The 72,089-nt window shown below is 45.2% G+C and overlaps 1 protein-coding gene and 1 pseudogene across 4 annotated transcripts in view; both read right to left on the bottom strand.

Annotated features, from left to right (window-relative positions):
* Positions 1-15,562: 15,562 nt before the first annotated feature.
* LOC147096303 (receptor-type tyrosine-protein phosphatase delta-like) lies at positions 15,563-48,533 on the bottom strand. Of its 3 annotated transcripts, XM_085975136.1 has the most exons (7): positions 48,255-48,533; positions 28,646-28,858; positions 23,790-23,950; positions 22,602-22,613; positions 20,977-21,089; positions 16,282-16,323; positions 15,563-15,758 (listed from the first exon to the last, which is right to left on the bottom strand). In XM_085975136.1, exons 1-7 carry the CDS (start codon positions 48,267-48,269, stop codon positions 15,610-15,612), a joined length of 705 nt encoding a protein of 234 aa, XP_085831262.1. In that variant the 5' UTR covers positions 48,270-48,533; the 3' UTR covers positions 15,563-15,609. The 3 variants fall into 3 exon arrangements, with proteins under 3 accessions (XP_085831262.1, XP_085831263.1, XP_085831264.1); XM_085975137.1 differs by lacking the exon at positions 22,602-22,613 and having other exon boundaries at positions 15,578-15,758; positions 48,255-48,383; XM_085975138.1 differs by lacking the exon at positions 16,282-16,323 and having other exon boundaries at positions 15,581-15,758; positions 48,255-48,383.
* Positions 48,534-71,306: 22,773 nt separating this feature from the next.
* Positions 71,307-72,089, bottom strand: part of LOC147096302 (zinc-binding protein A33-like) — a 24,123-nt pseudogene continuing 23,340 nt past the window's right edge. Inside the window, exon 6 of the transcript XR_015074586.1 lies at positions 71,307-71,893. The product of XR_015074586.1 is annotated as a zinc-binding protein A33-like (transcript). The remainder of the gene's footprint in view (positions 71,894-72,089) is intronic.

Raw genomic sequence — 72,089 nt, 5'->3', positions numbered from 1 at the left:
GGTGTGAAGACAGGACGGGTGATCTCAGTGTGAAGACAGGACGGGTGATCTCAGTGTGAAGACGGGGACGGGTGATCTCAGTGTGAAGACAGGACGGGTGATCACAGTGTGAAGACAGGACGGGTGATCTCAGTGTGAAGACAGGACGGGTGATCTCAGTGTGAAGACAGGACGGGTGATCACAGTGTGAAGACAGGACGGGTGATCTCAGTGTGAAGACAGGACGGGTGATCTCAGTGTGAAGACAGGACGGGTGATCTCAGTGTGAAGACAGGGACGGGTGATCTCAGTGTGAAGACAGGACGGGTGATCTCAGTGTGAAGACAGGACGGGTGATCTCAGTGTGAAGACAGGACGGGTGATCTCAGTGTGAAGACAGGACGGGTGATCTCAGTGTGAAGACAGGACGGGTGATCTCAGTGTGAAGACAGGACGGGTGATCTCAGTGTGAAGACAGGACGGGTGATCTCAGTGTGAAGACAGGACGGGTGATCTCAGTGTGAAGACAGGACGGGTGATCTCAGTGTGAAGACAGGACGGGTGATCTCAGTGTGAAGACAGGACGGGTGATCTCAGTGTGAAGACAGGACGGGTGATCTCAGTGTGAAGACAGGACGGGTGATCTCAGTGTGAAGACAGGACGGGTGATCTCAGTGTGAAGACAGGACGGGTGATCTCAGTGTGAAGACAGGACGGGTGATCTCAGTGTGAAGACAGGACGGGTGATCTCAGTGTGAAGACAGGACGGGTGATCTCAGTGTGAAGACAGGACGGGTGATCTCAGTGTGAAGACAGGACGGGTGATCTCAGTGTGAAGACAGGACGGGTGATCTCAGTGTGAAGACAGGACGGGTGATCTCAGTGTGAAGACAGGACGGGTGATCTCAGTGTGAAGACAGGACGGGTGATCTCAGTGTGAAGACAGGACGGGTGATCTCAGTGTGAAGACAGGACGGGTGATCTCAGTGTGAAGACAGGACGGGTGATCTCAGTGTGAAGACAGGACGGGTGATCTCAGTGTGAAGACAGGACGGGTGATCTCAGTGTGAAGACAGGACGGGTGATCTCAGTGTGAAGACAGGACGGGTGATCTCAGTGTGAAGACAGGACGGGTGATCTCAGTGTGAAGACAGGACGGGTGATCTCAGTGTGAAGACAGGACGGGTGATCTCAGTGTGAAGACAGGACGGGTGATCTCAGTGTGAAGACAGGACGGGTGATCTCAGTGTGAAGACAGGACGGGTGATCTCAGTGTGAAGACAGGACGGGTGATCTCAGTGTGAAGACAGGACGGGTGATCTCAGTGTGAAGACAGGACGGGTGATCTCAGTGTGAAGACAGGACGGGTGATCTCAGTGTGAAGACAGGACGGGTGATCTCAGTGTGAAGACAGGACGGGTGATCTCAGTGTGAAGACAGGACGGGTGATCTCAGTGTGAAGACAGGACGGGTGATCTCAGTGTGAAGACAGGACGGGTGATCTCAGTGTGAAGACAGGACGGGTGATCTCAGTGTGAAGACAGGACGGGTGATCTCAGTGTGAAGACAGGACGGGTGATCTCAGTGTGAAGACAGGACGGGTGATCTCAGTGTGAAGACAGGACGGGTGATCTCAGTGTGAAGACAGGACGGGTGATCTCAGTGTGAAGACAGGACGGGTGATCTCAGTGTGAAGACAGGACGGGTGATCTCAGTGTGAAGACAGGACGGGTGATCTCAGTGTGAAGACGGGACGGGTGATCTCAGTGTGAAGACAGGACGGGTGATCTCAGTGTGAAGACAGGACGGGTGATCTCAGTGTGAAGACAGGACGGGTGATCTCAGTGTGAAGACAGGACGGGTGATCTCAGTGTGAAGACGGGACGGGTGATCTCAGTGTGAAGACAGGACGGGTGATCTCAGTGTGAAGACAGGACGGGTGATCTCAGTGTGAAGACAGGACGGGTGATCTCAGTGTGAAGACGGGACGGGTGATCTCAGTGTGAAGACAGGACGGGTGATCTCAGTGTGAAGACAGGACGGGTGATCTCAGTGTGAAGACAGGACGGGTGATCTCAGTGTGAAGACAGGACGGGTGATCTCAGTGTGAAGACAGGACGGGTGATCTCAGTGTGAAGACAGGACGGGTGATCTCAGTGTGAAGACAGGACGGGTGATCTCAGTGTGAAGACAGGACGGGTGATCTCAGTGTGAAGACAGGACGGGTGATCTCAGTGTGAAGACAGGACGGGTGATCTCAGTGTGAAGACAGGACGGGTGATCTCAGTGTGAAGACAGGACGGGTGATCTCAGTGTGAAGACAGGACGGGTGATCTCAGTGTGAAGACAGGACGGGTGATCTCAGTGTGAAGACAGGACGGGTGATCTCAGTGTGAAGACAGGACGGGTGATCTCAGTGTGAAGACAGGACGGGTGATCTCAGTGTGAAGACAGGACGGGTGATCTCAGTGTGAAGACAGGACGGGTGATCTCAGTGTGAAGACAGGACGGGTGATCACAGTGTGAAGACAGGACGGGTGATCTCAGTGTGAAGACGGGACGGGTGATCTCAGTGTGAAGACAGGACGGGTGATCTCAGTGTGAAGACAGGACGGGTGTTCTCAGTGTGAAGACAGGACGGGTGATCTCAGTGTGAAGACGGGACGGGTGATCTCAGTGTGAAGACGGGACGGGTGATCTCAGTGTGAAGACAGGACGGGTGATCTCAGTGTGAAGACGGGACGGGTGATCTCAGTGTGAAGACAGGACGGGTGATCTCAGTGTGAAGACGGGACGGGTGATCTCAGTGTGAAGACAGGACGGGTGATCTCAGTGTGAAGACAGGACGGGTGATCTCAGTGTGAAGACGGGACGGGTGATCTCAGTGTGAAGACAGGACGGGTGATCTCAGTGTGAAGACAGGACGGATGATCACAGTGTGAAGACAGGACGGGTGATCTCAGTGTGAAGACGGGACGGGTGATCTCAGTGTGAAGACAGGACGGGTGATCTCAGTGTGAAGACAGGACGGGTGATCACAGTGTGAAGACGGGACGGGTGATCTCAGTGTGAAGACAGGACGGGTGATCTCAGTGTGAAGACAGGACGGGTGATCTCAGTGTGAAGACAGGACGGGTGATCTCAGTGTGAAGACAGGACGGGTGATCTCAGTGTGAAGACAGGACGGGTGATCTCAGTGTGAAGACAGGACGGGTGATCTCAGTGTGAAGACAGGACGGGTGATCTCAGTGTGAAGACAGGACGGGTGATCTCAGTGTGAAGACAGGACGGGTGATCTCAGTGTGAAGACGGGACGGGTGATCTCAGTGTGAAGACAGGACGGGTGATCTCAGTGTGAAGACAGGACGGGTGATCTCAGTGTGAAGACGGGACGGGTGATCTCAGTGTGAAGACGGGACGGGTGATCTCAGTGTGAAGACAGGACGGGTGATCTCAGTGTGAAGACGGGACGGGTGATCTCAGTGTGAAGACAGGACGGGTGATCTCAGTGTGAAGACAGGACGGGTGATCTCAGTGTGAAGACAGGACGGGTGATCTCAGTGTGAAGACGGGACGGATGATCTCAGTGTGAAGACAGGACGGGTGATCTCAGTGTGAAGACAGGACGGGTGATCTCAGTGTGAAGACGGGACGGGTGATCTCAGTGTGAAGACGGGACGGGTGATCTCAGTGTGAAGACAGGACGGGTGATCTCAGTGTGAAGACGGGACGGGTGATCTCAGTGTGAAGACAGGACGGGTGATCTCAGTGTGAAGACAGGACGGGTGATCTCAGTGTGAAGACAGGACGGGTGATCTCAGTGTGAAGACGGGACGGGTGATCTCAGTGTGAAGACAGGACGGGTGATCTCAGTGTGAAGACAGGACGGGTGATCTCAGTGTGAAGACGGGACTAATGCTGCAAGCGCAGAAATGTGCAGCTCTGATTAAGTTCAGCTGTGATCGTCTACCCCCACAATTCCTGAGGTCAAATAACCTACCATAAATCACTGACAAAGCTCACACATGAATAATTGCAACCTGAGCTAGCTGGATGAGGGTAACCTGACCCCCAAAGGAATTCATGCCATGAGAATAGGGGAAGGCAGAATATTGACAAGGAAAAAAGCAAATAATTAACAATAGGTTACTTCGAACACTGAACAGTCCAGCTGAGCATCAACAAAGTGTTATTGTTATTATTGTCCAATTTGAGATGCTCTCTCTATGGTGGAACTGTGATGGGTCAGACAAGAAATTCTACAGCACAGAAGAAAACTCAGCAAATGCTCTCTAAGGCTGGAGCTAATACTGTTTTTATAAGTGTATCTCAATAAATTGTAAATTCATTGAACATTTTATGGCATTGTATTATACCTGTCCATGCATCATCCCTAGCAAAGAAGGTACATGAACGATCTGGTGCAAGGCTCTACCTGTGTGCACATTGTAACTAGCTAGGTGCAGAGAGGAAGGTACAGTGACTCAGCCTTCAGTTTTTCCTCTGTCCACATTGGGGAGCATCTAGCTCCTGCTTAGTTCCTGTCAGGAAGGCATAACCGAGTTCTGTACTATTGTGTGGGTAATCATGATCCTGTCGACGGATAGGAAAACACAGTCCATTAGTGCTGCACTTTATATAAATCATGTTGCTTTTTCACCCGAGGAATGCATTCTTCCATTTGTTTAAGCGTGTAGCCTATGAGGGACCCATCATGCCTCAGAGGATGATTGCTCAGTGCAGTGCGATATTACACAATACCGACCAAGAGTGTCCCGGATTTTTTGAATGAAAAGTTAGCTCATCTCAGCTGAGCTACAGTGAAGACACTAGAACTGACGTCAGTCTCATGAGGATGGGGAGAGGTTACCCTCCTTGCTTGCTATGCAGTGACAAAACTGGACAGCGTACGTGCAAGGGGTAATTTTCCAACTTTCTGCTCTTTTGGGGAGCTCCACCTTCCAACAGCACATATCAGAAAGTTATGGTGGACACTGTGCGTGATTTTCTCATTTCTGGTAAGAGCAGACTCAGCAGGTGATGCTTTCGATCAGAGACTGAAGTAGCTGCTGGCTGTAGATAGGAATGGGCTCAGCTGTGATAGCCCCTCATGGTAGAATAGCCACTGCCTAAGCTCATAAACTGAGTTGAAGTACTGGACAATTGCTGTAATGCCATTGTCTTCAGGGAGAAGATTGTGGGGAAAAAAGGGGAAGAAATTACTGACAATCATTAGAGTTACACAAGGATGTATTTTGAAGATATTTAGATCATTAAATGATATATTTGCAAATCAACAAAAACATTGCCAAAATTTAAATTTTGCTAATGTCCATTCACAGAGGTAACTATTGTTTGAATGGAATGGAATGATGCAATGATTAATAAAACCCTCGACTACCTAGCTGTTTGCTCCCTTACAGATATACGCATTTCTAGTTCATCATTAGATTTATAAATCTGTGCTTGTGCTAAACACACCATTAGATTTTCCCTCTTATAATAAATCAGTTGCAATTTTTGTATTTTTTAAAAGCAGAAATGTTTGTTCTAGGAAGAAATAAACAAAATCAGTTTTCCACTGGGCTGGGCAGTTGACTTGCAAGATACTTTTCCCAAATACTGGCAAAATCACTTAGGCCGGGATTTTGCTAACCTCTGCGGGCGATATTGGTGGCGGGTCCCGACCCCGCTGCTGGCTCCAGCCCGCTCTGTGAAATGCATTTTCCCTTGATGGGGCTTGTTAAGCCCTCCCAGCACATTTCCCGGCCAATTAGAGGAAGTGGGTCTGGTGATATCATTTGATGACACGTCATCAGCCAGTTTCCTTAAAGGGAGCATGGCCAACTTTAATTTGACATTTGTGCTGTCAGTGTTCTACAGCATTGAGGTGCTGCAAACACTGACAAGTGGTGCACGCCTGCACCCAGACTCTCCCAGGACTCCCTCCATATGCTTATGGAGGGAGTCACAGCACGCAAGGAGGTCCTCTTCCCTTCCCATGGGTGGAAGAGACCTCCCCAGGAGATCAACACAGCCTGGTTGCACATTACAGAGGAGGGCACAAACAGGTATATGGTCAGGGGGACCTAGGTGCAGTGGCGCAAACCTTTCAATTATCGCATTAGATCACAAAACGTTACTACAAAGCCACACTCAACCTCATCCTGCTGTGCCTCTCATCACATCCCCATCACTCTGTCTTCCCTACCCTACTCCTGCACATCCTTACTCACACCAACTTACCCATCCCTCTCTACCTATATTATCACATCCTTATCTCACTAGCCACCCTCATCCTAGTGCAATCATATCAACTAACAACACGCAAGGGTAGGCATTTGGGTGTTTTATGCAATGTTCATGTGAAGTTTCTGTTAATGTGGTGTCAAACATTGAAATCTTTATTTTCAACACTTTGCGTTCTTGGACAGATTTGTGAGAACCTTTGGAAGTGGCTTAGTGAGTTGCAGTGAATGGTGAGACATAATGGTACCCCTCGCAATGGTGATGAGTGTGAAAGGAATGGCTTGGGCATTGTAGGGATGCTTTATGGTGTTGGTGTGGGGTGGTGCCAACCTGATGCATCATGTGGCAGCCAGGGTGTACATAAGAACATAAGAACATAAGAAATAGGAGCAGGAGTAGGCCAATCGGCCCCTCGAGCCTGCTCCACCATTCAATAAGATCATGGCTGATCTGACCCTAACCTCAAATCTTCTATCACTCTGCATCCACCCGAACCCATGTGATCTCCCGGGAGAGGCGAAAAACCAGATAAAGACCCAATGGCCAATTTGGGAGAAAAAAATCTGGGAAATTCCTCTCCGACCCATCTAGGCGATCGAAATTCTTCCAGGAGATCACTCTGTCCCTATATTTGTTACAGTACTTACCTTCTGTAAAGGCGATCTCCACCCCAGCCAGGAACAGGAATAAAACCATCTCCTGAAATCTAACAGAATTAGAACACAGTAGGAGCAGAACAAGGCTACACGGCCCCTGGGCCCGCTCCACTACCCACAGGGCCATGACCATTCCGAACCCAGACTCATGTCCAATTTCCTGCCCGCTCCCCGTAACCCTTTATTCCCTTTACTTCTAGGAAACTATCTATTTCTGTTTTAAATTTATTTAATGATGTAGCTTCCACAGCTTTCTGGGGCAGCAAATTCCACAAACCTACCACCCTCTGAGTGAAGAAGTTTCTCCTCATCTCAGTTTTGAATGAGCAGCCCCTTATTTTAAGATTATGCCCCCTAGTTCTAGTTTCACCCATCATTGGGAACATCCTCACCGCATCCACCCGATCAAGCCCCTTCACAATCTTATATGTTTCAATAAGATCGCCTCTCATTCTTCTGAACTCCAATGAGTAGAGTCCCAATCTACTCAACCTCTCCTCATATGACCACCCCCTCATCCCCAGGATTAACCGAGTGAACCTTCTTTGTACTGACTCGAGAGCAAGTATGTCTTTTCTTAAGTATGGACACCAAAACTGTATGCAGTATTCCAGGTGTGGCCTCACCAATACCTTGTACAACTGCAGCAATACCTCCCTGCTTTTATATTCCAACCCCCTAGCAATAAAAGCCAACATTCCATTGGCCTTCTTGATCACTTGCTGCACCTGCATACTAACTTTTTGAGTTTCGTGCACCAGGACCCCCAGATCCCTTTGTACTACAGTACTTTCCAGTTTCTTGCCATTAAGATAATAACTTGCTCTATGATTTTTCCTGCCAAAGTGCATAACCTCACACTTTCCAGTATTGTATTCCATCTGCCAAATCTCTGCCCACTTACTTAGCCTGTCTATGTCCCTTTGCAGGTTTTTTATGTCCTCCTCACTCACTACTTTCCGTCCCATCTTTGTATCATCTGCAAACTTTGATATGTTACACTCGGTCCCCTCCTCCAAATCGTTAATGTAGATTGTAAAGAGTTGGGGACCCAGCACTGACCCCTGCGGAACACCACTAGTTACTGGTTGCCAATCTGAGAACGAACCATTTATCCCAACTCTCTGCTTTCTGTTAGAGAGCCAATCCTCCACCCATGCCAGAATATTACCCCCAATCCCGTGATTTTTTATCTTGAGCAATAATCTTTTGTGTGGCACCTTGTCAAATGCCTTTTGGAAGTCTAAATACACTACGTCCACTGGTTCCCCTTTATCCACCCTGTATGTTACTTCCTCAAAAAACTCAAGCAAATTTGTTAAACATGATTTCCCCTTCATGAAACCATGCTGAGTTTGCCCTATTAAATTATGTTTATCCAAATGTCCCGTTACTGTCTCCTTAATAATGGACTCTAACATTTTACCAACCACAGATGTTAGGCTAACAGGTCTATAGTTTCCAGCCTTCTGCCTACTACCCTTTTTAAATAAGGGTGTTACATTAGCAGTTTTCCAATCTGCCGGGACCTTTGCTGAGTCCAGTGAGTTTTGGAAAATTATTACCAATGCATCCACAATCCCTACCGCTACTTCCCTCAAGACCCTGGGATGCAAGCCATCAGGTCCAGGGGATTTATCCGCCTTGAGTCCCATTATTTTACCAAGTACCACTTCCTTAGTGATTTTAATTGTATTTAGTTCCTCCCCCACTAGAGCCCCCTGTTTGTCCAGTGTTGGGATATTCTTAGTGTCCTCTACTGTAAAGACTGATACAAAATAATTGTTCAGTGTTTTTGCCATCTCCATGTTTCCCACCATTAATTTCCCGGTCTCATCCTCTAAGGGACCAACATTTACTTTAGCCACCCTTTTTCTTTTTATATAACTATAGAAACTTTTACTGTCTGTTTTTATATTTTTTGCTAATTTACTTTCATAATCTATCTTCCCTTTCTTAATCAATCTTTTTGTTATTTTTTGCTGTCTTTTAAAGACTTCCCAATCTTCCATCCTCCCACTAGATTTGGCTACCTTATATGCCCTTGTTTTTAGTCAGATACTATCCTTAATTACTTTACTTAGCCACGGATGGCTATCTTTTCTTTTACACCCTTTTTTCCTCAGTGGAATATATTTTTCTTGGAAGTTGTAAAATAACTCCTTAAATGTACACCACTGGTCATGTACCGTCTTACCCTTTAATCTATTTTCCCAGTCCACTCTAATTAATTCCGCTCTCATACCTTCATAGTCTCCTTTATTCAAGCTCAGCACGCTTGTTTGAGATCCAACCTTCTCACCCTCTAATTGAATATGGAACTCAACCATGTTATGGTCTGCTCAGCGCTGGCAGACTCGACATTGGGAAAGGTGTGTGGCGGCGGGTTCACAGTGAGGTCCTGACCCGCTGGGGAAAACAAAAACACTTTCCCACCCGACCCGCCACCGATCGTGCCCACTGACCCCCTGGAAAATCTCGGCCACTAAGTCTAGTTAGCTATCTGTCCTATATTTATTTAACTTTAATATAACTGTTTAGCATTATCTATCTTACCTTTTTCTAAAATCTTATACTTATCTGTTTTTTTGTTTCTTCTGGATTCTGCCTCCATTTTGGAGGTGGGAACACATTTAGGAGAAAGGTGATGTTACTCATGGAAGGGGCTTTCCTTGGTTGCATCATAAATGTGATGACATTAAAATGTGATGTATTTTTGCACGTCACACTCAGATAGTGCTTTGTCAAGAAGTAAACTCAACCACAGCATAGGAGAATTAACAAGTCCGTCCTGATTGTTTGTGAATATTGCAAACAGCAGGTATCCAAGGCTGATTCTTCAAGATTCTTCCAGACTAATCACAACTGTCCAATTAGAACAACCAACATCAATCACTGATTTTTACTTTTTTATTATTTAGCCAATTGATTTTCCAATTTACAACTTCCTCCTTTATCCCAAGAACTTTCCCTTCAGCCACAGGTCTCTTGTGGGGCCCCTAATCATGTCTTCCAAAAGTTCATATATATGGGGAGTAACTTTCATCTTGGGCGGGAGCAGAAAGCTGGCGGTATTGGATCGGCTGCCCGTTATACGCCCCACCCAATTTTCCCTTCCAGTGAAGTCGACAAAGAGGAAAATCCAATCTGATACCGCCTGTTTCCCACTAGATGAGTTAGGTTAAAATTGTCCCAACTGAATAAAACCAAGACTTGCATTTATTCTCTTCTCCCATAGTTAAGTTGAAGAATGCACTACCACTGAGCAGATGCTTTCCTCAGTGACAAGTACAAGATTATAAATTGCCCTTTTGCCCCTTTTACTTATCTCCTTTGTGGGTTTTTATAAAGATTTTATTTACATATTCTTATAATGAAAAACACACTTCGTATATTTTGACTACTAAAATTGAATCATTTAAGAAATTATATAGTCCCCAGCAGTTAGCCTTCAAACATTCATTGCTTACTCCAATTCAAAGCTAAGGACAGTTTCATAAATCATGAAGATAAATGTATTCTGTGATTAGCATAGTGCAATTGTAACAAGTTGGCACTTATTCAGATAGGGCTTTACATTCCTGACAAGACTGAACAATTTGACCGTAATCAATTGTAAGTAGAGCCAATAACACAATTTCACATTTTGAAAAATCAGAAATGAAGCAAAACTCATCTGAGTAACAAAAAAATGACTACTAGCAAGAGAACTGCAATCTGTTAGTTTTATTTGATCAGGGAGGGTGGTGGGATCTTTCTGTGCCCAACCATACGAAACGTAAGGCACATTCAAGTATCTTTTGATCAACACCATTGGAAAATTCATTAGAATTCATTAGAAAAGGGAATAGTGCCAGAGGACTGGCGGACAGCTAATATGATTCCTACAAATAAAAAGGGAGATAAAGCAAGTCCAGGTAATTATAGACCAATTAGCTTAACGTCGGTGGTAGGAAAGGTAATGGAATCTTTACTCAAAGATGTAATAGAAAAACATCTAGAAACTGAAAACATAATAAAGAGTGGTCGGCATGGATTTCAAAATATAAGGTCATACTTGACCAACCTTATTGAATTCTTTGAAGAAGTAACAGAAAGGGTAGATTAGGGTAATGTAGTATAGATGTAATATATTTGGATTTTCAAAAGACCTTCGATAAGGTACCGCGTAGTAGACTCATGATTAAGGTCAGAACATGTGGAGTTGGGGACAAGTAGCAGAATGAATATCAAGCTGTCTACAAAACAGGAAGCAGAGAGCAGGGGTTGAAGGTATTGGCTGGAGTTTCCGCCAGGTTGCGCTGGATTTCTTCTGTACAATTCGCCGGAAATCGGCCATACCAGCGCAAAAGACACCAATAGGTATGTTTTAAAAGTTTTTAAATATTATTATTTTTTGATTTTCTAAGAAACTGACGAGTCTACACCAATGTAACTAGTAAATGATTCTGTATAGTTTTTTTTAAAGTAATTTTCCATTATTTAAAATTGGGTTACTCACAGGTGGTGGACTAGACACTGATTAAAAATGGTTATTTTTTGTGATAAACCCATTTTCAGCTGTATTAATAAAACTGCACCAAGGTTACTGCTCTTAAAAATATAAAGGGATATTTTTTTAATGCAAAGTAAAAAAAAATTACGTTATAAAACGCTGCCCGATTATGCTGGTTCATGGAAGATTTTACATTCGGCGATACACAATTGAGTTTGAGCGGAAACTTGAGCAAAAAACTCATCTGAAAACTAACGCAATATTGAGCACAATCTGCACTTGGATCGCCGATTGCGCCCAAAGCTGAAACTCCTGGCCAGCTACACAGATTGGCAAAAGGTACAAAGTGATGTTCCACAAGGATCGGTGATCAGAACATCGGAACACTGTTGTTTATCATTTACATAAACGATTTGGACTCGGGAATCGGAACCACAATTTCAAAATTTGACAATGACACCAAATTGTGTGTGTGGGGGGGGGGGGGGGGGTGGTTGTAGTTAATACAGAGGATGACTGCGACAAAATACAGGAAGACATTAATAAACTTGCAGAATGGGCATGTAATTGGCAAGTGAATTTCAACACAGTTAAGTGCGAGGTATTACATTTTGTTAAGAAAAATAAGGAGGTCACGTCTTACTTGGAAGTGTCTAAATGGGGTAGATGAGCAGAGGGATCTGATGCTACAGATACACAGATCACGAAAAGTAGTGATGCAGGTTAATAAGGCCATAAAAAGAAAGCAAAGGTCTGGGGTTCATTTCTAGAGGAATAGAATTGAAAAGCAGAGATATTATGTTAAACTTGTATACAACCTTGGTTGGACCACACTTGGAGAACTGTGAACAGTTCTGGTCTCTATATTATAAAAAGGATATAGAGGCACTGAAGAAGGTGCAAACAAAAATCAGAACTGAGAGATTATACCTATCAGGAAAGATTGAACAGGCCGGGGCTCTTTTCTCTATAAAAGAGATAACTGAGGGGCGACCTGAGAGAGCTCTTTAAGATTATGAAAGGGTAGACGTAGAGATGTTTCCACTTGTGGGGGAGTCCAGAACTACAAGCCATAAATATAAGATAGTCACTAATAAATCCAATAGGGAATTCAGGAAATCTTTCCCCAGAGAGTGGTTAGATTGTGGAACTCTCTACCACAGGGAGTAGTTGAGGCGACTAGCATAGATGCATTTAAGAGAATGTTAGGTAAACACATGAGGGAGAAAGGAATAGAAGGATATGCTGATGGGGTTAGATGAAGATGGGTGGGAGGAGCCTCGTGTGGAGCATAAACACCAGCAAGGACCTGTTGGGCCGAATGGCCTGTTTCTGTGCTGTAAATACTGAGCCATAATGTGCGAAGTGTGTACGCGCCCATAGGGGCCGTGCAAGTTCCAGGTTTAGGCATGCGCTGCGCAAACGCTAAAACCCAGAACTTGCGATCGCCAAGAATTCTCTTGACAGATGCTCCGCATCCCTGGGAAAAGGGCATCTGCGGGCGGAGAGTTGGGCTATTTGTCCAACTTCTGCCCAGCGAATGCCCGTGAAATTCTTAAGCCTGGTAAAAACAGGGGTAGAGCCTGCTTTTACCAGCGTAAGAGTTTAAAAAAAACAGAAAAATTAAATTTTATCAACAATTTATACATTTAAAAACGTGTGAAATAAGGTGTTTATTTTTAGCCCCTTTAAAATATGCAAATTTATTTCCAAAAAATAAAATGTTTGTTTTAAATATTTAATTAAATGCCATTTTAATTAATTTTAAAAATATGATTTTTAAAAATGTATTTGATGTATAGATGTATTTTTGGGGTATTCCCATTCATACTTATGGGGTTTCTATACATACGGAATTTCCGTGAGCATGAATGGGGATTCCCCTTCTGTCATTGGTTGGGTCGGCCCACATGATCCTAGGGGCGCTTGCGAACCGCCTGCGCCCGAGTACATTGGCCTCTACCCACGGGTACCCGGAGAGGCCGAGGACCAGGAGTGTCCGTGGATCCCGAGGCTCCAGGTAGGCGGGCATTTTATTTGTGGATCGGAAGCATTTCCCCCCGGGAGGCATCTGACCGCGAATTCAGGGCCACTATGTAAAACCGAGATTCAAGCTCATCTCAATTATAGCAGCTTTGCTGGTTGTTGGTTCGAATTTACTCAAATTCCAAAACAGTCATTCATACATGTTTATGGATAAGTCCACAAGCATTCTGTTTGACATCTTGAAAAATATTTCTTACGTCAAAAAAGTTGTGCTCACATACATTATCTTGAGAGTTTAGACTTCTTTCCCCCCCTCAGCTGTAACAGTCAGGGGCTGTTAGCTGAACAGAGGTTAATTCTTTCCTGACAATGAGAATGAAAAATTGTAGTCCAAATCACCCCAGATCATCCTCGCACATTCCATTATAGGCAGTTTTAGAGCACTGGCATTGAAAGGCCAGGAGATAGGTTGTCTGTCCCGTTTTTGGACAGGGGAATGCTGTGTGCTACAGGAACAAAAGAATGGAAGAAATTGCAACAAAAAAAATTCTGTTTTTCCAGATCAGGCCAGGGTTCCTGTAAATGGCCAGTAGCAATGGTTGGGCTCTGTAACTCCCTTCAGTTGGTGCCTCTAATAATACCATCTAATATCATTGCTTAAGCAAAACATAGCCACAAATGACAGAAATTGAGAACTGAAGAAAATAATCTTATCAGTCATAATTTTGTGTTATTATTTGATTGTTGAAAGGATGCAGATGATGAGACTCCATTTTAACTGTGGCGTTGGCAGAAGCCAGAGAACACATTGCCTGGAAATGGTGCACCTTCCTCCCCACCGCGATTCTCCTTGGAATTCTGGCAAAGCCCAAGGAGAATGGCGGCTCGGGATCGGGGGTCAGGAGTTGAAATAACACAAGTCCAGTGTTTGGTAAACAAATGGAAAAATATTAAATACTATACTATAACAAGGTTATGTCATAAATAATGAAGGTGTGATTGCAAAGTAATAACAGTGTGGAATAATACCAAGCCTAGGCCTAGAGTTGAAAACACTCAGCTGGTCAGGCAGCATCGGTGTAGAGAGGAAGGCAGGGCAAATGTTTCAATGTGATGACCTTTTGTCAGAATCCTATCACTATAAACCCCTCTGCTTTCTGCTGTAACCCTTTACACATCCTCTGGGTCTCAGATACATCTTTTATTCTCTAATTTCTCTCATTATTTGGAATTCTCTTCCCCAGAGAGCGGTGGAGGCTGGGTTGTTGAATATATTTAAGGTGGAGATAAACAGATTTTTGAACGGTAAGGGAGTCGAGGGTTATGGGGAGCGGGCAGGGAAGTGGAGTTGAGGCCAAGATCAGATCAGCCATGATCTTATTGAATGGCAGAGCAGGCTCGAGGGGCCGAACAACCACCTACTGCTCCTACGTCTTATGTTATTATTATTGCCTCATTTTGTCACACCATTATCACTCATCAATTAATCATCTCCTGTCTTCCATAGATCATTCTTTTTTTCTCCCCACTCTCCTTTTGCTGGCTCTTTTTTCCTTACAAGCTGTTCATTTGTAGCAACCTCAGTAACGATAGCCCTGCTTTCCTTACTCCACAAATGCTGCCTGATCTGCTGAGCGTTTCCAGTATTTTCTGTTTTTATTTTATGTCTGCAGTATTTTGCTTTTTGAGCCTAGAGTCTGATGGGTTTGAACTTCAAGATAAAAAGAAAATAACTGGAAATGCTGGTAATTTAAAAAAAAACAGAAAATGTTACAAATACACAGCAGGTTGGCCAGCATTTGTTAACCTATTCTCTTTACAGATGCTGACTGTGTACCTCTAGTGTTTTGTGGATTTGAACTTCAGTTCTGCAAATGTTGCTTCATTCAGCACCACATCACAAATGTACATTATCACCTAATTATGACAAAAAATGTTTAAATTCAAGATTCATTCGATAGCATCACTGTCCTATTTTAAGATTTTCTATTCTCCATTTTTAAAACTGAGTTTTCTTCTCAGATGCTTTGCTTCAGTGGTCTGAGGACTAATTAAAAACCTCATTTGTGGGGAGATAGGACCAAAGCTCCGATTTTACTAGAAAATAATTCCATTCCTGTAAAAGGTATTATGAATGATTAAGACTAAAGGACATAACAAAAAAAGATTAAATATAAGTGATCACTTAAAAAAAAACAAGATATTATCTCCTTTCTTTATTCTAGCTGCATTCTGCAACGTATTTTAAAGCAAACATGAAAAATAAGTACATGGTAAGAACAAAAACTGATTTACCTCATACTCTTGTGAGAACTTCAAGTTGTCATTGGCTTTCAACCGCTCAATGTGATCAGCAAGCTCTGAGATAGGGATTGGTGGGTGGTTGGCCATGCCTGACAAATTGGACAAGAATATAACGTGTGTTACAAAGGCAGTGTTTAATGACACAGCAGCACAACACAAGTCTGAAAAGCAATTGTTAGAAGAGCTTGACGTGTAAACTAGTAACCATGTTTGATGTGGAGAGGAAAAAAAGCAGGCAGACACAGTTTGATTACTCAAAGCAGGACATGCTCAGAAGAGAAGAGCTCTCAAGGCAATTAACAGTCACCTAGCATGCTTTGAAAGCTCACATTCCTAAAGTGAAAAAGGGGAAAAAAAAGGTTTGGGCTGCATGTTGCTGAGGTTAGCTGGGCAGAGAAGATGAAAAGTTAGCCCTGACGTTGACTGCTGCTTTGAGTAATGACAGCGTTGTCACTTCAAACTTTTCTTCCTGCAATGTACGAAATGCTATCTGTATCAAGTTAGAATGAGAACTGCGGAATGTGAACTACACAACAAACAGCCAGAAGCCTGAAAGGAGAGAAGAGGGTTCAGAAGAAAGATCACGTGAACTAATGTCAGGGGGAAACTAACTTGTCGAATGGAGGTTACCATGGTAACTGGAGACACCTGAACCTGTAAAGAAAATGGGGTGGGTATAAATAAAGTTTCTGCTCTTCCACCAAAGAAAAATGAGATGGAAAACTTCACATAAAATACTGGGAAAATAAATCAAAATTGGTAGAGATGCTGACTGAAAATGTTTTTTTTTTAAAAACTTTGATTAAATCATTTAATTGCCTATGTTTCCAAAAAGGGGAAAAAAGTTTTAAATTTCATCTCCATATAGGTTTGGCTAATAAAAATGACTCACACAGCAGACATTTACATGCAGTTTAGTTTTAATGACAGGCTGAATGCAAATACCATGCACCAGCATTATTGAGCAATTTCAAAACACACACAGCTTGCAACACAATTACAACTTCAAAAACTGGTAGCAGATTGCAAGGGAGGTGGGCTGGGGGGAAAGGTGCAAATATTACCATTTGATTTATTTTGCTCAGTGTGACATAAGTAAGCTAGCTACGCCGGCCTATATGACGGTCCCAGGCTCAACTTCTCCTGCCCCAACGCCAAACCCCTTGATTGTTCCGACAATCTACTGCTGGCATAAACACCGTTCTCCAAGAGGAGCCAGATTCTGGAGCTCTCCTCGCAACCCTGCCAGCTTTCCTTATGACTGTAAACATTCATCAAAAACTCTCCACTGCCCTTCATTAATTTCTAGGGCAATTTAACATATCAGGAGAGGGTTAGAAAGCATTTCACTGATTTTTATGTCAACATCTAGGAGCTGGCGAGGAATATTAACGGAGTGACTGTTGGAACTTCAAGAGCTACACACAGACATGATAATGTGCATGTACATGAAAGGCGAACAATATGACTCATCAAAAAAAATCACAATGATACCGTACTTTGACCGAGTATTCAAATGTCAAAATAGAGACAAAGATATTTAGACCTTTTGGAGCTGTTCGTGGGAGAGTGTTATTATCACATAAAGACTGAGCAGTAGAGTAGCTAGAGAGGGAGGAGACAGAGCCAATCAGGGAGGGGTAAGGGACTGAGCTGTTGGCCAAGGCTGTAAAAGGGAAAGCCAGTTGAAAATCATAAACATAGGTTAGTAACAGCTGCACAGGTCACAGTCACAACTCCATAAATTACTCAGTACCCACAACAGCATTAGACACTGAAGACATTTAAAAGAATGGAGCTCACTCATCCACTGAACTATGCTACTAAAGTCCCTAAATGTGGATTAGATCCTGCTACAATTTTCACATTACTGGTTGTTATGTTTCCCACAGCCCAGGTTTTTTAACCACATGGTCATGTCATAGGCTCAATGCGCCGTGTCACTTTTGAGTCTTGACATCAAATCGCAGAAAGCGGCCCTCCAAACTGACTATAGACCGTTTGTTTTGGGAACAGGAGGCGGCCATTCAGGAAAAAAAGATTTTCCAAAAGAAATCAATATTTATGTCTCTGTTCTTCTATTGAAGAAAAAGCATCCTCAATTCCTGTTAAGTTGGGAATTTGAGGTTGCCTGAGGGTCATCTCAAACAAGCTGGTTAGTGGTTAGTCTGTGGAGCCTGACACTGACCATACATCAGAAACAAACAGGGGTCAGCATGCAAAATGCCAGGTCTGCAAAAGAGAATGATTATTCCTTTCCTTTTTTTATTGAAAGACATTTACAGTTTGAATTTACGGGGTGTTACCAGGTAGAATTTCTTTCATTTTGGGAGCAGGGAGGGGTAGGTTTTTCTGTCTGCATCAAAGTGACGAATATAAATAAATCGAAACAGAACACTTCCCACTTGAAGCACTGGTGTCAGTATTAAGCAGCCTCAGGCCAGGTATAGCGTAGGCAGATACAGAGTACAGATCTTTCTGCACTAACCTAATGTTGGCCTTGAAATTACACTTTAAGAAAATTAGAGTATGAATGCTTAATGCGTTCGTATTAAATTTCTTTTCCCACTATTGTAATGGAGGTGTTAACCCATGTACAATAAATGGTCTGCTACCTCTGTCAAAATAGCGGAGGAAGGAACTTCATACAAGCATGTTAAGCGTTTGTATGCTAATTTTCACATATCCTAATTTCAAGGTTGATAGCTGAAATTTTCCAATCAGTATAACTTTAATGCTGGCAGTACCCATGGGTTACTACTGGCAATAAAATAAGACTGATTGGAAAATGTAGGTTAATGTGTCTTAACACCAATCTCAGAAAAGCAGCCTAGTATACCAGAGTAACTGTCATTTTTTTCGCACACCCTTTGTTGGCGAACAATGTTGAATTATGTCTTGGCTTGTGTTCTGTGGACTTGCACTTGTTCCAGTAACTTGGCTGACTGTCACTTGGAATGCTTAATCAGCAGCAAGAGACTTCCCTGTCATCAGTTTGACCCAGATTAAAATCCAGGTCCTCGGAGTCAAGGAGCAGCATTTCATTCACTGTGGCACTCAGTCCCCTCCACACTGTACACAAGTATCACCTCTTCCCCTTCCAATTTTCTTTCTTTTACAGATCCTTCCTTTAAGGGGTTATTTGTACTTAAATCCATTTATTTACTGGATAATATTGTATTTTTTCAGACTTGAGCTGAGTATTCATTTAAAGTAGGCCATATAAGAAGTACCAGAACCAGTTACATTTTCAAAAACAGGTGCTTGGCTTTGTCTCCGTTGCTTAGCATATGATTAAATTGATATTTGTTCATCGTTGTGGTGTTTGATCTGAGTACATCTGATCTATAATATGTTTGGGACATGATCAATGCTGCATTGTTGACTGTCATTGTCTTACGATTATTGGTTCGGTGAAAGAACCCTCCCAAAGAGCACTGCATCAAACAGCAAACTCAGATCAATGATGAAACAGTCCCCTTATCTAAACCCTTTTATAGGTCGAGAGCTAAAAAATACCTCATTCTCGGCTTCAAGCAATAGCTTAGTTGCCACTGGCAGTTATTTTTTTAAATTTAATTCAGTGAAATTTTAGCCGGAGTTTTATCCCACCTGCATGCTGAATGATTAACTCCTTCATATGGGAGACTTGGCAAATATGCACAGACTAGTCCGTGACATCTAATGCAACAGAATCCCAGCCTCGGCTGACTGGTGACCAGATTCCTCTGGGATGAGATGTCGAGTGGGGAAACTTTGCTGGGCATTCCAGCTCATGGCCCAACTCCAAGGCCTAGATTTTCTGTGTGCCGTGAGGCAGGCTTTTAGGCGGGCGGGGGGGCAAAAATCCCAAATTTGGGGGTCCCGACACCATCCCGCCCAAAACTCGCTTCCACGTAAGTTTCAGAGGAGGCGGGTACCCGCCCCGCACTGGGACCCGCCGACCTGAGGCGGGAAGGGATTAGTGCCAATTAACTGTCTGTTAACAGGTAGTTAACAGGCAGTTTTTAGCCTAATCCCTATTTTGAGGGGTGTCGTGTGGGATTCCCGACGGCTCCAAACCACGCCAGGTTAGAGCAGGCGGGCCGTCGGGTTGAAGGGCTTGGAGGGGTCGCGATGTCGGTGTTCAGGTGAGTGATGGGTGCATGAGTGCAAAGGTAAGTGTGTTTGGTGTGTCTAAAGTGTGTAAAGAAGTTTAAATTACCTGTACTTACCTTAACAGCCTTTCTTCCTGTAGGCGTCGGGAGTCCATCACTCAGCCGGCACTGAAAGCAAAATGGCTGCGATCTGTCAAAAGTGACAGCCTTCAGCTTTCAGTGCCAGTGAGAGTTCTAACTGAGTCTGTGTAGAAGGACTCAGGTTAGAAGTCAGACTGTCAGTGTTTGACAGCTTCAAACAGCTGTGAAACACTGATATTTCATCTGTCAAGACCTCTTGACAGATGAAATTTCAGTCTGTGACGTCACCTGTTGCCGGGTGGCCCTTAATTGGCCTGCTGAGCCCGCTAGGCGGGCTCAACAAGGTCAATCAACGGAACATCGCGTCGATTGGCCGGACGTTGATGTAGGCGGGACTAAAACCCGAAAGTTATAGTCCCGCCTCCTTCCCGACAGCTTAATGAAAATCGACCCCCAAGTTTCTGAAACTCACTGCCTTCTTGTTTGGTCTGTCAGCTTGACGCTTGCAGGACTCAAACCCAGACCAAACAGCAGTGAGAAGTGGCTTGTCTATTATTTGATCACATATGCACTATTTATTGTCTTATTTTTCCTTTTCATTACTTTATAGAGCTCAATTAAGTGTGGACAGATGGCAACCTTTTAATTAAGACAAAAACACTGTATACTTTCACAGAGAACAGAGTCCCAACACCAGTTGAAAACTGTTACCGGAGTAATAATACTCACAAGCATAATAGCTGGTGAAATGATGAAAAAGTCCCAACCAGTTTACAGTCTGTTGGTTGTTTTGAGCACACCTAAAGCTGCAACACCTGAAACAAATTCTTCGTTCAGGGTATATCACCAATAGGGGCAGTCATGCATACAGTGTGGCGTACAGTGATTATTCAGGGAAATGTCAATACTATACAGCACGGTAGACAAACCCTTGTTTTTACCTTTCCTTTCTTTTTTTATTGGAAGCTCTTCACTGATAAATCTTAAGGCCAACAGGAGGTACCTGAGTGTATTTCGATGAGAAACGTCAATAGAATTGTGTGCAGCCACATTTCATTATGAAAAAAAACCCCTTAACATGCTCAACACAAACCTGGGATGCTTGGGCTAAAGCTTTTCCACAGCTCACCTGGAGTCTGGAAATTGAGACGTCTCAGTTCTACTGGGTCAGTGGGATGATGAGAAGGTAATTCCTTGCTGTTCGGAATACTGCTTTTTCTCGAGTCAGACTCTGTCCTTTTTCTACGAGGAGAACATTGTTGTTAGCGGTCATGGAGACAGACTGAAACTGATGCAGTTAAACGAGCTGAAGAAGCAGATTTATTAACAACTCAGGTAACGGTAGAAATGATGAAAATCAACCTGTTAAATTTTTGCTTGACTAATAGTTGCTGCAGCAACATTAGATAAACTTATTCTCAATTTCTGTGGTTTGCTCCATGGGGAATGTCTATTTTCACATATTAAAGTTTTTTTTCCATTTTCTTCCTCCACATCAAAGGGAGCTTGCGGGCATTTACATTGCATACATAGGTACCATTTAAATTCAATTACATTCCTCAGCCACAGTCTACTGTCAAGTTCCTTCCTACCCACTGGCATGATCACTGAAGCAATGCCTATAAATGTATTACAAAATCAGAAAATGGGCTTTACCTACTCTTTTTATTAAAAATGTGGTTAAAAGAGAGCCATTCCCTCAAATGTGTAATCATATTTTTTTTCCAGATAACTTTATAACGACTTCTATTAGATTATAAAGGCTGCTAGGGAAAGAAGTTTAAAAAAAAAATTGCATACTGTGGAAAATGATAAAAGAGGCGAACGAAAAGTGTTCCAGATGGCAAGTCACATTATCACACTGCAGCTCTGAAACCGCTAGGTCACGTGGCCTTTGATTGCCGTCGGCAGTTATTAATAAAGTGTATGCTTCTATGAATGATGGAAATCATTTTACAAAATTTCAGGATATAACTGAGGGAGTGGTGATGTTGCCACCGGCAGCACGACCACCATGTGCTGCTGTCAATGGTTCATAATAGATTCTTGTTTTGTACCGTCCAGTCTAAACATTTAGGCAGGCTGTTTCCTGATGAAGTGCTTTGGGGGAAACAGTAACAGTTGATTAGTTGCTTTTGTGTCAGCCAATGGCTCAGTGGGTAGCAGCCTCGTCTCCAAGGCAGAAGGTCGTGGGTTCAAGTCCCACTCCAGAGACTTGAACACAAAAATCTAGGCTGACACTCCAGTGCAGTGCTGAGGGAGTGCCGCAATGTCGGAGATGCCGTCTTTCGGATGAGACGTAAAAGATCCCATGGCACTATTTCAAAGAAGAGTAGGGGAGTTATCCCTGGTGTCCTGGCCAATATTTATCCCTCAATCAACGTTAAAAAAATCCAGATGATCTGGTCATCATCACATCGCTGTTTGTGGGACCTTGCTGTGCGCAAACTGGCTGCTGCATTTCCTACATTACAACAGCGACTACAGTTCAAAAAGTACTTCATTGGCTATAAAGCGCTTTGGGATATCCGGTGGTTGCTCAAGGCGCTATATAAATGCAAGTCTTTCCTTTTTCGTGCTTGTTTCCAGACTATGGGCCATCGATAAGATCATTAATATTGATGATTACATACAATGATTTCAGGGTTAAACCAATTAGTTCTTCATGTAAAACTTAGGTGTCATTTTCCCTTTTCCTCAGGACACTGGTTCACCTGCCCCCCTGCCCCTTTCAGCAGTTACACCTCTGCTTACCTGTCAGGTTTGCTGTCCCATTGTAATGCAACAGGAGAAAAAAAAAGAAAGGTCAGTATGTTAGCTTCCCATTCGGAGAGCAATAGCCATGGCAACATACTTGCTTCACTGCAGATGTCTTACTGGCAGGGAACATGTTACTTAACATGCAAATTAGGAACTGACAGTTCATCAGTGCAGTTAATGCTTTCTAATAGCAGTATAATGAAGGACTAAAGGTCAGGCCAAGAAAACAGTAACAAGCGTGCTTCAACAGAAATACATTTCAATTCGAATGTCACATTCACTTATGGCCAGAGTATACTGAAATGCCACACTTAATTATGGTTCTAGTGGAGGTGGTGATAGTACAATTTGGTATTGTTAAACGTTTACCAATCATCAGTCTCGGAGGAAATTTAGTATGTCAAATGAGTCCATGCCTACATTTATTAGATGCTTGCAGTACACAGGGAAACAACAGAGCTGACATTGTTAGACTTAGCAACAACTGAGAATCAGTAAAAGCAAAATTGTCTGATGTGCAATAGAACTGACACAGGCAAAGAAAATAATGATTGCAGAAGCTGAAGGTGGCGACATCAAAGAGCTTTTACCGCAGGCTCCAAGCACAGCACGCCTCCATTAAGGGATGAGGGAGCTTTTCATTTGACAGTATGTGGCTGCGTAATGTGGATTATTCCCGGAGTAATGGGTCAGCTCAGAATCAGGGACAGCAGCTTGACAGCAAACTGTACATTTGTTGGTTTTGACATTTGTCTGACTGAAACAACATGAATGTGCTCAAGCAACTCCTCATTTGATACTTCACACTAATTTAGATGTAGTTGGATTAAATACTTCAATCAGGTGGATTGAATCTGCACTGCCCCCCATGATGAGAGACAGCAGTATTGGGAAATGGGAATTTTTTTGCCTTTGCTGTGGTGATAGTATTCACTGCTTGTTTTCACTGGATTCTTATTTTTGCAAACTACTGTTTGAAACTAAATGATAACTATTTAGACACTTATCTTATTTGGTTGCTTTAATGGCAGTCAAGTATTTATTGGTTATTAAATGTGTCAGTGGAATGGCAGCAATTGCTGTACCAGTAACATGTACCTCTTTGCAAAGCAGTCCTTCCCTGATATCACTGCACTGAAAATACCAATTTATGTACTGAACCTATAGTGCTAATTTTCTTACCTCTTATATAGGAGGATAGCAATGACAATGCAGATGATGAACACAACAGCCAAGACAGGGCCAACCACCCATATCAACCCTTCTTCTTCATCGGTCATGGGCTGAGGATCAAGGTCCGCTGACAGTACAGGGTCGGAGTAAGGACTTGTTGCATACATCATCTGGAACATGATTTAGAATATCAGGAAAGATTAGAAGGAATGAGCTGAGCTGCTTAATCAAACAAACGAGGAATAAATTGAGTTGCACCCTTTTTTTATATATACATATATATATATAAAAAAGGAATTAAGAATGTGAACCACCAATTTAGTTTGGTAAATCGGCATAAAGCTGCTGTAATCTGGGCGATCACTGTGGGTCCCCACCCTTTTATTCACCTATCATAACATGTGCAGGAGTTAGGGGCAGCTACATAGCACACCCATTCGTGAATGGGCGGGTGCATCAACATGCTGTACAAAAGACATCAATATTTTAGATGACATATATCCTGCCATTTGAACCCGAGCGATGCTGAGTGCAAGGCACAACGGTGTATCCCTGGCATCCAGTGTTGCTAAGAGCGGTTAAAATTTAAAAGCTTGGTTTCTCTACCGCAATCAGTCGCAGTGATCGCCTGTACCTGCAGTATGAAAGCTGGCCTATTTGAAAACAAGCACTTGTTTTTTTTTAATTGGTCAGGCTAGCCCACTGACGCTCCAGCTCCTCAACTGAGGCAGATACCCCAGCTGGAAATGACCCGTGCACCCATATGCAAATAGCCCATGGCTCTGACAGATGCGCCAGGGTCAGGGACGCAAATGATGGGCAGGCAAAATCTCAGCCTGTCTGTCACCACTGTGGCAGAGAAGATATTCAAGGCCCTTGAAATCAAATAAAGTTACATTTTGAGAATGGAAAATTAGGCAAAGAAGGTTCTTATTACAACATTAAAACATCTGATCCCGCAAAAAAAATTGCAGGGTTGCTGTTATTCGTCAACAACTCCATTATTATTGTTATCATGTGACTACCCGGATGGTAGAAGACAACCTAGATGGACCTTGGTCTTTCTCGTCTAGCAATTCCTCTGTTTCTAATTAACTCACAAGGTTTTATCTCCGCAGAGTGACATCCCTTAATTGCTAACCGTATATAAAAGACTCACATATTTCATTGCAAAAGTTCTCATTTTAGTTATGTAACATTTGCAGTATTAAAAAGGAAAATGGTAGATCACTTATGGTAGAAAGAATCTTTCTCACTGTTTTGAAAGGCATTTAACTCTTACTTGCAACTGAGAATTGCAACCATCGAGGACACTGTCCCTTTAAGAATATTTGCATCCACCTTGCCATGCCACAGCCTCAATCTGAGGCAGAATGTCAGTTCTTTCACCCTTGTAGGCAGCAGACCTAAGGAACTCGCAAAAAAGTAACGGTAACTAGAAAATTACAAAATGTAATAGAGCAGCACGGCTCCAAGCCTTGTCAGGTCAATGAAGGGTGGCCGAGGAGGAAACTTCTTTCAAAGGACGAGAAAAGCTCTACTTACAGTAAATCATTCCTCCTCATTCATTCAACCACCACGTGATAAAAGCAAGTACATCAAGGTAGCAAAAATGTTGATGGTGGGGTTCTTCAGGCTAGTTTGGAGTACAGTAGCAGCAGCAAAGTGCTCATCACCTTGAGCTGTCAAGTCAAGCCAATAGTACTTGGTGAAAGCAAGTAGTCTGCTTCAGATTACAGTCTTAAAGATGTCACTGTGAGGAATTCTCCACACATTCAAGTGAATCCTATCTTTTCCTGCTATGCCGTGTAAACCACAAGAAGATACATGCAACTGCCCAGTTTGCTAATTGCAGTTGAGTAATGGGCTTTCTAAAATTCTAGTTTCCAAACGAAACCAAGCATTGGTTAGACTGACAAAAATAAAACTCTTTGTACTCAAAATGACCATTCCTCTGGGTTGGAAGATCTTTGCTGTACTGGTTCCTCAAAAGCCTGTTTGGACTTGAAAGTAACTTCACCCACTCTGTGCGTCGGACCATGCTCAAATGGGAAGATGAGTTGGTGAATCGATGCTATCATGTTGCACTCTTTGAGCACAGCTCCCACTGTGAACACAGGATTGGTGAATTTACTCTGTAGAACCAGACTTTTCACTCACATTAGTGACGGGTGGAAAAAATATCTAATGGTTGTGGATCAATCACTAACATGTGCAATTTGCAGATTCTTAGTGCTGATGAAGGAGCTAATAAAGGAAGTGCCTTAAAGGAAAGAAACGGAAGCTCACAGGAACCAAGGGGTTCAAAACGTACTGAAATTCGTTTGCTCAGAATCAAATTAAAATCTCAAGTAGGGACCGCCTGAGAAACAAATGGACATATGTACCATGTGTTCTTTGCAAACGGTGACAACATCAGGTGTTCACCCACTGCTGTACTGTCAGAAGTGGATGACAGGCAGAAATAGCAGTAACACAGATTTCAGAGGGCATGGGCGGAGTCACTTCACCAGCAGAATGTGAGGTCATTAAAGAATCACTGGCACATTACACCCCAGTCTTTGAAAGAACAGTCACGTTACAAGCCAACAAAGCATTTCCAATTAGTCTTTTCGACCTGCACAGTATATGCTTTCCCAGAGTCCAGCAGGGCTGTTAGTAATGATGGCTGGAACCCTGTTCTTCTCAGGCAGCCTTCAAGAGCTCTGAAATTAAAAGTTGTCGTGTGTGTTATGTCAAACCTGACTTTGGTCAGAAAACCTTCCCTATGTGAGATCCTTATAGACTGTTGGTGATAAGGACTGGAAGGTCCAAGCACCAAGGCCTAGAAATTTGTCTCCGGCGGTGGTGCAAAACGAGCGGTATCAGATCGGCTGCCGATATTCGCAGCGCCGGATATTCAGTTCCATTGTCGCCACCGCCCGAGACGCATTTCGAGCTCCATGTCTTCCTGGATCAATATGGGGGTCACGAGAATGACTATCATGTTGTTCTCTTGAAGCTTGTAAATAATCTATACTTTACAGGAAATGAAGAAAGGGTATACAGGAACCTTCCTTGTTGGGATTGATTATTCAGGATTGATCTCCTGACCTGCTGAGATATATAGCAGAATGTGGCACAGCTGGGGTTATGTCCAGCTGCAGCATAGGTTAGAAGTAAACCAAGATCAATGCTGTTTTAGTTGCTAAGACAACCCCTTCCAGTGGTGCCAAAGATTGTGCTTGTGAAGATGATGAAAATCTCTGGGCGCCCGTTGTGAATCCCTGGTCATTTAGCCAGCACCAGTGTTAATTAAGTCGCCAAATACCAATGGTAAGCTGATTTGTGACAGATGCTGGAGAAGGTTGTGTGTGACCAGAGGGTGCTGATATCTTCTCCCTAGGGCTTGGCCAATGCAAAAGTTCCCTGATCATCCTTCATTCGCTGTTAGATCTGAGGGTGGATGAATACTTTATTGAGCGGGATCCCAAGATTTCACTGCAACAAGATGAATCAAGCTTGGACCTTATTGTGGCCAAGTTTCCTTATAATGCTTAAGTTGATTACAACTAGCTGGTGTGCTGAATGTGGGACAGATATCACGTGGAAATGGGACAGATATCACATGTGGAAATGCTACACAATAATGGAAGGTAACAAAGACAGGTACTCTGGCTATTTTTCACTGGGAATGATCTGAGGCTGTTAACACAAATTCTGAAGCCACTTGACGGAAATGGTCAACAGCTGTGGATTTGGGTCAATTGAGATTGGGTCAATTCCAAGATAGCCTGGGCTAGGCCTTGATGTAAGATAGCATCAGTTGAACGGTGCATAAGTTTATTGTCATTCTAATGCTGAAACTGAAAATAAATAAATAAATTCAGTGGAATTTCACCTCTGCACTTCCAAGAACTTTAATGAGAGACTCAAACCCAACGAGTAAACAAATACCAAGAAATGGTCACTTAGTTAACTTCTATTGTTCTCAATAATGCATACATCTGAATACTCTGGGCAAAGAAACAACATACATCGATCTGCTATCTATGGTGGGTGAAGAATAATTGAGGCTTGCCTCAGACTGAGGGTGTTGCACAGCAGGGGATGGGGGAGGGAAATTCACCATCCAGGTACAAATTTTCTTAAAGGAACAGTGCATTAAATGAATTTCCTCCTAGAATACTGGCAATTCATATTTGCAAGTGGAATCCAAATGAATGATGAATGATGGTGCAACATTTCAATATTTCCAAACAACAAATGTTCCTTATGTTTGGTGATGTAAGGTTTTCATAATTATCACAAATTTAATAACCACTTTTTCAGCTAGCTTTAATTAATTTTAGGCAAAAATCAACATCAAAGGTTGTGGTAATACTGTCCCCATATAGATGCATCATATATCTGCATCCTTTTAATGCACTTTGTGCCACGATTAATATCCTATCAATTGACCTCTATTCTGCAGGAAGGATTAGTTTGGTTCTTTTGTACAGAGCAAAAGACTAGCACAGAAAAGTTCTAAACACAGAAGGAGAGCACAATACTTCATTCTAAATGCCTGAAGTGGGTACCTTATCATTACACCATTGTTCTTCAACATTTTAATGTACTAAAGAATTACAAAACAAAGCTAAGCAAATTAGTACGATTGGAATACTTCCCTTACCTTAACTATAAGTACACCAATTAATCCTGACATTGTAAATCTATCACAATTACCTTCTTCATAAATATATTATGCATGATTGTACCTACCCTGAAACCATTTATTTTGTATCCTATAGGATGCAATAGAATTAAAACCATTGTTCATTTTTTTTAGAACACAGCTGCGCGTGGAGGAACCCTAACTGGAATGAAAATTAAACCAAACTTACAGATTCTGGGCTGTCAAGAATGGCTAAAATAAAGAAAACGTATTCTTGACCACTTTGGAGGCGCTTGTTTTCAAATCCACTGTAAAACAGCCGATCACCAAGGGTAAACTCATTAGGAAGAACCTCAAAGTGGGCTGCAATATATGGCTTAAGGACATCTGCGTGCCTCCTTTGACGAATACTTCTTCGCTTCCTGGTAATTTCTTTCAGTAACTGTAAAAGAAATATTGACTCAGTTAAATAATTATTTTAAATGTGCAACACTGAAGGTCAAAATGCATGTTTTGCTGCACCCTGAATTCCTAAAAGATATAAAAGACATTGATATAATTGTGTTAACAGAAACATGGTGCCAAAAGGACGTGCCCACCCACTGTCCTCCAATGTACCATGAAATCATTGTGCCCTCAGTAAAGAACACTAAGACACGCAAGGGCAGAACCTCCGGGGGAATCTTGGTGTGGTATAAAGGAGAACTGGACAAACACATCTCACCGATAAAACAGGGAAAATCACACGTATGGCTAAAATTAGATAAAAATATAGGAATGGCAAAAAAAGATGTTTACTTATGTGCGATCTACATACCCCCAATAGAATCGCCATATTTTGAAGAGGAGATATTTGACACTCTCCACATGGAAATCAGCCATTTCCAGGCCCAAAGAAAGGTGCTACTATGTGGGGACCTAAATGCAAGGACCGGATGTGAACCTGACTTCATAGACCCACAGGGCAACAACCATGTGTTTGGCCAGACCCCTTTATATGTCACACCAGCCATCGCAAATCGGAACAACCTTGATTGTGAAATAAATAAAAGCGGTAGGGAGGTAGTGCAACTCTGCCGAGCCTTAGGCCTGTACATAGTTAACGGTAGGTTCAGAGGGGACTCCTTAGGGAGACTCACATATTCCTCAACTCTTGGGTCTAGTGTGGTGGATTATACAATCACTGACCTGGACCCCTGCGATATCAACGCATTCACTGTCAGGCAGCAATCCCCCCTCTCAGACCATAACCAAATAAATGTGTACCTTAAACTTTCTGCCCAAACTACAGACACAAAAAAGGAACCCAGTAAGCTCCATAAAATAAACCAGACATACAGATGGGCCCCAGACAGTGGAGACAAATTCATCACAGCACTAAACTCACCTGATCTCACAAGTAAAATATCAAAATTTAAAGAAAATCTATATGAGATCACCAGAGATGGTGTAAACATGGCCATAGATGATATAAATATGATCTTCCATGAGGCAGCTGTAAAAGCCGACCTTGTGAAACAGAAGAGGAAACGTTACAAAAGACACAATAAAAATGAGAAATGGTTTGACCACGAATGCAAAAATGCCAGAAAAGACCTGAGAAAAATATCAAACCAAAAACATCGCCAACCAAACAATCCAGACCTACGTACTAGATACAATGAGACCCTCAAAAGATATAAACACACCATTAGGAACAAAACACAAAATTATACCCACAAAATACTCGAAGAAATTGAAAACTCCATTAATCCAAATCAATTCTGGGAAATGTGGAATAACCTGAGTACAACACAATTGCAAGCATTACCAATCCAAGATGGCGACATCTGGAGAACACATTTTGAAAACTTCTACAAAGACATCCCAATAAACGAAACAAACCCAAGTCAACATCATGTCACAGAAAAACTCCACACATTAGAAGCAACAATTAAAGACAACCAAAACCCTCTAGACTCCCCAATCACATGGAAAGAACTGGCCACAAAAACAAAATCTCTCCACCTAAAGAAAGCCTGTGGTCCAGACAACATCAAAAATGAAATGCTCAAGTTCAGCAATATGGAGATGCAGGGTGCGGTACTCAAGTTATTCAACATCATATTACGTTCAGGCTGTTTTCCCGATATCTGGTGCCAAGGACTCATCTCTCCCATATACAAAAGTGGAAACAAATCAGACCCAAATAACTACCGCGGCATCTGTGTCAACAGTTGTCGAGGGAAGTTATTCTGCAGTATTCTAAATAGTAGATTACTGGATTTTCTTAACAAACATAAGATCCTTAGAAAAAATCAAATAGGCTTTCTTCCAAAACACCGCACCACCGACCATATCTATACCCTTCACACTCTCATTGAAAAGCATGTACACCAAACAAAAAATGGGAAAATATTCGCTTGTTTCATTGACTTCAAGAAAGCCTTTGACTCTATCTGGCACGAAGGGCTCTATTACAAACTTCTTCAGTGTGGAATAGGGGGCAAAGTCTATGACCTTATTAAATCGATGTATCTGAAAAATAAATGCGGTGTCAAAATTGGAGACAAACGCACCTGTTTCTTCACCCAGAGAAGAGGCGTCCGGCAGGGCTGCAATTTGAGCCCGACCCTGTTCAACATATACATAAATGAACTAGCAGACATGCTGGAGCAAAGCGAGTCACCGGGTCTATGTCTCCTGGATGGAGAAGTGAAATCCCTGTTCTATGCGGATGACCTGGTTCTGCTGTCTCCCACAGAACAGGGATTACAGCAACAACTAGACCTACTCGACAAATACTGCCAAAATTGGGCCCTAACAGTAAATCTAAAGAAAACCAACATCATGATTTTTCAAAAAAGGCCCAAGTGTCAGGAAAACAAATACCAGTTTACTCTCAGTGATACCATCATAGGACACACTATGAGCTACACTTACCTTGGTCTAACCATTACAGCATCAGGGAGCTTCAGCATAACAGTGAATGCATTAAAAGAAAAAGCCCGAAGAGCCCTATATGCAATAAAAAGAAAATTCTACAACATCCAAATCCCAATCAAAATCTGGCTAAAAATATTTGACAGCGTAATCCTGCCGATTGCGCTGTACGGTAGTGAAGTATGGGGCCCGCTCAATCACCATAGCTACACTAAATGGGAAAAACACACAATAGAAGCCCTACATGCAGAATTTTGCCGAAGCATCCTTCGCACCCAAAGGAAAACACCAACAAATGCATGCAGAGCCGAACTAGGCAGATACCCACTGATAATAAACATCCAAAAACGAGCACTAAACTTCCTAAATCACCTCAAATCTAGCTCCCCAGACACCCTTCATTTTAAAGCCTTCCAGACCCAAGAACTAAACCCAGAAGAGTCCCCTGAGTCAGCTGCTACTGAAACTAAGTAGTCCTACTCAGCCGGACCCTGACCAGTCCCAGACCAACACTGCCGTCCAAACACCAATCCGAGTGAACCAAATCATTAAACAAAGCAAAGAAACCTACCTGGAACATTGGAACAAAATAACCAAAAGCCAAAGCAGATTAGAATGTTACCGGGCCCTAAAAAGAGAATATAAACTGGCAGACTATCTCTCGACCATCAGAGACACAAAACAGAGACAGACCCTCACCAGGTACAGACTAAGCGACCACCAACTGGCAATTGAAAAAGGAAGATACAAGAAATCCTGGCAGCCTAGAGAGAATAGAATATGTGATCAATGTCTGGCCGGCGAGGTTGAGACAGAGATGCATTTCCTCCTAAAATGCGAAAAATTCAACACATCAAGAAACGTATTATTTGACAAGCTCAGCCAAACAACCCCAGATTTCAAGGAATTGGATGACCTGTCAAAATTAAGATTAGTCCTGGGAGAAGGAGACAGACCATACCTTGGTGCCAAATATGTAACATGTCACAACCTGAGGACTGTTTAAAATTAATACTGAATGTACCCACTGATGTACAAAGACTGTTTAAATTAATATTGTTTAAAGTATTATTGTATGTACCCAACGAAGGTCAGAATTGTTTGACACCTACAGAATGCTGGAAAACTGTACTTTTTGTTATGTAAGCTTTGGCAATATGGTTCCCTGTAAACTTTCATGCCAATAAAGCATTTGAATTGAATTGAATTGAATTGAATTGAATAGAACGCTTCTGTTTCTCTGCTGCACAGAACCGCAAGCATTTCTTCATTGAACACTAGCTGTTACAATTAGTTGCCAATCACACCAATGAAAATTCTGGCATCCTCTATAATGTATGCTGGACACTGGGGCATTGGGATAGTTTGTTATTGCAGTATTTTGGACTCGTGTAAAAACATATCAACATGCAGACTGATCATCAAGCAGATCGCACCTGGAGCTATAGTTAAATATCTATCATTTGTGCAGATTCACAAAATCCCTCTGCGGTGTGACCTTTAAAATGTGGAGCTGGACTTCACCATAAGCAGTTGCTCACAGGTCAATGTTTTGTGTAGTCTGGGGCGGTGCAAATATATTTCAGTCCTCCATGTGGTTGAACATGGAGATGTGTGGCAGTTGCTGCGTTCATTTGTATTTCTATTTCTCCTTCTCCACTGGTAGAAATCCTAGGGTGCTGGGATTTCTGCTACAGAGAAGGAACTGGTCTGCTCGGCCTGCTTTGCATGGGACAGAAATGAAAGTCGGGTGGTGTCTATAATGGGCAGCCCACCTGCAACACCAGATTTACACCCAGGTGGCAAACTGAAAATCTATACCAGTGACTTAATTCTGGTTTAATGCAGGGACCTTAAGGTGAACATATTGGTCCAGAATTTGCATTTGTAATGACTGCGAAACTGTCAGCGTTCACTGTCATTACTCTGTAAAACTGCAAAACGCAACCTCTGGCGTCCACACATGCGCAGTTAAATGCGGAAATCCGGAAGCTGTTATCAGTGATACCCTGCTCTTCCACAGGGTGCACTGTTGCTGTCTTCGCAGATGCAATCAACACAGAATCAGTGATCTGACGTGAATTTCACCTTTTAAGCACTATTCTCGCTGTAAAAACCATTGAAAATGTTAAGCCCTGTTGAATGTGGTGTAACTGAGTTTTTGACGGTGTACTAAGTCATAATTATGGCTGAAAAATTTCTCTGGCCCTGGCCTGAGTGTAAAATGTCATTCCTTCCATTCCATGATAAAAATTCCATGATTTTTTAAAATAATACAAAAAATGTTAAAGTTTGTTTATGATATTTCAGCTTCTACCTTAATCTCATGTGTATATCCCAATCTTTATTTTGCTTTCGGTAAAATGATTAAAAAGTGAGTGATAATCAGTGTTTTTTACTTCCGGGTTTGCCGTCTATGAGAATTCTTCAATCTGATTGGCTGCTCAGCCTGCTTGACGACTTCACTGTTCCTGGGTGCCACAGATCCCCTATAGATGGTGCCAGATTGAAAGCCACATCAGAATAGGGGGAAATCGATGCTCTAGAGCCCACTAAATTTTTGTGGGCAGCTTTCTTTGAGGTCAACGGCGAGCGCTGTCAATTTGCTGCTGACCGCAAAATCCGGGCTATTGTTGTTACCTAGAAATTATTGCTGGTGAAAATTGTGGACAAACACTTAACATGCTTGTAGAATATAACTCTGACTGCTTTATTTACAATTCTAAAGGGGGTGCATGAACGAGGAGACCTGGGTGTATATGTGCACAAATCGTTGAAGGTGGCAGGGCAGGTTGAGAAAGTGGTTAATAAAACATACGGGATCCTGGGCTTCAAAAACAGGGGTATAGAGTACAAAAGCAAGGAAGTTATGATGGAACTTTATAAAACACTGGTTGTACTCAACTGTAGTATTGTGTCCAATTCTGGGCACCACACTTTAGGAAGGATGTGAAGGCCTTAGAGAAGGTGTAGAAAAGATTTACAAGAATGGTTCCAGGGGATGAGGGACTTCAGTTACGTGGATAGACTGGAGAAGCTGGGGTTGTTCTCCTTAGAGCAGAGAAGGTTGAGAGGAGATTTGATAGAGGTGTTCAAAATCATGAGGTGTCTAGACAGAGTAAATAGAGAGAAACTGTTCACATTGGTGGAAGGGTAGAGAACCAGAGGACACAGATTTAAGGTGATTGGCAGAAGAACCAAAGGTGACATGAGGAAAAACTTTTTAATGTAGCGAGTGGTTAGGATCTGGAATGCACTGCCTGAAAGGGTGGTGGAGGCAGATTCAATCATGGCTTTCAAAAGGGAATTGGATAAGTACCTGAAGGAAAAAAATTTGCTGGACTACAGAGAAAGGGCAAGGGAATGGGACTAGCTGAAGTGCTCTTGCAGAGAGCTGGCACGGGCTCAATGGGCCGAATGGCCTCCTTCTGTGCTGTAACCGTTCTATGGGCTAGAAATTCATTATAGCCCGGGAATGGACGGTATCTTTAGAAAAGTTTTAGAATTAGTGCCAGGCGCTAATGCTTTAAACTGCACGCAAAATTCATTCTCACTGTTCAAAGAAATGATTGGAGCGCTAAATCAAGTCTTAAAGGCCTAGCTCAGTGGCGTTACACTTAAAGAGTGGACCAATATCGGGTGCAGTCTAATCTCAACTAATCATTGCCTCAGGCTTTTCCCAGTAATTAAAGGAGAGTTTCATTGATACTGCAGCACCTCATTCTCATCATTGCTGGCTGTGCAGCTGCTCAGCAAGGAGAAGCACAACAAGAGGAAGGAGCCGGAGGACTGAAGCAGGTGTTCTCATGGCAGATCCACCTCAGTCGGGTGGTCAGGGTGATTGAATGCTTCAACAAATGCTACATAGCACCATCTGTACCACAAGCTTCACAGACTGCCCAAAGCACCACACCCCCAGCACTCACCCACCCAACAATCTCCACCTATCAACACTCACACCCACATCTCACACCTTGCACACAATGGCAGTTATTCAACTATGGGAGGCACAATGATCATTAGTTATTAGAATGAATGCGATATGTGTGATATGTTTATGCATAAATTTATTAATGGAGTTTGCAATATTTTGTGGTGTCTCTCATTTCACCTTTGCATCCAGGAGGGCGCTGTCATATGGCACGACACAGGGATGGTATGATGGGCATGTGGTGAGCAAAAGGGATCTGGGGTTTAAGTCATCCTGGAGTGAGATAATGGTTGTGGGTTCAAGTCCCACTCCAGAGGACGTGAGCACAAAAATCTAGGCTGACACTCCAGTGCAGTGCTGGGGAGTGCTGCACTGTCGGAGGTGCCGTCTTTTGGATGAGATGTTAAACCGAGGCCTCGTCGGCCCTCTCAGGTGGACATAAAAGATCCCATGGGAGAAGAAGAGCAGGTGAGTTCTCCTGCACAATATTTATCCCTCAACTATCACCTAAAAAAACAGATGATCTGGTTGTTACGTCATTGTTGTTTGTGGGAGCTTGCTGTGCGCAAATTGGCTACATTGCAACAGTGACTACACTTCAAAAAGCACTTAATTGGCTGTAAAGCACTGTGGGATGTCCAGAAGTCGTGAAAGGCGCTATATAAATGAAAGTCTTTCTTCCTTTCTATTAGTTACCAATGTATTTGTATAAATTGACTTCTCCACTATTTTATCAAAGGCGTATTGATTAACCTTTGTGAAAATAGGAGAATGAAGAATTCCATATAAATGTATAAACATATTCATCATTATCACATAGAGTGACTTTAACTGGAACATATCTTCAGTGTTAATAATCAGAGCAAATCATAGGCATCAGAACATTTCAATCAACAGTGAAAGAGGACAAAGTCATGAAGTTATCAGGATTAACTGACAGACTCTCTGCATGTTCTCTGCTTTGAGTTAGCCTTGCATTGTAACGGAACTGTGAAACAGTTCTCCGGCCTAAAGACCCAAGCATAGAACTCAGAAACAAATAATATGAATGTTTAATAACTTGCCATTTTCTTCCAAATATTTACTCACCAGACTGGCAATACCCATTGATTTAAGAATGTTAAAATCATCACTGCCAGCCTGCACATGCTCTTGGGTTTAATTACACATTTTTTTTTTGAAACAAAGGAATATTTTCTTGCTAAGAAACAGAATATGCAGCCAAAGACTCTGAGCACTGTAGTGCTTTTGCTGCGTGTCTAGACTCGGACATGGATCTCTGTGATTCGAGACCTGAATTTCACACTGATAGACTGCATTACCTGATTGGTGAGGAGTGATCTTACAATTTATAATTATGGTGATTATTCATGACTTCACATATATTTACATTTTTTTGGAAGGGAACACAGCTTTAATTCAGAGTATTTTCCAAACTGGTACAAGATAATACAATGTCATTACTTCACAAATGTCTGCCAATGTTTCAAATTCTTCAAAAATATGCTTCAGGATAATGTGCTCCAATGGCCTTATTCACAAGTATTTATTTATATTAAAAATACTACCTTTTCCTTCTATTGTCCTATAATAATTTCATAAATCTACTTAAAGGTACCTGGCACTGCAACTGGGGCTGCCACTTCTGAGGCTGTCGTGCTGACACAGGCCCTCAAGCACCGAGTACCTCCTGCTACTCAAGTACAGCTGTGTCAGCTGTGGCTCAGTGGGTAGCACTCTCAAGGTGGGAGGGGCTAGGAGTGAACCAGGTGTTACTGGTTGCCTGATTGCAGCAGGGAGTTGGAGTGAGTTTGTAAAAAGTTGGTGGTGGGTTTTGGGGTTTTTGTTTTCAGGTTTTAGGGCCTTTTTGGCCCACAAAAACAGCCAGATGGCTGCTGAGGGGTCCAGAGTGCCGGGCCCCTCAGAGGACAGTGTTCCCAAGAGGAATTTAATTAGGGAAGAAACTGTGGTTGGAAGGGAAAGAAAAAGGCCCAAAGATTTGGGCCAGGATCCCAGGAGGTTTGGAAAAGAAAACACGGTGGTGGTTCAGTGTGAGGATAAGGAGATACGAGCTTGGGATATTATCCAAGCGGTACATGAGGATTGTGGCGAGGGAAGCTGCTTTGCCTGCTGACCAAAGCCGAATGTTGGGTTCGAGGTGATGGTCAGTGGCCAAGAGGAGGTGGAAAGGCTTTTACTCAGTCTGAAAGTTGGCGATAAGTTCTTGGAGGTATCTCTGCTATATTCAGAAGAGATGGTGGTTTAATTCTTAAACTTGCCAGTTTATATTGAGGACGATGTGCTAATCAAAAAGTTGGAGTCGTGGGACATTAACATTTGCTCAGCAATAAAGAGGAGATACTATCCAGGAACACGGGTAGATGGAACCCGTTACGTAAAGATGCGGTTCCCAGAGGGGGTGAGGTCATTACCGTACAGCATGAAATTCGAGACACTGGAAGGAGTGCAGTACTTTCGAGTGCTGCATGAGAACCAAGTGAAGGTTTGCTATTATTGTCTTGGACACGACCATCTTGTAAGAAACTGTACAGACTTGTACTATTATAATTGCGGTGAGTCTGGACATATCGCTCGGAGCTGCAAGGTGGCGAGCTGTGGGGTGTGTCGCAAAGGCCGCACCCGCTGTGAGTGTGAGGCAGAAGGAAGCTCTATGAGTGATGAGGAGATGGGAGAAGGAGCAGGAGATGTGAGTGGAACGGCCGGAGGAGCGGAGCAGTCGGAGGACACAGCTGGTAAATTGAAGGAGAAAAGAGCACAGGAGGAGGCAGAAAATTGCGGAGCAGGGAACAGGATGGAGATGGTGGAAAACACACCAAGTACAGTGGAAAAGAACAAAGACAGCAGCGGGCAGCAAGGGTCGAGTGCAGACTCGAGCCTTAATACGGATCAGCTCTCCCTAAAGAATCTGGTTTCTGCGGTGGGAGAGGAGGCAGGAGCGGGGTGCGTGGTAAATGTAAGTACTCCAAAGAAAGACGGGGAGTTGGACATCTCAGTGAGCAGGAGGGGGCAAGACAAGGAGAGGGTGCAAGAGGCAGGAGCCTTAAAGGGGCAGCAGGACGGGATCGGCGAGACAAAGATGCCAGAAGGGAACAATATAGGTGCGCCATTGTCCCAGAGAGAGAAGGATCAGGGAGCAAGGGTCAGAGGTGGAGATGAGGTCGAAGGGAGCGGCACTGTTGGAGAAACCGCGATAGCAGGAAGACTCTCTATGGGAGATGATATATCTGACGGGGAGCAGGATTATGTATCTGACGGGAGCACGCACAGAGAGTTACAGAAGAGCTTGAGAGTGAGGAATTAGCGGGGGACAGAGACATGGAAGTCGGGGGTGGGGTGGCATCATGTGGAAAGGGAAAGGTTAGTGAGGGGCAGAAGGAGGGAGAAAGGGCAGCTCCTGGGCCCAAACTTAATGCAAGGAAGAGGCTGAAACAGCAGGGAAGGTTCAAACAGGAGGTGAAAAAGAGTCGGAGGCTGCAGGAAAAAGCAACAGCTGGCCGAAAAATTGGGAAGGAGCATGTGAAGAGGGAAGGGCCAGAGATTAAATGATGGGGAGGTTATCAGGCATACTTCCCTTCTTCGGAGCCATGATTACATTGGTCTCGATTAATGTGAACGGACTGAGGGGTGAGAAGAAATTGCAGCAGTTGTTGCAGGTTTTTAAAGGCACGGACTTGTTGCGTCTGCAAGAAACCTTTTGGGATGCGGATATCCTAGAAAGAGTTCAGAAGGTTTGGAAGGGAGAGGTGTTTGCAAACTGTGCAAACAATAACCGTAGAGGGGTGGCTGTTTTGGTGAGTCCGTCCATAAAAGAGAACGTTGCCTTGGTGGACAAGGACACTGAGGGGAGATTTTTACGGCTAAGGGTAAAAATGGAGGGATTTAATTGCGATCTCTTTAATATCAGCACGGTGGCATAGTGGTTAGCACTGTTGCCTCACAGCACCAGGGACCCGGGTTTGAATCCGGCCTCGGGTGACTGTCTGTGTGGAGTTTGCACATTCTCCCCGTGTTTGCGTGGGTTTCCTCCGGGTGCTCCGGTTTCCTCCCACAGTCCAAAGATGTGCGGGTTAGGTTGATTGGCTATGATAAATTGACCCTTAGTGTTAGGGGGATTAAATACGTGGGGTTACGGGGATAGGGTGGGATATGTGTTGGTGTAGGGGTTACGGGGATCGGGTGGGATATGTGTCGGTGCAGGCTTGATGGGCCGAAATGGCCTCTATCTGCATTGTGGGGTTTCTGTGATTCTGTGATCTATGCACCGAACGACCATTGCCAGCATCGCGAGTTTTTTCGGGGGTTAGTCACTGAAGTGGCAGAGATGGAAAATCCTTGTATGGGGGGGATTTTAATGTATTTTTATCTCGGATGGACATTTCAGCCCAGATGACCTTTAAGGATGATAACTCCAGAGGGATGATTGTAAAAATGATGGCAACTTTAAATCTGAGAGACTTGTGGAGAGACCGGAACCCCATAAAAAGGAAGTTTTCCAGATCAGGTTGGGTGGGTGATGTTTTAAAACAGAGCCGAATAGATTTTGTGTTAATGCAGGAAGGGTTAAGTTCTGAGGTGATGGAGATTTATTATAAAAAATATTTTTTAGTGATCACTCGGCTTTGGTTCTGAGAATTAGGAACAGCAGAGTTAAGATGGATGTGGTGTGGATTTTAAACAATCAATACCTGAAAGAAATTGCTTATAAAGAAGGGATTATAAATATAATAAAGAATGCTTGGAAGGAACCTTTGTTCTTGAAAGAAAGAAGAGTTTGGTGCGACAATTTCAAATATGAGGTAAAAGTTTTTTAGGTACATTATGGGAAAAAGAGGGCGGCAGCTAACTGGCGTCGAAAAGAGAATATAAACAAAAGGTTTACGGATGTCTGGAAAGCAGTTGACGGAGGGGAGAAGATGAGCGGAGACTAAGTTCCGGGTGCTAAAGGAAGAGTGGGAATTATTGCAAGCTGAAAAATGCAAGGGGGCCATTCTCTGTGCAAAGGCTAGAGACGCATTGGAGGGCGAAAGATGCACTAGATATTTTCTAGAGCAAGAGAAGCTGCGACAGAGATTATCGTTAATTGAAGAGTTGAAGGTTGGGGAGAAGATCATTCATGAAAGTGGGGAGATTTTAGAGGCGGCTAGCAGCTTTTATCAAGAGTTATATACAAAAGAAGACATTTCCAATTTGGCGATGGAGAAGGTTACTGCTTTTATTGAAGAGGGTTTAAAGGAGGATGAGAGAAGCATGTGTGACAAAGAAGTAGGATTAGCGGAAATAAAAGTAGCAATAAGTGGAATGAAGGGGGGGAAAAGCCCAGGGTCCGATGGACTAAGTGCAGAATTTTATAAAGAATTTTTCGAGATTTTAAGTCCATTGCTCTTAGAAGTTTTTAAGGAAATTAAAATTGAGGGAAGCCTGGCCCCATCTATGAGGAGAGATATCATAAGCTTAGCTTATAAAAATAAAGGGGATAGACGGGATCTGAAGAATTGGAGGCCCATCACATTATTAAATGTGGATTATAAGATCTTGGCGAGGGTTATGGCAAATCGTTTGAAAGAGGTGTTACCGCAGATAGTTTTGCCCTTTCAGTCCTATGGAGTCATAGGCCGGGACATCTATGGTCTCAATCCGAGATGCGATAGAGCTCATGGAAGAGAGTGGGAGGGAGGCTTATGTATTAAAGATAGATCAAGAGAAAGCCTTTGATAGGGTCTCTCATGAGTTTTTATTGAAGGTTTTGGAAGCATTTGATTTCAAGGAAAATTTCATTCAGTGGATAAGGATTTTTTATTCAAACATATCTGGCTGTGTTAAATGTAATGGTTTTTTATCCAAGTATTTTCCGATACAGAGATCAGTGAGACAGGGTTGACCCCTGTCTCCACTGTTGTACACATTGGTAGCAGAACCATTAGGTTACATGATGCGAAAGAAACAAAGTGTAGTTGGGATTGTGGTCCCCAGTTCTGGGCTGGTGTCGGTGATACACCAATATGCAGATGACACAACCTTAACATTGAGAAATGGGGAGTCAGTGAGGAAAGCTATGGAGGTAGTGGAGGAATATTGTAGAGCTTCAGGTGCCAGAGTGAATTATAGTAAGTCCCAATACCTGGTTGCAGGGAGGGGTAGGGGGGAAGGGTTGGGGGAATGTCCCTTTAAGGTGGTGGAGGTTTTGGAAGTTCATGGGGTGCAAGAAAGACAGGGATGAAGTGGATCGATTAAATTGGGAACCGAAGGTTATGAAAATTAAAAAGATTTTGGGAAGATGGGGAAGAAGGTGGTTGAAAGTGCAAGGAAGAGTGACAGTGGTGTCTGCTCTCCTGCTATCTAAGCTATGGTACTTATTGACGGTGGAGGATATTCCTGAGTGGGCGGAAAAGTCCATCCGAGAGGCTTGTGTGAGGTTTTTATGGGAAGGGAAACCAGCCTTGGTGGCTTACAATACCATCACTGGATGGAGAAATCAGGGAGGACTCAATTTCCCAGATATTGATTTGAAGAAAAAATCCTTTAGAATCAAATGGGTGAAGAGATTTCTTCAGAAGTCAAATACAAGGTTTTGGAAGAGTTGTTTTAAGCATTTTTAAAAACGAAGTGGGATAGGAGGGCAGGGGATATTGTATATGGAATACAATAATATGTTTTTGAAATCGATTAGACTTCTCCTTAGGTTTTATAAGGGGGTTGCAGAGACTTGGGCCCAATTTTTAAAAAGTGTGCAGTTTATGCCCAAGGGGGCTGAGGAATTTTTAGAACAGCCCTTATTTTTGAACAGGTGGGTCAACATCGAAGGAGAGGTTTTATTTAATCAAGCTTTTATAAAAGCTGGGATTATATCTGTGAAAGATGTATTGTACGAGGTAATTCCAGGTTGGTTGCCGGAAGCGATAGTGAGGGACATGGTGTGGGAGGAGGATCAGGAGGTAGAGGAAAAAGCAATAGGAATCATGTATGAGAAGATTGTGAGGGCAATGCCACAGGATTGGATGGAAGAAATAAATGCGGAAATCTCCAAAGGAAGTAAAATGTATCCTGCTTTTCCAAGTTTTCTGCTGGAGAAAGGGGGAGAGTTGGTCCAATTTGACAACTGTAATACTCGAGATTTCTATGAGGTATTTAGAGAATGGAGATTCAAGACACCTGCTGGTCAGGAGTTTTGGCAGAGTATATACCCACAGCTGGACTTCAACAGGATTTGGAAGGGAGTGTGGGCGAATTTTAAATGTCCAGAGTGGATTGAATTGGATTTCAAATTGGCTCATAACCGGATTTTTACCATGATGGTCTTGTGCAAGATTGGACGAGTGGAGGCGGCAACTTGCCCAGTGTGTGGGACACGGGATGAGACTCTGTCCCATTTACTGGTGTTATGTCCGCAGTTAAATGACTTTAAGTACTATGTTCGACAGTTGTGTGAAGCTTTTTTGCTGGGTGGGGACCGAAGAGCGAGAATGGGAATCCCGTGGGACTCAATTTTGAGATGGGGATTGCAGGAGAGTCTGCCAGAGTCCAGCGGAGCGGCAATTAATTTAATGTTCAGTTTGGCTAGATTTGTGATTGTGCAAAGAAGGAATGCTCTTTTTTTTAAGGGGAGGAGAATCAATCTAAAAGAGTATTTTAAATATAAGCTAAAAGACCATTATAAGGGTCTGTGGATGTTTTATTCAGAAAGGAATTTAAGGATAGTATTTTACAACCAATTTTTAAAGTACAATCGATTAATATATGTTACAGGAGACAAATTAAACTTCAGGTTTTGATGTTAAAATGTGGTGGCGGAATGGCTGTGCAGAGCGGTGGAATTGATTTGTATCATACAATGAAATGATCACGATGTTGTAAATGCTCTTAATGTTCAATAAAGTATATTAATTAAAAAAAAGTGGGCACCACTCTCGCCTCTGAGTCAGAAGGTTGTGGGTTCAAGTCCCACTCCAGAGGACATGAGCACATAAAGCTAGGCTGACACTCCAGTGCAGTGCTGAGGGAGCACTGCACTGTCGGAGGTGCCGTCTTTCAGATGGGACATTATACCGAGGCTCCCTCTGCTCTCTCAGGTGGACGTAAAAGATCCCATGGCAGTATTTCGAAGAGGAGCAGGGGAGTTATCCCTGGTGTCCTGGCCAAAATTTATCCCTCAATCAACATAAAAAGAACAGATTATTTGGTCATTATCACGCTGCTGTTTGTGGGAGCTTGCTGTGCGCATATTGGCTGCCGTGTTTCCTACATTACAACAGTGACTATATTCCAGAAGTACTTCATTAGCTGTAAAGCGCTTTAAGACGTTCGGTAGTCGTGAAAGGCGCTATATAAATGCGAGTCTTTCTTACTCATTGAGATCAATGGATGCCTGTCAATAGCTCACACACAGACAGCTTTAAAGACGTTTACATACTTAAAGGCGAAGTGTATTCCAGTTAATTTTCACAGAACATTAAATGTTACCAAGGGAGATATTTACTGGTGTCTTTAGAGGGAGGCTCGAGGGCTACACGCTTTCCAACACAAACCACTGAATTAGTAAGAACGTGTATGGCTTCATAATGAATACCACCCACTTAAGTTTGATCGACTGGCAAAGAACATAGGAACTTGAAATAACTGATGCTTGGGCGAGAGAGAATAAGGAGGGATGAATCCTGGTGGTCCACAGAAAGGGACGCAGCATGGCACCGTCCATCATGTCTCTCCCAACCAAAAGGGATAATCATATACTGTCTTCCAATCTGATATGCTTTGTCAGCAATGAAATATGACTCATAGTCCTGCATTCTCCCTCCCCTAACCCCTTCATAACTGGAGCAATACAGTCAGACTCAACAATTACATTCATCAAACACAGGAGTGGTGATGTGCTCCCTGGAGTGGTCATAGAGAGCAAGATTTGATATATTTTAGCCAAAAGGAATTATATTTAGCACGGAATGGTTAATGCAATATTTCTTTAAAGCGGCACTGAGCAAAAAGAACAAGTCATAAGAGCTACTCAAGTATAAAATCCAAATTAACTGCAGGGTATAACAAATTAATGGCAGAGTGTAACGAGAAAGGATTTTGATCATACTGCACAGTAGAATTTGTTCTCACTGGAGAAAAGAAAATTGAGAGGAGATGTGATCCAAGTCCTTAAAATGATGAAAGGCATCGATAATGTAGATATTAGCACGTTATGTAATTTACATTGATTACAGAACTGGAGGACAAAATTAACAAGCGTCAAGCGGGAAGAGATTAGAATGTCTAGCCCCCATCACTCAAAGCAGTAGGAAGATATATTGCAGAGTATCAGAAAATGGCAGATGTATTAAAGCAAATCAGTTTTCCACAAATGAAGACAGTGATCAAATGCCAGATTCAGTTATTTTGGCTCAAACAATCCGTGAGACCAGCATGCATTGCTGAAGCACGTGTTATGAGGAAACTCAAAGTATTAAATGTTTAACAGGCACTTGGGCAAGTGTCCTCAAAGAAGTGAAGGAGAAAATGTGTGAGGATCTAGTAAATATGTTTAGGAGGGTTAGGAGCTAGTTGAGGACTACAGAACAGAGAATGTAGTCCTGCTATTTAAAAAAAAAAGTACAGTATGAAGCTAAAAATTATAGATCAGTCAGCCTAACAGCCACATGATCAAGTTTTATACGGGATGCCATCAAAGCTCATTTAAAGAGCACAGAGGTCACAAAGGGTGGTCAGCATAGGTTTAATAGGCCTTGCCTCATAAATCTACTGCAATTGTCTGAATTTACATTGATTTTCAGGAAACCTTTGATAAAGTTCCACATATAAGGCATTTAAGAGGGTTAAGGTTGATAGAGTTAATGGAAAGCTAGCTGGCTGGAATGAAAACTGGCATGGTATTATAAACAACAACAACGTGTATTTATATAGCGCCTTTAAAGTAGTAAAACGTCCCAAGGTGCTTCACAGGAGTGTTACAAAACAAAATGTGACACCCAGCCACATAAGGAGAAATTAGGGCAGATGACCAAAAGCTTGGTCAAAGAGGTAGGTTTTAAGGAGCGTCTTAAAGGAGGAAAGAGAGGTGGAGAGGCGGAGAGGTTTAGGCAGGGAATTCCAGAGCTTAGGGCCTTGGCAGCTGAAGGCATGGCCACCAATGTTGGAGCCATTAAAATCAGGGATGCTCAAGAGGCCAGAATTGGAGGAGCGCAGATTTCTCGGGGGGGGTTGCGGGGCTGGAGGAGGTTACAGAGATAGGGAGGGGCGAGGCCATGGCGGGATTTGAAAACAAGGATGAGAATTTTAAAATCGAGGCGTTGCTTAACCGGGAGCTAATGTAGGTCAGCGAGCACAGGGGTGATGGGTGAAAGGGACTTGGTGCGAGCTAGGACATGGGCAGCCGAGTTTTGGATAAGTTCACGTTTATGTAGGGTGGAACATGGGTAAAAGGTGATGATAAATAGAAAAAGCTCCACCTGGGTAAAAGTGATTAGCAAAGTTCTGCACAGATCTATTCTAAGTAACTCTGCTGTTCACCATATTCCTATATAATGTGGAGGAGAATGTTTGCAGATAATTTCCAGCAATGTGGCAGAGTGATAAATATAAGGGAGGTAAACAGCATTCAAAGGGATTAATTAAGCAGATGGGCTTTGGAATGGCAGTTAAACTATAACATACACAAATGTGAAGTACTGCACACTGGAACGTGAAACAGCAAAGGGATTGGCAAAACAAAAGAGTGTCCGTTAGCAATGGAGGAGGAGAAAATTGTTTATGTCTGATTATTTGACATTTACTGAAAGTTTCTAGTCAGTATGAAGTGGTTATGAACAAAGCTAATTATATACCAGATGTCAGCAAAAGGACACTTGATAAGAAGCCAAAATAAGTCATTCTAACCTTGTACAGGTCATTGATGAGGGCACAATGCGTATCATTTGTTGCCGTCTACAATCATAAGAGCATTGGGGTATTGGGGAAGGCTCCAATTATGATGTGGAACTTGCAGAATTAAACTTATTGTCATTTTAGTGTAAAGAAAATTGAGAGGACCCATGATCCATATCTGTGAGATGTTGAGTAGTATTGATGACGTTTTAAATGGTCTATTGAGAGTAACCACAGAAAAAGGGAAGACAGATGTTTATAGTTTACAATATGTAATGATATCAGCAAATAGAGATGGTATTTGCCTGTTCGATTATGATGCCTTAATAGCATGTTTGCAGGTATTGATTGCTTGTGCCTGACCAGCAGAGGGCATGTGACCAAGAGAAGCAAGGCAGTTAGTTTTAGTTTCAGTTTCGTTCTAGATGCATCATTAGCATGATAGCTCCTGCAATGCTGTATAAAGAGTTGAACAGACTTTAGATTAAAACTCATTCTCTTTCATAAATATCTCATCATTGAACCCACAAAGAAATCAATACACAATACACAATGTGACGAGAGATTGGAGGAAACTATGTGTAGTAATGAATATGTAGAATAGTCTTCTAGCAAAAGCAGTTGGTACTATTTTGATTAACTCCTTCATAAGAGACTGGATAAATACACGGTTGAGGGAAGTATAAACAGGCATGATTAAATACTCCACTGAACACAAAAGCCTAGATTTTCCAATGGGTGTTATTCTAATGCTGGTTATAACTCACTTATTTTAAAGTGTTAAGATAATGCTGATTGGAAAATGTGGGCTAATAGTTGCCGGGCTATTGGAAATGGTATCTCCAGAGTGCAGCAGAACAGGGTTAGGTAGGTGGTACGTGAGGATGGATGAATTTTCTGTAGATTTGATTAATTGCCCTTGGATATCAGAGAACTTTCCCTTTGGAAATTAAGTGCATAGGGTAAAGTCTAAAACAGAGTAAATTGTACAGGGCCTTGGTGAGACCACACCTTGAGTATTGTGTGCAGTTTTGGTCGCCTTATCTGATGAAGGATGTTCTTACCATGGAAGGAGTTCAGCGAAGATTCACCAGGCTGATACCTGGGATGGCAGGAATGACATATGAGGAGAGATTGGGTTGATTGGGCTTATACTCGCTGGAGTTTAGAAGAATGAGAGGGGATCTCATTGAAACTTATAAAATTCTGACAGGACTGGACAGACTAGATGCAGAAAGGATGTTCCCGATGGTTGGGGAGTCCAGAACCAGGGGTCACCGTCTAAGGATAAGGGGTAGGGCTTTTAGGACAGAAATGAGGAGGAATTTCTTCACCCAGAGAATGGTGAACCTGTGGAATTCTCTACCACAGAAGGCAGTAGAGGCCAATTCATTAAATATATTGAAGAAGGAGTTAGATATATTTCTTAAGGCTAAAGGGATCAAGGGATATGGGGAGAAAGCAGGGACCGGGTACTGAACTTGGGTGATCAGCCATGATCTCATTGAATGGTGGAGCAGGCTCGAGGGGCCGAATGGCCTACCCCTGCTCCTATTTTCTATGTTTCTATGTTTCTGACAGTAATGTAGACAATACTGTTAAAGACTGCTATCTAGCAGTTTTGTTTCACAAGACTAGGAGCAAATTTACAATTTTTTCTCTTCTTGGAAATTTTACCAATGGTCATTCACTGCTCTAGGGAGATGGAATAAGTGTGGCGCAAGTTATGCATAGTCTGCTGCAGGAACAAGGAGCAAAAGGTTTTCTGTCCTACTTTCTCATTTTTATGGTGCAGATGACAGTAAAAGTATATGCAAATTATGCAATGTTCTTTTGATTTATTAGTATCATTATAAGCATTTCTCATTCTTAATAACATAAAAGGAAAATCTGTTCAGTGAAATATAATTCCCTTTTGCACAACTGGACTGTGGTTTACAGGTGCTGCCAGCCCAATTTCTGGAACTCATTTCAGTAAACAGCAAAATATCCACAGAAACACAAACAGAAGATGCCGCTGCAAACACACAATCAATTTGATTGATTGTAATTCTTTTCCCTTCCTGTTATGAGCCACTTAATTGTGTAGCAGCTGCACACATACCTCCTCCAAATCCATTTCATCAGGACTGTCCCAGGGCTTGAAAAACTTTCCACGGGCTTTCTTCAAAGGCACAACAATTATATAGTAGCCTCTGTTAAGATAAAAAGGCAATTGATAATAAGGTCAGAAATGTTTGCGTCATCTAATTAAACAGACAATTTTCTTAAGCAAGCAGCTTGCTCCGAAATGAAGCTATTCACTGCACATACACACCCTGCCACTATCTCAGGTTCAAGCAGACTGTTCACAACTTTGGCATCCCACTCGACCTGATCTGTGCTTTCAACCCTGGGTTTGACATTTTTCTTGGGCAGTAGCACAAAGCGGGCAATAGTGAATCGGCAGCACGTTTCACCCCCACCCACCCCAGATTTTCTTTTCCACTGAAGGCAATGAAAAAGAAAATCAGGCAAGTGTGAAACAGATTGCCAATTCACTATTGCCCATTTTGCATGACCTCCAAAACCAATTTCAGCAGCAACCCACACCCAATGTCCCCCCTCATCATCAAGATCGCCTACTTCTACCTGTTGAGACATGGGGGTGGGGGGAGACGGTTCAGGTGAAAATGAGCAGGAAGGACAGTTGGGACATATGATAATGTGTGCAGAAGACAAAGGCCCTGATCACCTCATCAATTGATTAAATTAGCAGCTTGAAAACTCACTGACCACAGGCTGAAACTGGGAGCGGCTGAGACTGCTGAGGGTAGCACCATCAGAAAAAGAGGGTGATGCACCATATAAGGCAATGCACAAACTTATAACCAATCACGGAGTTAAGGGAAATAAGCGGCAGATTTGAATGTATAAAAAGGGATGATTCGAATAAAGCAATGGTACTGTCTGAAGAGCTCGTGCCTAGGCTTGACTGTATCCGGCTTATCGCACTGTAACATTGAAATAAAGAAACAAGGACCAAGTCTGCCTATCATTTTACCCAACGGATTTAACATCACCTCTGTAACATTGTCTGCCTCTGCCCTACTTCAGCCTGTCTGCTGCTGATACGATGATCTATGCCCTTGTCACGCCAAGGCTTGACTGCTCTCCTGGCCAGTCTCCCATCCTTCACTCTCTGCAAATTTCAGTTCATCCAAAGTCTGCTTTCCTGTCCAGGACAAAGCAGCCTGTTCAATTGGCACCCCATCCACCACCTTAAACATTCACTCCCTCCACCACTGGCGTACCGTGGCTGCAGTGTGCACCATCTACAAGATGCACTGCAGCAACTCGCCAAGGTTTCTTCGACAGCACCTCCCAAACCCACGACCTCTTCCACCTAGAAGGACAAGGGCAGCAGTTACATGGGAACACCACCACCTCCAAGTTCCCCTCCAGTTACACACCATTCTGACTTGGAAATATATCGCCGATCCTTCGTCGCTGGGTCAAAATCCTGGAACTCCCTCCCTAACAGCACTGTGGGAGTACCTTCACCACACGGACTGCAGCGGTTCAAGAAGGTGGCTCACCACCACCTTCTCAAGGGCAATTACAGCTGGGCAATAAATGTTGGCCTTGCCAGCGACGCCTACATCCCATGAATGAATTTTTAAAAAGTGTCCTATCCTGCACTAAGTCCTACTCACCCACCACCCCTGTCCAACTGACTTACATTGGTTCCCAGCCAATGTTCCCCGTAATTTTCTTTGGGGCCGGGCAGCCCCCAAAATTCTGCGCATGCGCGTTTTTTTCAATTTAAAAGCTGGCTGCATGGGACCCCTGGAGTGGCCGCGCTGCTTAAAGGAAACATTGCTCCCAGTGTTTTAACACCTCAAAATTAAAATTCCCATCCTCATTTTTAAAACCATTCATGGTATCATCCCTCCCTACCTCTCTAAGTTCCTCTAGTTCTATAACACCCCCCAACCCCACCCCCCCAGAACACTCCATCCCTCTGACTCTGGCCTCTTCTGCAACCCCCTTACCTTTGCCCCACCAATGGTGGCTGTGGTTTTTGTTGCCAAGGCCCCACAGCCTGGAATTCCCTTCCCAAAACCTCTCCTCCTTTAAAACCGTCCTTACAACCCACCTCTCTGACCACTTTTTGTCACCCCTCCTAATCTTTTCTTCCTTGGCTTGGTGTCCGTTCTTTTGATTATGCCAGTGTGAAGCACCTCGGGACATTTTAACACGTTAACTTTGCTATATAAAGATATAAGTTGTAAGATTGTATGTATTATGCAGTGAGTTATGACCGATTTCTTGACTTAACTAGAATTTGATATTAGACACTTAAATTGTCAAAATCCTGGCTGACTCTCAGATTAACTTTAATGCTCATCACACAAGTTAGAGTGAAATTATAGAGCTGGTTCCTGAAGTTGCAAAACTTCTGTAAACTTTTGTTGAAAGACAAGTGGTGCTGCAAGAGAAGAACACTTCTCTCCCAGCAGGAAAGGTTCTGGGAAAATAATTCTTACTTTTCAGACAAAGCAGTCAGTGGAGTACAAATTATTTCTCGAGGTTAGCTTATACGTTTCCTTATATTGTTGAGATAAAATAATTATGCAAAGCCATTTTATTGAAACAATAAACAATATGTGTAGATATGTATATTACACACACACACACCAAAGAGAATGGCTAACACAATGAGCCTTTCCCACAAAACCTTACATTACTATTTCTTGTTCTAGTCTTTATTTATAAGTTTTTTTTTACATAATGATGCTTGTTATCTTGTTGTGTTGGACTGCAATGTAGAGTACCCTTGTTAGTTATTGGTTCACCAACAAAGCACCATGCTTCAATCCCTCCTTTAGCAACAGTGCAAGACTCTCACGTCATGAAACAGGAAAGCTGGCTTTACTTCAATGTAATGAGCTTTGGCAAAAACATTAATGGCCCAGAAATTGCTGGAAACATACTGGCGTGTTTTAATATTTATTTAAAGTTTGGCTGGTAAAGAAGGCCCTATCCCTGCTTTTACCAGGCGTAAGAGTTTCACGGGCATTCGCTGGGCAGCAGTTGGGCAAACAGCCCAACTCTCTGTCAGCGAATGTCCATTTCCCGGGGATGGGTACGATTTGTCAAAGTTGAAACTTGGCAGATCGCAAGTTCCGGGTTTTCACGCATGAGGAAACCCGGAACTTACGGGGCACTTATGGCGTACGCGGTCATAGGCCCCGGAATATCCAGGCCATTGATATGTGTATCGACACGGCGGCGGACTGCTCGATCATTAGTAAGGACACATGAGGTAAGCTTAATCAAATACCACTTACAAAGAGTACCGTAGAGTTAAAAACCTACTCCGGAGAAATCCCAGAGACATGTGGAAAAATGGAATGTAGAGTTCAACACAATGGCCAGTCAGTAAAGCTGCCTATTATTGTAGCGAGTTGCAACAGGCCAACCCTCATGGGCAAAGACTGGTTGAGAAAGTTAAAACTAGACTGGAAAAATGTCGTTCAAAGAAGTGACTCGACACAATGCTGAACAAGTACGGAAGCTTGTTCACAGACAGTTATGAGGGCATCACTGAGTATGACGCGCATATCTGCATCAAGTCCAACGCGAAGCCTGTCTATTGTAAGGCAAGACCGGTCCTCTATGATTTGAAAGGTCAGGTGGAGGAAGAGTTTGCGAAGCTCAGAGAGGACCGAGTGCTAGTAAAAACTGACAAAGTGAATGGGCTACCCGATTGTGGTAGTGCCCAAAGCAGACAAAACTGTACACTTGTGCAGTGACTACAAAGTTACTATCAACCAAGCAGTTCACGATGAGCAGTACCCGTTACCTACATCACAAGATCTGTATGCAGCACTCTCTGGGTCAAAGGTTTTCTCCAAGCTTGACCTGTCACACGCTTACGGTCAGCTGAATGTTGACAAATTCAACAGTATCTCACCATCAACACACACATGGGTGCAAATACTACAACTGAACGTACCATAGATGAGGTGAGGTCTATCTTTGCATGTCATGGCTTTCCTGAAGAGCTTGTTTCTGACAATGGCCCTCTGCTCTATTCCAAGAGTTCATGAAACAGAACGGTATCAAACACAATCTCGTTCCACCATATCATCCAGCTTCAAATTGAGCAGCCGAAAGGTCAGTCAGAATAGTGAAAGAAGCTCTCAAAAAGCTAGTGTTGCAGGGTTGTTCGGGACTCCGCATGAAGCAACGTTTGGCAAATTTCTTGCTGAAGTGCAGAACTACTCCGCACACTACAACTGGACATACCTCAGCAGAACTCTTGGTGAAGAGGAGACTGAGAACACGATTGAGTAGTACATCGAAGGCTGGTTAACAAAATTGAGGCTCATGGAATAGGTGGGTCAGTGGCAGCTTGGATAAGGAATTGGCTTAAGGACAGAAAACAGCGAGTTGTGGTAAATGGCAGTTTTTAAGACTGGAGGATGGTAGACAGTGGTGTTCCCAAGGGTCAGTGCTGGGGCCACTGCTTTTTTTGATATCTATATATATATAAATGGAAATGGATGAGTCTGTCTGTCTGTATGTCCACGGTAAACTCAAATGTTATAGAGCGTACCTACACATATGTTATATCAAAAGAAAGCTTATGATTAGGGGAGTGTCATAGGCATATTTACTTTTTGGTCAGACAAAAATTGCTCGGACAGTTTACTGAAAACGTTCAAAAAACGGACAAAATCCGCTCATTAGCGTTGAGTGATGTGATGGTTGACCAGTCCTACGGGGGAAGCGCGGTGCGTCACGGGGGGCGTTTCATGGCGTTTGTGCGCGGGGCCTAATCCTGCAGCCTGCCGTGAGTGCGGGAGCGGGAAAACAGACACACAGACAGAGACAACCACGCGGCCCGAGAGCCCGACAGACAGCGAGCATTCACACACAGAGACAGATACACCCGCGCGGCCTGAGAGCCCGAAAGACATCGAGCGGGGGAGCGGCGGTGGCTGGCCGGAGCGGGAGCTGAGGTCACTCGGCCCGGCCCTGAGGCGCTATGCCGCGCACGGGGGCTCCGGGTCACCAAGGCCGGGCTCTGAGTCCAACCCCTTCCTCGGGGTGTCTTCCTCTCTTCTCTATCTCCTTCCCTCTCTCTCTCTCCTCTTCCCTCTCAATTCAATTCAATTCAAATCGCTTTATTGGCATGACAAGGTACATCTTATGTTGCCAAAGCATCGAAAAACATTCATGGTTGTACACAAAAATGCAGATCTATCCATACAGTGTATAAACAGATATATCCCTGAGTGTATAAATATACATTCATATAATTTGTATATACTCTTTTCTTATATTTAGTGGTTGTCCCTCTGTTTATGGCAAGCTGTAACATAGTGTGCCGCTAAGGTTACACAATTTCTCTCTTCCCCTAGTAGGTATGGGAGTTTTTGGTCGTCATTCAAATTTCTGAATTCCGGGCATATTTTTGTGAATTTTGGGTAGAAGTTCTCCCTTATGCCCTGATATTTTCTACAAGCTGTGAGGAAGTGCATCTCTGTCTCCACCACTCCCTGACTGCAGTGAGAGCATATCCTGTCCTCTCTTGGTAGCCGGGTCTGCCTGTGTCTACCTTTTTCGATCGCCAGGCTATGTTCACTAAGTCTGTACATTGTCAAGGTTTTTCTCAGTTTGCTATCCTTTACCATGGTCAGGTAATCAGCCATGTTGTATTGTCTGTTTAGGGCCAAGTAGCAATTGAGTTTGTTTTGGGTTTTTGTTGTTTCTGCCCAATATGACAGATATTTTTCCTTTTGCTTAGCGATGATTGTGTTGGGTCGAATTCTTTGTGTTACGCTGTCACTGTCCTGGGGCTGGTTATTGTTAGTAGTGTTAGTAGTTACTTCACTGAGTCCCAGGACTAGTTGACTGAGGGTATTCTTCTTTATGGTCCTCTCTTGGCATTTCAGGGCTTCGTAATGATAGCATTGGGGGTTGCTCATTTCTAGGTGTTTCCAAAATTTGGTGGCTCTTTTTTGGATAGTGATTATTAATGGATATTGGCCTAGTTCTGCCATGCATGCATTGTTTACGGTTTTCCTTTGAGTCCGGAGGATACTTTTACAGAATTCTGCATGTAGGATCTCAATTGGGTGTTTGTCCCATTTTGCAAATTCTTGTTGTGTTAGCGGTCCCCACACCTCACTGCCATAGAGTGCAATTGGTTCAATTACTGATTTAAAATTTTTATGCTAATTGGGATTTCTATTTCGATTGATTTTTTAATGGCATAGAAAGCCCTTCTTGCTTTCTCTTTCAGTTCATTCACAGCCAGATGAAAATTTCCCGTAGAACTGATTTTTAAGCCCAAGTATGTGTAGTTAGTGGTTTGTTCAATTTTGGTTGTTCCTAGTGTGAAATTTATTTTGGGTCCCTGATGTCTGGATCTTTGCTGGAACACAAGGACTTTGGTTTTTTGGGGATTTATTGTCAGGGCCCAGGTCTGGCAGAACGACTCCAGCAGATCCAGGTTCTGCTGTAGACCCTCCTTAGTTGGTGACAGCAGAACCAGGTCATCTGCATAGAGGAGGAATTTAACCTTGGATTCATATAGGGTGAGGCCGGGTGCTGTAGATTGTTCAAGTAGTTTTGCCAATTCATTTATGTAAATATTAAAGAGTGTCGGTGAGATGGGCGAGCCCTGTGTCACCCCCCGCCCCTGTGGGAAGTATTTTGTTTGTTTGTCCCCAATTTTAACTGCACATTTGTTGTTTGTATACATTGATTTAATTACATCATATGTTTTTCCCCCTACCCCGCTTCCGATAAGTTTCAGGAATAAACTGTCGTGCCAGATGGAATCGAAAGCCTTCTGGAAATCTATAAAGCATGCGTAGATTTTGCTTTTGTTTTGATGAACGTGTTTGTCAATTAGGGTCTGTAGGGTGAAGATATGATCTGATGTTCTATAGTTTGGCAGGAATCTAATTTGGCTTTTACTCAAGACATTGTGCTCCTCCAGGAAGTTTATAAGTCTTTTGTTTATGATACAACAGAATACCTTCCCCAGGTTACTGTTTACACAGATGCCTCGATAGTTATTTGGGTCGACTTTGTCCCCACTTTTGTATATGGGCATTATGAGTCCTTTGTTCCAGATATCAGGGAAGTAACCGACACTCAGAACCAAGTTGAAGAGTTTTAGGATAGCCAGTTTCATTTTATCGTCTGTGTGTTTAATCATCTCGCTTAGTATGCCGTCTGCACCGCAAGCTTTTCCTGGTCGCAGGTTCTTGAGTTTTTCAAATAGTTCTTTTTCTGTTATTATGGAGTCTAGCGGGTTTTGGTTATCTTTTATGGCCATTTCGAGCTTTTCCAGTTTTTTGCATATTTGGTGTTGCTCTGGCCTTAGTGTGTTTTTCTGGTATAATTTTTCAAAGTGGTTTTTCCCATGTGTCTCCATTTTGAATGGCCAATTCGTCGCGTTGTTTTTTGTGTAATGTATTCCAGTTGTCCCAGAAACAATTGGAATCAATGGATTCCTCAATGGAGCTGAGTGTATTCTTAATATACAGCTCTTTTTTGGTTCTGAGTGTGTTTCTGTACTGTGTTAGTGTCTGACAATAAGGCGTAATTCCTTGTTTTCTGGCTGTCTGTGTTTTTGGTTTGATATTTTTCTAAGTTTTTTCCTCATGTTATGGCAATCTGGGTCAAACCATTTTTCATAGTCGTTTTTTATTTTGGGTTTGTTCTTGCGAGCTTTCAAGTTTGACCTTGTTGCCAAATTATCAAACATATTGATTAGGTTATTCACTGCCCGGTTTACGCCTTCTTTATTGTGAGTGTATATGTTATCCAGAAAGGTGTCCAAGAGAGCTTGAGTTGATTCATTGCTAATTGCTTTCTGGTATTTTTCTGTGTTGTTTTTGGCCCATCTGTACGATTTTTTGGTGTTGTACAGTTTACTGGGTTGTGTTTCTGTGTTGTTTGTTTCTGTCTTTTTAAGATACATAGTAATTTGACTGTGATCTGACAGTGTTGTTTGTGGTTTGACTGTGAATGCTATGAAAGAGGATGCGTCCATATCCGTAATCATATAGTCTACAGTGCTGCAGCCAAGAGGTGAGCAATAGGTCGATCTTCCTAGGAGATCCCGATCTCTGCCCGTCCCTCTCCTGATCACTGCCCCTACCTCTCCCGATCACTGCCCCCTCCCTCTCCCGATCACTGCCCCCTCCCTCTCCTGATCACTGCCCCTCCCTCTCCCGATCACTGCCCCCTCCCTCTCCCGATCACTGCCCCCTCCCTCTCCCGATCACTGCCCCTCCATCTCCTCATCACTGCCCCGCCCTCTCCCGATCACTGCCCCCTCCCTCTCCCGATCACTGCCCTTCCCTCTCCCGATCACTTCCCCCTCCCTCTCCTGATCACTGCCCCTCCTTCTCCCGATCACTGCCCCCTCCCTCTCCCGATCACTGCCCCTCCCTCTCCCGATCAAAGACCGACCCTCTCCCGATCACTGCCCCCTCCCTCTCCCGATCACTGCCCCCTCCCTCTCCCGATCACTGCCCCCTTCCTCTCCCGATCACTGCCCCTCCCTTTCCCCATCACTGCCCCCTCCCTCTCCCGATCACTGCCCCTCCCTCTCCCCATCACTGCCCCTCCCTCTCCCCATCACTGCCCCCTCCCTCTCCCGATTACTGCCCCCTCCCTCTCCCCATCACTACCCGCTCCCTCTCCCCATCACTGCCCCTCCCTCTCCCGATCACTGCCCCCTCCCTCTCCCGATCACTGCCCCTCCCTCTCCCGATCACTGCCCCCTCCCTCTCCCGATCACTGCCCCCTCCCTCTCCCGATCACTGCCCCTCCCTCTCCCGATCACTGCCCCTCCCTCTCCCCATCACTGCCCCTCCCTCTCCCGATCACTGTCCCCTCCCACTCCCGATCACTGCCCCCTCCCTCTCCCGATCACTGCCCCCTCCCTCTCCCGATCACTGCCCCTCCCTCTCCCGATCACTGCCCCTCCCTCTCCCCATCACTGCCCCTCCCTCTCCCGATCACTGTCCCCTCCCTCTCCCGATCACTGCCCCTCCCTCTCACGATCACTCCCACTCCCTCTCCCGATCACTGCCCCTCCCTCTCCCTTTCACTGCCCCCTCCCTCTCCCGATCACTGCCCTTCCCTCTCCCGATCACTTCCCCCTCCCTCTCCTGATCACTGCCCCTCCTTCTCCCGATCACTGCCCCCTCCCTCTCCCGATCACTGCCCCTCCCTCTCCCAATCAAAGACCGACCCTCTCCCGATCACTGCCCCCTCCCTCTCCCGATCACTGCCCCCTCCCTCTCCCGATCACTGCCCCCTCCCTCTCCCGATCACTGCCCCTCCCTTTCCCCATCACTGCCCCCTCCCTCTCCCGATCACTGCCCCTCCCTCTCCCCATCACTGCCCCTCCCTCTCCCCATCACTGCCCCCTCCCTCTCCCGATTACTGCCCCCTCCCTCTCCCCATCACTACCCGCTCCCTCTCCCCATCACTGCCCCTCCCTCTCCCGATCACTGCCCCCTCCCTCTCCCGATCACTGCCCCCTCCCTCTCCCAATCACTGCCCCTCCCTCTCCCGATCACTGCCCCCTCCCTCTCCCGATCACTGCACCCTCCCTCTCCCGATCACTGCCCCTCCCTCTCCCGATCACTGCCCTTCCCTCTCCCGATCACTGTCCCCTCCCTCTCCCGATCACTGCCCTTCCCTCTCCCGATCACTGTCCCCTCCCTCTCCCCATCACTGCCCCTCCCTCTCCCGATCACTGCCCCCTCCCTCTCCCGATCACTGCCCCCTCCCTCTCCTGATCACTGCCCCTCCATCTCCTCATCACTGCCCCGCCCTCTCCCGATCACTGCCCCCTCCCTCTCCCGATCACTGCCCTTCCCTCTCCCGATCACTTCCCCCTCCCTCTCCTGATCACTGCCCCTCCCTCTCCCGATCACTGCCCCCTCCCTCTCCCGATCACTGCCCCTCCCTCTCCCGATCAAAGACCGTCCCTCTCCCGATCACTGCCCCCTCCCTCTCCCGATCACTGCCCCTCCCTCTCCCAATCACTGCCCCTCCCTCTCCCAATCACTGCCCCTCCCTCTCCCCATCACTGCCCCCTCTCTCTCCCGATCACTGCCCCTCCCTCTCCCGATCACTGCCCCTCCCTCTCCCGATCACTGCCCCCTCCCTCTCCCCATCACTGCCCCTCCCTCTCCCGATCACTGCCCCTCCCTCTCCCGATCACTGACCCTCCCTCTCCCGATCACTGCCCCTCCCTCTCCCGATCACTGCCCCTCCCTCTCCCGATCACTGCCCCCTCCCTCTCCCGATCACTGCCCCTTCCATCTCCCGATCGCTGCCCCCTCCCTCTCCCGATCACTGCCCCTCCCTCTCCCGATCACTGCCCCTCCCTCTCCCGATCACTGCCCCCTCCCTCTCCCGATCACTGCCCCTTCCATCTCCCGATCGCTGCCCCCTCCCTCTCCCGATCACTGCCCCTCCCTCTCCCGATCACTGCCCCTCCCTCTCCCGATCACTGCCCCCTCCCTCTCCCGATCACTGCCCCTTCCATCTCCCGATCGCTGCCCCCTCCCTCTCCCGATCACTGCCCCTCCCTCTCCCGATCACTGCTCCTCCCTCTCCCGATCACTGCCCCTCCCTCTCCCGATCACTGCCCTTCCCTCTCCCGATCACTGCCCCCTCCCTCTCCTGATCACTGCCCCCTCCCTCTCCCGATCACTGCCCCCTCCCTCTCCCGATCACTGCCCCCTCCCTCTCCCGATCACTGCCCCTCCCTCTCCCGATCAAAGACCGTCCCTCTCCCGATCGCTGCCCCCTCCCTCTCCCGATCACTGACCCTCCCTCTCCCCATCACTGCCCCTCCCTCTCCTGATCACTGCCCCTCCCTCTCCCGATCACTGCCCCCTCCCTCTCCCGATCACTGCCCCTTCCATCTCCCGATCACTGCTCCTCCCTCTCCCGATCACTGCCCCTCCCTCTCCCGATCACTGCCCCTCCCTCTCCCGATCACTGCCCCCTCCCTCTCCCGATCACTGCCCCTTCCATCTCCCGATCACTGCCCCTCCCTCTCCCGATCACTGCCCTTCCCTCTCCCGATCACTGCCCCCCCTCCCTCTCCTGATCACTGCCCCTCCCTCTCCCGATCACTGCCCCCTCCCTCTCCCGATCACTGCCCCCTCCCTCTCCCGATCACTGCCCCTCCCTCTCCCGATCAAAGATCGTCCCTCTCCCGATCGCTGCCCCCCCCTCTCCCGATCACTGCCCCTCCCTCTCCCGATCACTGCCCCTCCCTCTCCCGATCACTGCCCCCTCCCTCTCCCGCTCACTGCCCCCTCCCTCTCCCGATCACTGCCCCCTCCCTCTCCCGATCACTGCCCTTCCTTCTCCCGATCACTGCCCCTCCCTCTCCCGATCACTGCCCCCCCCTCTCCTGATCACTGCCCTTCCCTCTCCCGATCACTGCCCCCTCCCTCTCCCGATCACTGCCCCCTCCCTCTCCCGATCACTGCCCCCTCCCTCTCCCGATCACTGCCCCCTCCCTCTCCCGATCGCTGCCCCCTCCCGATCACTGCCCCCTCCCTCTCCCGATCACTGCCCCTCCCTCTCCCGGTCACTGCCCCCTCCCTCTCCCGCTCACTGCCCCCTCCCTCTCCCACTCACTGCCCCCTCCCTCTCCCGATCACTGCCCTTCCCTCTCCCGATCACTGCCCCTCCCTCTCCCGATCACTGCCCCTCCCTCTCCCGATCACTGCCCCGCCCTCTCCCGATCACTGCCCCCCCTCTCCCGATCACTGCCCCTCCCTCTCCCGATCACTGCCCCTCCCTCTCCCGATCACTGCCCCGCCCTCTCCCCATCACTGCCCTTCCCTCTCCCGATCACTGCCCCCTCCCTCTCCCGATCACTGCCCCTCCCTCTCCCGATCACTGCCCCTCCCTCTCCCGATCACTGCCTTTAAAGTCTGTGGGTTGTATAGTGAATTAATACACAGACTACAAGAGTAACTTAAAACAGGACTTTACTATTCAGAGGTCAGGGCGAATCTGCCCATTAAATCCTGACACCGCACTTATATACCGGTGTGGTCACCACCGGTATTACAGTATACAGAAGCCAAAATAAAGTAGTGCAACACCTAAAATAGTTCTCTTAAAGGTGGACGGTTACATACAATAGTTCTCTTAAAGGTAGATGGGTACATACACTACAATCCTCCCTTTTTAGCTTACAACATACTTATTCCCCATTAAACATAACATATATTCAACTTCATGTAAACAATTCACAGATTTAGTCTCTGCGGGACACAGTTCACAGATTTAGTCTCTGCGGGACACAGTTCACAGATTTAGTCTCTGTGGAAAACAGTTCACAGATTCAGTCTCTGGTCTTGACTCGGTCCGGACAACGCCTCCGTGGTGTAGTCGGTTCACCTTGCTCGAGTGACTCATCCAATAGTCCTTTCCTTGACTTAACAGCTTGACTTCCGTCACTTTTGAACCAGCATTGCTGACTTTTAAAAACATCTGGACTGCCTTGGTAAGTGTCCCTACTTTCCAACTGATTTGGCTCCGTTCATAGGGACCACGTGCGTGATCTGGTAGAGGTGATAATGGTTCAGATGGTTATCATCTTCTGCTTCGTCTTTTCCTTTTTTGCTTCTTGGAGACTCTCCGGGCTCCCTTGTCAGCTGCCAGCTGTAGCGCCACCATCTCCCTATGTTCCTTAGACTTTAAGTGATTCATCCTGATTTCTGCACTTTGGGAGTTTTCATCACAAGCTGGGCAGACCAGGTCACTATAATATTCAGTGTCACTCAATAGGTCATGGTAATATTCGGTGTCGTCCTGATCTAGGCCAGCGAGAGGGTCTTCTACTTCCTCCTTACCCATTTGGATGTTATTCGACTTTTGTTCCCTCTCCAGACATCTTTCCTGAAGAGACTTCTTCATGTGTTCATATTCGTCCCGCTCTGTAAGGGCTTCCTGCAAGTCTTTTACTAATGACCTCCTTTGTGATTTCAATACTTCCACTTCAATCAGAGATTGATTGATCGGACTATTCAATCCCTCTACTGAAGTAGCTGTTTCAGCATTCTGTTGTTCTACATTGACGTGCGTCAGCGTACATTTGGCATCCCAGGGCTGCTCTGCTGCAGTCTTCTCAGTCTGTGTTGCCACCTCAGCTCTTTCAAGAACTTTTGGGAGCTCCGCTGCCGTCTTCTCAGTCTGCGTTGCCACCTCAGCTCTTTTAATAACTTCTGGGAGCTCCGAACCCCTTCCCTTTGAAGATTGAGGCTCGTGTTTAAGTTTTTCCCATTTCAGAGTCTGATCCCTCAGCATATGAAGGAGTTGGTTGACTGTTAACTCTTCTGCCATTATCCATTTTCCATTAGCTGCAGGGCTGTTTATAACTTTGCCCTGGGGCTCCTGTGCTGTTTCTACATCGCCCTCATCCGCAGGCCCCACCATTCGAATTTCCACCAATGAATCGTCCGGTGATGCTGCACCTGACTTCAGTAGGAGCTCGGAAGTCATGTCGACCAATTCAGCCTTTTCTGCCTGCAAACTGCTAACAAGCGCCTTTAGTTGCTGCACCTCTTGTTCCACCAGATTAGAGCACGCACCTTCAGAACCCGAATCAGCTTTGATTCGTTTGGCCTCTTCGCGCAGACGGTTTGTGTGCTCCTGCTCCTTTTTCTCCCTCAGCTGCTTCTGTTGTCTTTCTAAATTCTCCCATTCGGTGTCATAGAACTTTTCCATTACTTTCATCTCTTGTTCGAGACGGCAACTCAATTGCTCTAATTGCTGTCGTACTTTGAAATAAAGTTGAGTTTGAGCTCGGTGTTCCTCAGTAATGTATATGTCTGTAAGCTGAACAGACTCAGAATTCTCTGTCAAACTACGTTGTTGTTGTTCAGTGGAGTTCTGTTCTGAAACTTTGTTCTCCTCTGGAGCATAAGCTTTTATGCACGCCTTCGTTTTTCCAACCTTAGTCAGCAAGTCCATTTTAGCCTTGTCTTTCATACTTGGGCTGGTCTTATCGTCATCCGTTTCAGAGTCTGAGCTGATTGTCTGCACCGAGTCCTCACTCGTTATTGCTTTTAGGTAGTGCCATTCCATGTCTATTTTCTTGATCCACTCTCATCCCAGAAGTGGTGGACCTCCCTCGGGCAGCACATACAAGTCCATTCCTGGGTGATCTTTGCCCCTGTCTCTCACCTTGACTCTTATCTTTCCCATGGGGTATACTTTATGCCCCGTGTATGTCTGTAATACAAACTTGGTTTCTCTCAATGGTATGTGTGAGAATAGTCGGTTGTATCCCTTCGATTTGTGACTGACAGGGCTGATCCAGTGTCCAACTCCATTTTCACTTGGACTCCAGCTATTTTTAGCATGACCCAGATAGTTTGTAGGTCAGCTTCCTTACTCACATTGTGAATTCTCAGACGACCCAGCTCCTGGCCGTTTGGGTCTGAATCTGAATTCTGTTCGTCTGAACTCTTCTCAGCCACCTTGTGTACTTTGTTGTACTTTTCCTGTGATGGCTTTTTTTGGTTGTTGGTCTTCTTCCCTGACCGGCATACTTTAGCGATGTGACCCAGTTTGCCACATTTCCTGCATTCCTGGTTTTTAAACCAGCATTGGTTCTGGTCGTGTGTTGTCTTCCCACAACGATAACATTTCGTTGTACCCGAAGTAATTTGATCCACACTGAGTACCGCTGCCTTTAGCTGCATTTCCGCAGTTCCTTTCGCTGCGGCTTCGTGCGATGCTGCAATAAGGACAGCCCTATCAAGTGTGAGGTCGTTCTCTTCGAGTAGTCGCTTTTGTGTTCCTTCCTTCGACAACCCGCACACGAACTTGTCTCGTAATGCCTCTGTCAGATTTCCTCCAAACTGGCAGTATTTCGCTAGTCTACGCAGTTCGACCAAGTATTCTGCGTTGCTTTCTTCTTTCCGTTGCGTTCTCGCATAGAATTTGAATCGTTCTGCCAACATCAGCGGTGTGGGGTTCAAGTGATCCTTCAGAACAGCCACAATATTATCGAAAGACTGATCCGCCGGTTTAGCTGGTGATAGAAGATGCTTCAATAGCCCGTATGTCTTCGCCCCCATCGAGTTTAGCAAGGTTATAGCTTTGTCATCTTCTTCTATTTTATTGGCCTCACAATATATCTCAATGCGTTCCACATACGTGGCCCAATCTTCTACCTCGGAATTGAAATCATTGATGTTACCACGCTTAGGCATCTTTCTGATAAACAACAACGAAATATTCCTTTAAATTTTTTTCTTTTTTTTTCAAGATGGCGGTTTCCCGCTCTTATCTTCTTTCCCCCGCCCACTTTTAAAATGGCGGTTTTCCGCTTCTGTCTTCTTCCCCGCCTACTGGCGGCTTCCCGCGCTTACTGGCGGCTTCCCGCGTTTCTTCCCCTGGCTGGAAAGGTAAGCTTCCCCTTCGGGCGCCGGCCGCTGGCTTCCAGGGTTCGCAGCCTGCGCGTCGGCTTCAGTGCGCTCCCTTTTCTCGGCAGGGCAACCGGTGCTGGGTACACCCCGTTGACGGCAAACAGTTTCAGCCGCTGGCTGGATCTCGCTCAGTCACCCCGTTGACGGCGAACAGTTTCAGCCGCTGGCTGGACCTCGCTCAGTCTCCCTTACTCGGGCTCTGTCTCTCCCGCTCGCTCGGGCTTCCAATCGCCCTCCCAGCCCTCTCGCAGTCCGGTGCTTCCCTCCCCGGCTGCGGCTGAGTTCTCCGCGATGTATCTCTTTTTATATCTTCCCGTGCCTTACGATCCCGTTGCAGCGCTTCGTGGCCTCGGTCACTGTCCGACCTTTCCCACTTCAATCGCCCTCCCAGCCTCTCGCAGTCCGTGCTTTCCTCCCCGGCTGCGGCTGAGTTCTCCGCGGTTTATTTATTTTATATCTTCCCGCGCCTTACGATCCCGTCGCAGCGCTTCGTGGCCTCGGTCGTTGTCCGGCCTTTTTCGCTGGTCGTGGTCTAACTGCCTCACAACGCCGTTGCGTCTCCCAGCCCGCCTGTACCGCGGTTTCCTTGCTCCACGCTGCCCCAGTCTCAGCGCCTCTGGGCCCGACTTCTGTCCGGCTCCTTCCCCTCTCGACCGTGATCGAGTTCACCGCCCTTCTCCTCCGTGTATTTTTTTATTTTCCCTTTACTCACAGTCACCGTGGCCGACTTGCTTCTCGTGCTGATCAGCGCACTCCCCACCGTGGTCGAAGGAACAATCAGTGCCTGTTGCTGATGGAAGGCTTCGTGTTTGAAATCTTCCTCCTTTCTTGCTCTGCAGACTCGAGTTTTCTCTCAGCAGAACGATGAGGGCGGGTGCCTCTTCTCGACGCTCGATAACTGCTTCGGAAGTATTGTTGCCGCAGGGTAAGATCGAACTCGTCGCCACTGTAAAGTCTGTGGGTTGTATAGTGAATTAATACACAGACTACAAGAGTAACTTAAAACAGGACTTTACTATTCAGAGGTCAGGGCGAATCTGCCCATTAAATCCTGACACCGCACTTATATACCGGTGTGGTCACCACCGGTATTACAGTATACAGAAGCCAAAATAAAGTAGTGCAACACCTAAAATAGTTCTCTTAAAGGTGGACGGTTACATACAATAGTTCTCTTAAAGGTAGACGGGTACATACACTACACTGCCCCCTCCCTCTCCCGATCACTGCCCCTCCCTCTCCCGATCAAAGACCGTCCCTCCCCTGATCACTGCCCCTCCCTCCAAATCGCATCCCCCGACCCCAGGACATACCCGGCAATGCACAGAAGGTTCATGCAGCTCGGCAGTCACATTCCAATGAAGACCGAGTCCCAATATTTGAAATCTCATAGACCTGAAACGTTACCTCTGTTTCTGTCTCCACAGATGCCGCCTGACCTGCTCAGTATTTCCAGCATTTTCTGATATTATTTCAGATTTCCAGCTTCCGCAGTGTTTTGTTTTTGTATTTGAAACTGAAGTAATTCTGTGCATTGAATATAATTTCAATGGGCCTGCCCGTGTGTGGCAGGAAATCCAATGGGCGGTGAAATAGGTGGACTGCGCCCAGAGCCACATTTCCACCCACTCACCCCAGCTGTGTCCATTCATTGCCAGAGGGAGGGTGGAAGGTCCCAGCCCAGGGATTTGATGCTAAACTACACTGGTTTATATATTGCATCCCCAGATAATCTTACCAGAGTCAACTGAGCCGAGAGTAACTTTATCCTGGCAAATATTTTTATATAAATCGCACCGTTAGGCTTTGCCAAATGTGAGTTTCTCACACCACTGTTTAATTTCAAGTAAACATTTCAGTCATTTCAATCTGTAAACCTCTGGTCTGTGTGATAATATCTGCTATTTAAAGAGAGTTTAGTAGTGTAGGAGGAGACTAGATTGAATTCAGTCAGTAAATTACTGCCACTGAGGTATCTGTTAGTGCTCCAGATGTGCGCTGCTGTGAGGAGCAAATGGAAAAACGTGACAGCATCTGGATCGTAAGAGGAAACATCTGTTTTCAGCAGTGTGTCGGATCAGACCCTGGAACAGGTTGATCCGGCCCGCGGACTTGCCCTCAGAGGCGGACTGACTATCGGGAAATGTCCCCGAGTGTCCCCCGGACCCTCCACCGATGAATTTGGACTCTGGATCTTTCTAAAGCCGGTCTGTCCCGGGGCTCTGAGGCGTTTCCCGAGCTCCCCCCTCCCCGCTCTCCAGCCGCCTTCACTCACTCTGCAGCGCTCCTCTGCTCTGCAGTGAAACCCCGATTAAAATGAGACGGAGCTGATAAGCTGAGGGTTGGAACTGACTATTGACCAGGTCATTGTCACTGGCCCCGCCCCCTCACTGAGTGACAGGCTCTCCGGCCAATCCACTTCCCCCGGGAGAGACCCGCCCCCTCACTGAGTGACAGGCTCGCCGGCCAATCCACTTCCCCCGGGAGAGACCCGCCCCCTCACTGAGTGACAGGCTCTCCGGCCAATCCACTTCCCCCGGGAGAGACCCGCCCCCTCACTGAGTGACAGGCTCGCCGGCCAATCCACTTCCCCCGGGAGAGACCCGCCCCCCTCACTGAGTGACAGGCTCTCCGGCCAATCCACTTCCCCCGGGAGAGACCCGCCCCCTCACTGAGTGACAGGCTCGCCGGCCAATCCACTTCCCCCGGGAGAGACCCGCCCCCTCACTGAGTGACAGGTTCTCCGGCCAATGACCAGGTCATTGTCACTGGACACGGGCTCTTCTATTTCAGCCTGTGAATCGCACGCAGACGGGTCGCGGAACAGACTCCGGAATTGGTCATTGACGGAACCTTCATGCGGTTCCTTCTGAGAGCGAGTGAAGCTGGCGGGCCTTGGGGAAGTGTGGCCAATGGCCGCGGTGGGAAAGCAGCTCGAGTGAGCCGGACCGCGGGAATCCACCGGAGACACGGCCATGGAGCGCCACCTTCCGGCTGTGGAGCCACATTACAGGCAGCGAGCTCACCGGCTTCCTGCAGTTCTGACCAAGGCTCATCGACCTGAAACTCGGTTTCTCTCCCTGCACATGCTGCCTGACCTGCTGAGGATTTCCAGCATTTCCTGTGTTTATTCCTGCAGTTCACACCTCATTCTGGACTCAGCTGGACATTTTGAACTGCCGCCCAAAACCAATTTATTCCCCAGAATTCGTTCATTGATGTTTTTTGTTTGTAATGAATTACTGGTCTGTCAGGAGCAAGATACCCGTGGATGTAGTGGAAGAAAGTTCACGGGCACTGTTGTTGGCCACACATTGAGATCCAGATCTTACTCAGGCCAACAGAGGCAGTTAAAGAAGAGAGGAAAAGAGCATCAATCACACAGCGGCATGGGGTTTCCCAGCAGAACCAGGGTGTATTCCAGCAGATGCATGAAGCACACAGCAGAGGCAATCAGCATCCCAGCAGAAGCAGGGTACTCACATCAGAGCCAAGACGTGTCCCAGCACAGGTAGGGAGGTAAAGAAATGAAACAAAGGTGCTCTCTTCTTCTGTATCTGCTCGAAGCAGGTTACATTTCCGTATTAGCAGAGACATGGTGTGAACAATAATATAAAAAACAGAATCTACTAATACAATAAACCTGAATTGGAAAAGGTGTTTCAGGTGTATAACGCCTCATCACGAGTTCTGATGAAAAGATTCACATTCAAACCATCAATCGGCTCTTTTCTCTTTACAGATACTGACTGGTCTGCCATGCACTGCCGGCACTTTGTGTTTTATATCCGGTAGGAACAGTTTGCCAGTGAGCCCCATCAGCTGGGAACAGATGTGTGGCACTGGATGGGCGGGGGAAAAAGGGGGCAACTGAATTTGCCACACTACAGTGACAGAGCTTACTCATGAAAAAAATACGTTGAAAACCACAATATTTCTCAATGCACTGAGGGCTGTAAAAGAGATTTCACTCCAGCTTATAGGGCAGCACAGCTCAGACTGGGAGATCACCATGTGTGGAGTGCAGCGAGCACCGTGGCACAGTGAGCTGAGCACCAGCACAGCCAATCGCCTTTTTATAATGTGGCTTTCTTTGCAGAAGTCCCTCAAACCTCAATTTCCTCGCTTCTTCTCCTGAAGGCACTAACTCCAGTCTCGGGAACAGCAGAGCTGAGCTCAGTTGTGTCCTCACCTGATGGCCACGTCCAGTGGGAGGAGTCACTGGAGAGCACCCAGGCTGGGGCTCTTTTCTCTAGATAAGAGAAGACTGAGGGGTGATGTCGCTTTTAAAAGCTCTTTAGAATAATTTGTCCGTGACTACACAAACCACTCTGGGTACAGGTATATTGTGTATCAGTAAAACAGGTTTATTATGCATTAAACATCCAGTACAAAGAAGTAATACTGAACAAGAAGATAGTCACAGTCTGTTCATCGAACCCTGTCATTCCTCCGAGTGACTGTGGCATCGTCTCTTTATTCTCTTGCTGTGTTCTGTTGACTGAAGCTTCTCCTTCCTCCTCTGGCTTCACGCTGCTTTCTGTGTTCAATATCTGCATTTTTATACCCTTCTTGTCCCATTTTGCCTACATGGCAGTAATTAGCTCTCTGACACCTAGTAAATGTCCCTCCTCTCCTTACCAATCATCTTATGACCTCGTTAACCCACTCGGCCTCTTATCTAAGAATTTCACTTTACAGAACATCCTTGAGGTGTTTTCTAAACAGTTTGTATATTCTGCAGTTTCTAAAATGAAGGATGTCTCCACTTCTTATCTCTTTTCTCTAGTTCTTATCTCTTTTCCATAACATTACCGAATTCTCTGTCTCCGACAGTCTCCGTGTTTATTCCGCACCACATTCCATTACTTCAGTCATTTAAAACACAGGTTGTTAGTCAGGTTGGCATAATTTCCCATCCTGCTTTGGTCTCAGCCATTCGCCATATTATACAGGCTATATCGGTTTTTCACATACAATTTCACATATTATAGTTATATAAAAATGGTTATAGAATCTTCATAATGTTCACTAAACCCTACCGGTACACTCTATCCTACAGATACCCGATAGAGGTCTTCACAATGATGAAAGGGAAAGGTCGATGTACAGTAAATAAGTCCATGTTCCATTGTCCAACTCCTCCAGATCCATCAACTGATTGCAGAAGGAATGTTGGCCGGGACATGGGTAAACTGCCTGCCCTTATTTGAATAGTGTCTCGTGATCTTTAACACCCAGTTGAACAGGTAGACAGGGCCTCTAACACCTCAACCTAAAGATGGTACATCTAAATAACAGTGACAGTACTTCAAAAAGAATTCATTGGCTGTGACGTGTCATGGGATGTCTTACGGTTGTGAAGGACCTGTATGAATGCAAGCTCTTTCCTCCTGATTCCTTCATTATTGCACTGGAATGTCAGCTCAGGTTATGTACTCAGCAAGGCGAGGGCATTGACCCCACAAAATTCAGACTCTACTGGGTTTTTAGTTACCCGAGTGGGCTCCCAGACCCTGGCACTAAGGAGCCTGTAACAGCTGCACTGTGCAGTTGGCAGATCTGGTTCACCCTTCACCCCTGTGCTCAATCACCTACATTGACTCCCGATCCGGCAATGCCTCGATTTTAAAATGATCATCCTTGTTTTCAAATCCCTCCATGGCCTCACCCCTCCCTATCTCCGTAACCTGCTGCAGTCCTACAACCCTCCGAGATCTCTGTGCTCCTCCAGTTCTGGCCTCTTGCGCATCCTCGATTTTCATCGCTCCACCATTGGCAGCCATGTCTTCAGCAGCCTAGGCCTACGCTCTAGAATTCCCTCCCTAAACCTCTCCGCCTCTCTACCTCTCACTCCTCCTTTAATAAACTCCATTAAACCTCCCTCTTTGACCAAACTCCTTATGTGGCTCAGTGTCAAATTTGGTTTGATAACATTCCTGTGAAACGCCTTGGGTCATTTTACTATGTTTAAGGTGCTATATAAATGCAATTTGTTGTTGTTGTTTGATTCAAATCCAGGACCAAGGGGTGAAGTAACGGCCTGACACATTCTTAGGGCGCTGCCTCGGATAATCCAGTAACTAGTTTCCATTCACTTTTGACCAAAGTATCTCCCAGGCACCCTCTGGAAATAAATTTCATGTCTTCAGCAACCACTTCAGAGATTTTTTAACTGATTAATCTCCTCTCTGTACTCGGAATACAGGCCCAGATTTCCGAATTCCGCTCTCCTGACACACAGCAAGAGCCCATATTGGGAAATTCCACAATCCCAACCTGTGCTTTTTTGAACATTGGACAGACCGTGAATGCGGATTTTCCCGACAGGGTCTCAGTGTGTGCCAGGAGCACGGAAGAGGGAATTCTAGGCTCGTGTTTATTTTCCATTCTTTTTTATGATCCCATTATCTTTCAGTTCTGAAGGACGGTCCTGCCTGAATTGTCTGATCAGCCGAGTGTTTCAGCATTTGCAGTTTTTGATATTCCCTCAGTACCGGTTTCCACCAGCAGGTGGTGATACTGCACTGTAAAACTTTACAGCGCTTTGTACAGCTCGCCATCACCATCTCCTGGCTGAAAGTGGCACTACAATCAACTGCAGGGGAACGTCAAACACTCTGGGGTGAATTTTCACTTTTACTACAACAGGCGTTAGCGGATCGGCCGCCCGTTTTACAGCCCGCACCGCAGTAAAAGTGAACATTCAGCCCTTTAAACCGAAGATTTGCAAACTCCCCGTCATCTTGAAGAGAGATAGTTTGTGTATTTCTCATTACTAATGGTGCTGATGAACTGAGGAATGTCCTCATTTTGAGAGCACAACTTATACCTGCTTTTTAATATAAAGGAGTGGGGCAGTGATGAGAAAGGGCTGGGATGAAGTTGCTGTCGGTTTTACTTTTTATTTTAGTCTTTGTTTTTATTACAGTGTCAGCCAGTGGCTCAGTTGGTCGCACTCTCGCTTCCTGAGTCAGAAAGTTGTGGGTTCAAGTCCCACTCCAGAGACATGAGCACAACAATCTAGGCTGACACTCCAGTGCAGTACTGAGCGAGCGCCGCACTGTCGGAGGTGTCTTTTCGATGAGACCTTAAACCGAGGCCCTGTCTGCTCTCTCAGGTGGATGTAAAAGATCCCAAGGCACTATTTCAGAGAAGAGTTCTGACGAAGGGTCATCGACCTGAAACGTTAACTCTGTTTCTCTCTCCACAGATGCTGCCTGACCTGCTGAGTATTTCCAGCATTTTCTCCTTTTATTTCAGATTTTCAGCATCTGCAGTATTTTACTTTTGTGTTTGAGTTTTCCCCGGTGCCTTGGCCAATATTTATCCCTCAATTAGCGTAACAAAAAACAGATTATCTGGTCATTATCACATTGCTGTCTGTGGGAGCTTGCTGTGCGCAGATTGGCTGCCGCGTTTCCCACATTACAACAGTGACTACACTCCAAAAAGTACTTCATTGGCTGTAAAGTGCTTTGGGAAGCCCGGTGGTCGTGAAAGGCGCTATAGAAATGCAAGTCTTTCTTTCTTCTTCTGACATTTTATATTTTTATTGGTTGTATTTACAGTCTCATTGGGATTTTACAATGTGTAATTTGGAAATTACATTTTCTAACTCCTGACCCCTGACCTCTGTGCCTGACCCGAATGGCTCGGGGTCAAGTCACTGTGACGTCATGGATGATGCGATCCGGCCCGAGGCCCCGCCCCTTTTACAGACCCGGATCGGAGCCGGAGCAGATTCTCAGCCACTTGTTCACATGCCAAGTCCAGAAGAAAGGATAAAGTTTCCCTGTGAATTTATTCCCAGTGAAGGTGTGGAGATGGGACTTGGTGTCCGCGCTGTAAAATGAAACTGTCCCGGACTCATAACTGAGATAAACTCCCACCTTCCCGGGGATCGGACCAGCGGGGAGAGGGGATTCAGGGGAGGAGTTTACATTAATCACATCATTACACCGCCCGATGGTCCAGAGTCCAGTCTCCGGGCTCAGTCCGATACAACCCTTCCTCTCCACAGACTCTGCGGCTACTCCCAGAATCCAGCTCCGATTCCCCGCCACCTCCACCTCCCAGTAATGTCTCCCCGATGTGAATCCCTCCGATCCCAGCACACAGGCCCAGTATATAAACCTCTTCCCGGTGTCAGGGAGATTCTTCTTGGTCCCGGTCCATCTCACACTCTTCAGATCCTCAGACACCTCGAGCTCTGGATACGCTGTTTCCACATCCAGGGTCACAGAGACTGGGAGAAAAAGCAGAGAATTAGAGAGATTCACACGGGATTAGAGAGAGACTGGCCGGGGATCGGGGGAGAGACTGGCCGGGGATCGGGGGGAGAGACTGGCCGGGGATCGGGGGGAAGAGACTGGCCGGGGATCGGGGGGAAGAGACTGGCCGGGGATCGGGGGGAGAGACTGGCCGGGGATCGGGGGGAAGAG

Source organism: Somniosus microcephalus, unplaced genomic scaffold (genome assembly GCF_052327205.1).
Source record: "Somniosus microcephalus isolate GS21.2 unplaced genomic scaffold, FLI_Smic_1.0 unresolved_chr1, whole genome shotgun sequence".
NCBI classification, from domain to species: Eukaryota; Metazoa; Chordata; class Chondrichthyes; order Squaliformes; family Somniosidae; genus Somniosus; species Somniosus microcephalus.
The sequence above is the reverse complement of the archived record's forward strand: the minus strand, read 5'-3'. Positions and strand labels throughout refer to the sequence as shown.

Coding starts and splice junctions, on each gene's coding strand:
- LOC147096303 (XM_085975136.1), bottom strand. Junction 16,324..20,976: donor TCTCAATTTCCAGACTCCAG/GTGAGCTGTGGA, acceptor TTTTCTTTACAG/GTTCAGGTGTCTCCAGTTAC. Junction 15,759..16,281: donor TGGTAACCTCCATTCGACAA/GTTAGTTTCCCC, acceptor CCAATTTGTCAG/GCATGGCCAACCACCCACCA.